Below are 72089 nucleotides of genomic sequence, written 5' to 3'. Positions count from 1 at the left end.
AAAAGAAAGTTCAAATGCAGATAGAATTCTACTTATCTATATAAATATAATAAAATTGGTCTCTAAAATAGGCTCACCAAAAAGTGACAAGTGGCATTCTATTACATTTTTTTCATTTGCCAATTTTACCCTTATTTTATTATTACTATTATGTAATAAGTGACTTTTTAGTTTCTTAATGTTTAACATTTTTGTTATTTTTATTATTTTAATAATTAATATATATTAAATAAAATTTATTAATATTAGTATTACTAATAATTAATATGTGACTTTCCAAGAGAATCAGTTTTTTATTCCTTGGCTCATAACGTTGAAGATTTTAGGCAATAGATTTTGATAGTATAACTGGGCAACCCAATATTAAGGAATTCAAGGGTGCTTATGAAGATAGTCAAAATCTGCATTTGATGGAGTTGTGGTGCTCTGGTGGGGAGCTCTTCGATCATATTAACCAAAGAGAGCAACTCAGAGCGTGAAGCGCAGACAATTATGAAGCAGATTGTGAATATGGTTTATGTATGTCATTTATGGGGTTACGCTTAGGGAATTGAAGCTTGAAAATGTCTAGCTTGTGAGTAAAACAGAGGATTCTCCACTAAAAGCCACTGATTTTGGACCCTCGGTCTTCATAGAACAAGGTTGGTTGTAAATGAGTTATTTCTTTCTATTTATGTTTGTTTTTTGAGCTTTTGTTTGCATGTAATTCTGCAACTTTTAGTAATCATAGTTTTGTTTATTTACAATGAAATGCCATCAAAATATATATGCATACGAATTGTAATTGCAAAAGAAAAATATCATTAATAATAATTAATTTTTAATATGTTAATAATAAATTAAATAAAATATATTAGTCTTTTTATTATCACTAACTAATGAGTGACCTTTTAGTTTTCTTATACTTAACATAAAAATTTAAATAAAATTAATATACATTTATATTTGTTAATTATAATTGTAAAAAAAGTAATAAATTTTTTTATTATTAATAATAATTCATATGTGTATATTAAATAAATTTCATTAATCTTATTTACACCACTAATTAATATGTGACCTTGTAGGAGGGAACATGAGGCAAAATATGATCCACTAGAATTATATAAAATGCACCAGGTAATGCCAAGGAAAGATAGTAGAGTCAATAGTTTCACTTAAGTACCACCTCCTTAGACAGCATTTTCTAGACATGCACTTCATACAATCCTAATAGAATCAAACCACTAGTAAGTACTGTCTTCCCATAATACTACCACGGTACTAAGGATTTATGCCACGAAGGCATAGATAAATAGGAGTCGCCACCCAGGTAAAAACCGGGACATATTCAGTGTTTCTTCCGAGGGTCATGGATGGCAACTTACTCCTTGCAAAGTTTCCACAACCGTCATTACCATAGCAATGTCAAGGTTCAGGATAGTGGGTATGTAAGGGGAAGGTGTTAGGCATCTCTTACGCCTAGTCTAACCTCGTTAATTCGAGTGCCAGTCCTCTACTAATATTTCTAGAAGTTTGTTTATTATTCATTTATTAAACTTTATCCTAAAAATGTAATTCTAATCCTACACACGTAAGTAATTCACAAAAGGGTTGTTGTTTATAAATAATTTTCATGCACAAGTAATTCCTATCTACGGGGTTGCTAATTATTTAAATGATATTTACCAGATGACTAAAATTAATTTATTATTGACAATTTAATTTACAAACAAATTCAATTTCAAATAACCCTAGATTTATATTTAACCTAATTAATTAATTTTTCACCAAGTTACCCTAAGGATAATTAAACTAAATTAATTATGTACATGTGTAATTTATTCTAATATCGCATAAGGCATAAATAATCACAACCTAATAAAAATTTCTAACATGCAAATTTATTTTGCAATTAGCAAGTATTAAATTAAATTTAGTTTACATGCTAAGGTTAGTTAAATTCACAAACAAGATTAATTTTAATTTACAAAGTATTTATTTAAATTAATTACATGTAAAAGTCAGTTAAATTAAAAATAAAGTTAATTTTAATTTACAAAATAAAAATTCTATTATTACTACAATTTCATGCAAATAGTTATTCTAGAAATTTAGGATTACTTACTTGTTAGTAATTGCAGTTGTCATTGGGGCAAGCTATCCTTAAAAAAGGGTCTTCTCTTCTAATATGGCAATGATATTCCTGGTGACTCTCGTTTAGCACCACATAAGCTCCACGCAAATGCCCTCTTTGGTACTTACCTTAGGGCTACTTTCCAATTTTTTTTGTAATAAAAAAATAAAGAAACTAAAGAAAATAAAAGAAATAAAGCAAATAAGAAAATATTAATAACAATTTACAATGGATTCTAACTCTAATCTCCTAAAGGTTAATATTCCTAATTAGTTACAATTATCTAATGGTCTAAGTCTTCTAACACGATCCAAATACTTCATAACACTTCTTGAATTAAAAGAACACAGAAAAATAGATCAAATATCAATTAAAACCCAAGAAAATACAAGAACATGCACAAATATACAATTTCCAAATTCTGGCAGATTGACGGTAGCAAGAAATTTGATTTTTTTTAAAATAGTTAGACATGCCTAAAAATCATAAAAAAATTACAGAAAACAGCCTACATATCATACAAGGTCATAAAATTTATACATCAAACAAAACCCTAGCTGAATGGTTTACATAAATCGTAACTTTTCTAAGTGATAGAATCGTACTACTTTTTTGTAAAATTCATAACTCATTAACCACAACAGATATGAAAGCTAAACCAATTGAAAAAGATTCATAAGATTCTGAAATTAATTTTAGACACTAGATTTACACAAAAATATTAAGAAACAAGAGAGATATGGGCTCTACAAATAGGGTATCCTGCAAATTGAATTTTACAGGAATCCTAATTTCAAATAGTCATAACTTACAAAATACAAATACTTTTTCAGTGATTCTTGAGCCTAAAATTAATAGAATTTCATGAAGAATAGGAATATAATTTTCCTAAAATTTTTACACATTCAAAAAATAACAAAAAATAATAAAAACATGAGAGACCAAAAACTGAATATGTAGATCCCCTCAAATTAAACATGATTACATAATCTATATGAACATACAAGATAAATTGAAAACAAAGAACATAAAATTAAAAAATTGCGTGGCATAGATCTTGAAGAAAATAATAAAAACTGATCTTCCAGAAATCTTGTATGAAAATCTTCTTGAAGAAAAAAAAAAAAAGGAAGAACTCAAAGAGTCTTGAATATCTCTAAATTTTCTATATCTCTAAAATATATCTAAATAGCTCTGAATTTTCTGTCCCTAGGGTGATAAAGTTTAGATAACTTAAACAACTATGATTGCAGAATTCGAATAAGACTGGGATATGGGTGAAGTGTTTCAACAAATAGGAAGACAGAAAAAAATGGAAGGCACCAATAGGGAGTGAGGAATAGGTATGGTAGGGTTTGGAGTACTGGTGTGATAATATTCAGATAACTTAAACAATTATGATTGAGCAATTTGGGTGAGACTGTAATTTGGGTGAGGTGTTCCAACCAATAGAAAGAGAGGGAAAGGGGTGACACAAATAGGAAGTGAGGAAGCGACTGAGGCCAAGGAGGAGAGAGATATTTTATTATTTTAATTTTCATAAAATAAATTAAATGGATCCCATTTAAAATTCCTAATTAGACTTTCTTAGACTTATGAAGCCCCAATTAAACTTAATTAGATCCATTTAAGAACTATCCATATTAAATTTAAATAAAACAAAATTTTATTTAAATTTAATTAAATTAATTTCCTCAAAAACTTTATTATTATTATTATTATTATTATTATTATTATTATTATTATTATTATTATTATTATTATTATTATTATTCAAGATCATGTTACGGAATTAATAATTCAACTCAATGCCTCCAATTACATCTTACAGTCAGATAATTTTTCATCATCGGATTTTCGACCTCCTCAATGCACGTACTTATCACAAAATAAGGGTATACAGACCTTTTAGTTTATTAATATTTAATATAAAAATTTGAATAAAATTAATATATATCTATATTTAATTTGAATAAAAGTCCTCTTCAGGTCTTTTACAAAACGGAAGAGAACAAAATAAACATTCTCTCAACCGATGCTAACAAAATCAGGGAATTCTACTTCAATCTTTAGTTAACAATTTTCATTTGTTCTTTAAACAAAAACAATACAATTTGTTTTTACAGCTCATTTCTACTTGTTTTAACTCAAATACAATTTGTTTCTGATAATTTTATTCAAGGATTTGATTTCATTAAAACATGTATTTCATTGTATTCCCGCAGGCAATTAAGTCTGGTAGTATATCAATTTTAATTTCAGATGGAAACAGATAGAAGCCGAGTACTATAATTGAATTGAAAAAAAAAAAGGGCCTTCAAGACAATCTTAGAATAACATAGCTTAGATTATAGCATTTTGAAGAAGAAAAAGCAGCAAGTATGTTTGGAGCTATGTGGTGTGTGTGTGTGTGTGTGTATCATTTATGCCCACAGATACATTTTTACAGTCTTTGAAGAAAGCAAGGCACATGATTTAGACCACACTGCTAAAAGAAGCAGGGCTAGGAGGAAAAGGTATTTCAATGGTACCTTCCAACATCAAAATCACCTTCCTCATTGAAGGACGAAGTGATGGCTCTTCTTGAATACACCACAGTCCAATGCAAACCATTCTTTGCAAGGCTTGTTCATCCACTTCTTCTGCCACTTCTTCTGCACTAAATAGCTTAAGCAGCTCATTGGCCTTAAAACAGCTGTAAACCCATTCTGCAAGAATAGCTTCATCATCTGGAACATCCATACTCACACTCCTCCTGCAACATATGATCTCCAAGAACATAATCCCAAAGCTGTAGACATCTGCTTTCACAGTAATGGGTTGGTTCTTATACCATTCTGGGGAAACATATCCCCTAGTTCCCCTGACCCCTGTAAGTGTCCTGCTTTGGTTTGGCATCAACAGCTTTGCCAACCCAAAGTCTGAAATTCTTGCACGCTGATGTTCGTCCATCAATATATTATTAGGATTTATGTCACAATGGATGATTTGGGTCTCACATTCCTCATGCAGATAATGGATGCCTCTAGCTATGTCTAAAGCAATTTGAACTCTTTCTTTCCAACTTGGCTTTGTTTCAGATTTGAAGAGAAAGTTCGCAAGTGATCCATTGCTCATGTACTCATAAACAAGAAGTATGTTGGATTTTTCATGGCAGTAACCAAGCAGGCGGACAAGATTTCTATGCTGAGTTCTACCTATTGACCTCATTTCATTCTGAAATTCCAACTCTCCTTCACTAGCCACTTTGTCCAGTCTTTTTACAGCAATGACCTTCCCATTCATCAAAGCTCCCTTGAAAACAGTCCCAAAAGCTCCCCTTCCCAACCTTTCATTGAAGCCATTGGTTGCCTTCTCAAGTTCTTCATAGGTAAATGATCTTAGATTGAAATCCTCAACAAATTCTCCATTTGCCTTGTTAGAGAGTACTTTGAATATAGAAACACGGTGTTTGAAAATAAGAGCAACAGAAATTGCTAGAATAATGAGCCCAAAAGTTGAACTTGTAGCACCAGCAACTAAAATACCAATTTGTAGCCCACTCTTGTTATTCTTAGGAATCATAATTGAGGAATCATTCGTGTTTGGCATCTCTCTTGGTCTTTCCTTGCCCCCCATTTCTCCATTGCTAATCTTGATAAGAGTTACCATTGTTTCACCATCGTTGTTCGTTCTCCCAAATCGCAATGGAAGCTTTTGTTTTTTGCACTCTTGGTTATCAAATAAGGCAGCTTCACAATTACAGTCTCTTAAACATTCATCTCTGCACTCAGTTTTGTTGCTAGATCGGACAACAGAATCTGAGTCAGATTCCCATGTGATACTTTCCAATTCCAGAATAGTATAATTAGTGCTCACACAATCATCTACACTGGATTTTCGCTTGCAGCCCAAATTCTCCTGACCAGGGTTAATGAAATCAAAACCAAGAGGACAAGTACATTTGGTGTTTTGGTCTAGAGGAATACAATATGAATTCAAGCCGCATAAGCCTTTGGGAAGGCACTTATTCTCACTATCTTGATATGCAACCAACCAAGTACCATTTTGATCCAAATTATATGAATATAATCGAAATAATCCATCTGCATCGATTGTTAAACGATAAATGGGATTACCAAACACAGTTTGCCCATCATTTAGAGTTCGTATATTAAAGCCTGTGGCATTTAACAGGTATAGCTTGCCATCAGTATCAAGATTCAGACTCACATTATCTCCAGCAGTATATGTAGCTGTATTCCAGTAAAGAGAATCGTCTCCTGCTGCATATTGCGTAGGATACATTGCCAGCTCTCCATCTCTTTGCATCTTGAGTCGAAATCTTCCAGTTGTATGATTTGTGTTGGAGATGCTAGACACCAGCTCTTCCCCTGCCAAAAGGCTTTGTCCCGGTAAAATGGTGTCTGTTGGAGCACGAAAAGTCTGTCATATAATCCTTGAATCTGAATCATAGAGTACAAAGTTACCAGAGTCGAGCATGGAGGCAGAGGAAGCAGGCTGAGACGTGTTTGCGAAAGGTATCTGCTGGCCATGTTCCCGCTGCAAAATAAGCCTGCCATCACTGCTCAAGATCAAGATCACATCCTTTGGCAATGGTGGGTCATCCCGGTTTGCTGTCCATGTGATAGTTTTCTGTTGACTTTTCGCAAACCAAATCCCAATTGCAAAACCTTCTCCATTTGGATAAAAACCAAAGGCAAAATGGCCAGAATGAGAGGGCCAATATGAGTTGTTAGTCGGAGTGAGAAAAGAACCTAGGCTAACATTGGAATTTATTTGTTGAGCTGTTGCAGTGCGGGAAAATATGGAACTTGGACTTGAAAGAAGAAGAAGAAGAAACAGGAACATTGCATCAATTTTTCAATGTTAAACTTGTTAGGACCCTTGACTCGTACTTCTAAAGGCACAGTTGATCCTTTTACTTCAATTCCTATATATGCAGAAGGAATCAAATAAAATATTAATGATTCACGTTCGCCATGCAAAATTCTAAGTCAACAAAGGCAAAATTCTATCTTTGAAAAACTAATTTGAACTTTGAGTAGTCTAACTTCAAGTAGAAAATAATTTGATAACATTCAAGTGTAAGTTTGTGCTTGTTGTTTTTCTTCTTGATAGATACAAATATGCTAAATGGCTTCACTAGTAAATGCCGTATTTTTCCAAATACAATATTTTTTGTCTATGTAATTGTGACAGCAATTGTTTTCTAAAGGATTGACAACATTTGTATAAGATTTACTTTGCAGTCAATTTGAATTATGAGGACATCATAATTGTCTTTGTTATTGTTGGGAGGTGGGAGAAGGGAGAAGGGAGAAGTCTCACATTATTAAAGAATGAAGCTTTTGCTTGCGCATTGCACAGGCATAATATTAATATATTATTTAATTTGAATGAAGATATGGCTATATATAGTGTTTTATATATTTATATTTAATTTTTTTTAAAATATTTAAAGGAAAAAGAATTGTGAAAATATAAAAGAAATAAAATATGAATAATAAAAATAAATTGAAAATGAATATAAAGAATAAGATTGCAATAGAATGGCTTACTGATATTTGTGTAAATTTTTTTTTTTTAATGTCTTAATTATTAAAATAGCCATCCATGAAAATTTTAAAGATTGAAATAAAATCGTTTTTGAATTTAAAAATATAATATAAAATTTTTAAAATTTTATACAGTAAAATAGTACAAGAACAAGAACAGAGACAAAAACACAGAGGCCTCCACATACCTTGTCATTTTAGCTTGAGCTTTGGTGAGTTTTCTCGAACTCCTTTTTCTATATAAGAGGAAGCATATAAATATAATTAAACAAACAAAATGAACTATTTGTCTGTTTGAGTTTCAGGTGGAAGGAACAAGAAGACAGAACACAGAACAGAAGAAGAAATGAAGCTGAGCAGTGGAAAGAAGAAGAGGAGGGTGATGAGAATAGAAAAAGGATTAGATTTGGAGAGAGATTTTAATTGGGAATGTGAAAATAATGTCTTCTGATTGGCGTGTAGAGACTGGAGTTGACTGTGGACGGACAGTCAAACCAGGCATTGGTGGGTTATTTTTTTATTTTTTATTTTTTAAAAACTATTATTTAATTTTTTATATTTTAAATAAATTAATTATTTAATATTTTATTTTAAAAAATATGCTATTTAATTTTCTATTTTAGACCCTATTCAAAGTTTTTTTTTGTTCAACTTAATTATTGTAATTGAAATGATATAATTTGCAATTTTAATAATGTAAATATTATCTCTCATTTTACTAACTTTTATTAACAAAAGTTGCTCTAAAATAATCGACAAGGAATTAAAAAATAAAAAATTTATACTTTTAAAAATAAATAAATTAAATAATTAATTTTATTAAAATATAAAAATTAAATTGTAACATCTGCACCCGGTTGAGAGTGATCTTCTGAGAGGACATGACTTATTGGCGAGGGAACAGAAATGAACCGAGTCCCACGTCGAAAAGAAAGGATAAAGTGAATAGCCATATAAGGTGATAAATTTTTAACTTGAATAACGTGCTTTTAGACATTAAAGAAAAGGTCGAAGGGACAAAGTCGTGAGATTCAGTTGATCAAAGCAGACGATACCATCTAAATCCAAGAGGGGCATTACATAATTAGTTTTTTTTTTTTTAGAGTTTTCTTTTTACACTAAATTATATATGATTACAAATGGAAAATAGGACACCAATCCCTTTCTTGTTTTTGCAAGGAAAGAGAAAAGCTCATATTCATTTTTTTTCCAACTAATGGGATTTTTTTTTTCCTAATTATATAGTAATATTAATTTCATAAATTTCATATTTGAAGCATGTAAAAAAATTTTGGAAAAAATAGAACTATTTATATCTTTAAATAAAATTTAATTTTTACAAATTATAATTTTAAAATTTGTGAATTTGTAATAAATTAATACATTTAAAAAGAATAATAGATTATCAAGATTTAAATGTTAAGATCATATGTGATTCTTCATTATTGAATTATTAATGAACTATTAGCCTGATAATTAGTATCAGCCATTTTTAAACTTAGGCTTCATTTATTTAAAAAATTTATTAAAAAGAAAGCTATTAGTAAAAGAAAAATAATATAAAAATAAGAGATAACGACTTCTCTCTTTAAAAATCAAAAGTTTTTTTTTTTTTTGAGTTTTACCCATTAAAATAATAATTAAATTATTAATATAATATTAAATATAAAGAATTTAATAACATAAAAAATTATAAATAAAAGGTTAAATAATGTAAATTCTGGAGAAATGAATTTATGCATATTCTTGGCGAAAAATTTAGAGTGAATTCATTTATAAATGTATTAATTCTTTAAAATCTATCTGATCTTTTGAAACTTTACATTAATTATAATTAAATATTATTATAATTTTATTAAGAAACGTATCTTTTTTCTAAATTTACAAATAATTGAGAATGGAAACAGTGAAATAATTAATGCTCCGTTTGTTTCGTTTTTTTATTTTGTTGCATTTAGGACACTCAATATAATAGATTAAAAAAATATTTTTTATATATAAAAAATTAAATTATTTTTTATTTTTTATTTTTAAAAGAGAAATTTATTTTTTAAATTGTAATAATTTTATTAAAATATAAAAATTGAGAAATTTTATGTTGTAAATTAAATTTATGTATTGTATTGTTAGATATTTTTAAATTTAGATACGATATTTATAATTTATTTTCAATTTATTTATTTTTATTTTTTAAAATTTTTTGTAGATTAAATTTTAATTTAATATACTATTAAATTAAATCAATTCAATTGATAAATTTATAAAGTGGTGAACAAATTTATTTAATGATTGATCCCTTTTTAAAATAAAGTAAAATAGAATATGGCATTATTTTTGTTTTTTTTTCATAATTTTAAGGTGTGAGGAGAAAAAAAAATTGAAAGAATGAGAAGAGAGAATAAAGGAAAATAATTTGAGTGATATTAACGTAAAAAATAGTAAAAGTTGTAAAATATTTTTTTTTATTGATTTAATTTGGATTGGGAGTTTAAATATAATTTTTAATATTTCATTTGTTTTGTTAAAAATATTTTTTTTTATTTTTTAGCGTTTAAGATATTTAAAAAAATAAATCAATAAAAATATTTTTAGGATCAAAAGAAAAAATAAGTCATTTAAATAAAAAAATTTCCGTTATTTGGTTGCACTATTAAACGAATGGTATAAATTTATATCATATACATATAAGTATTTTTATATTTTAATAAGATTATTAAAGTCTATAAAATGAAAAATGACTTCCACTTAGTTTTACCTTTGATCAGAAAAATATTTTTTGTTGACTCATTTTCCTGAATATCCTAAACGCTAAAAAATATGAATATAGAATATTATGTAGGAAAATATTTTTTATAAAACAAACGAAGTCTTAGATATAAAAATACTTATATATGCATGATATAAATATGTCCTATTAATTTAATATCACAATTACATAATAAAAAATATTTTTATAAAAAATACTTTCTTATAAAAAATTTTTATAAAAAATATTTTATGTATACAAGTTATTTTCTTTGAAACAAATAGAATCATATCATACTAATAATAAAAAAGAATGCCCATAAAATTATAGATGGTAACTCTTTTTCCAACAATTTTGTTTTTTTATTGCAGGGAATGATTTTTTTAATTTTTAATTTTATTATTAGAGATATTTTTGTGCTTTTTTTTAAGAGATTAAAAGAGTAGAGATTTAGACTTAATCCCTGTCAAATGAGTAATATATCTTTAGCTAACTTAATTCGAGATACCTTTGTGTTAATTCTTACTTATTAAATATTCTGAATGGGATATGAAAATTGAAGAATTTATGAAACATTAGCAGTACAAACGCAACATATTTAAGCATTCAGCATGCTTATGGTCATAGAATAGTTCAAAATTACATGCTTGTCTGTACTCTATATCACTAATATTTAAATTAAAATTTCCTCCTTTAAAATTTAAAAAAATAATAATAAATATTGAATTTGAGTTTATTTTTAACTATTAATAATAATACTCTCTTAGATTCAATTTTTATGATAAAATTCATTTGATTTATAGAATTCATTTACGAATAAATTTCTTTGTTTGATATATTTTGTATTAAATATGAAATTCATTTCAAATGAAATGAATTTTGTGTTTGGAATAAATAAAATAAAATAAAATGACATATAACAAGAAAATAATTTTGTTACTTGAAATATATATAATTTTAAGTTTTAAATTTAATTGTAAATTCTATCAATTTTGATGTAATTTGGTTTACTTATAATAAATTTTATGAAATTAATTAATAAGAATTCTAAATGAATTTTCATTTAAACTAAACACTAAAATTTTAGTTTTACAAATGAATTTCATAAAATTTTGTAGAATTCATTTATATCAAACACTACCTAAGATTTATCAATTTTATGATAAAATTATTAAGAACAGAAAACTTTATCTCCATTAATTACTATTCAATACATTAATGTGTAGAGTGTGTGTGAATTTGTATGATTCAATGTATAGATCATATTGCTCAAGTCAAAGAAGACTTTGAATGAATTTATATTTTCCAAATCATAGACTAGGACATGGAAGTGTCACCAAAGGCAAATTCTGAGAAATTTCATTTCCATGGAATTCAAATACTTGCTTTTTATTTTTATTTTTTTTAAGAAAACATTTACTTTTACTTGCTATTCTTCTTTTCAACAAAAGTTATGATATGATTGAATTCAAAATGGAGTAAAATATATGAAATTTCCTTCCATTCATATTAAGTCATGAACTTATTTTTTGGATTTCTTTCATGAACCGAAAGGTGATGATATAGCGACTGTCGATGAACGGCAGCAAGGTAGTTCTTTGGTCTCTCTGGAAAAACAAGGTAGGGGAGAAGATAATCAACCTAGTGCCAACAAAAAGTTCTGCACATCTGTCTCTTATTCTGAAATGGGGGAGGTAACCAGCCAGAAGTGGCCCCACCCAGATAAATGAAGATACTGAGTTGAAACTGTCAGGGTTTAGGGAACCCCCTGACATTCCACCATTTAAATGGGATATGTATTGCCAATTCCCCAGATGTGGTCTTTCTAATGGAAACCAAAAATAATTCCTATTTTGTGAAGAAATAGCTTAGAAGATGTAGTTTTTTTGATTTTACAATTGTCGACCCTAGAGGTTTATCGGGGGGTATCTGTGTTGCTTGGAAGATTGCTGTGACTTAACTGTCATTCATAGGGAAGATTTTTTTCTTCCATGTTTGTATTGAAAACTTCTATTAATGCTAATTGGGATGTTATCTTTGTTTATGCAAACTCTATTGATGAAGTTAGACTTGAGCAGTTTCAATTCCTAGCATCGTATAAAGCAAACTTGAATGATAACGTTATCATGGTTGGGGATTTCAATTCTCTCCTAAGCCCAAATAAGAAACAAGAGGGCAATGGTTGTAGCAGATCTAAAATTCAACCTTTTCATTAATTGGTTAATGAGTTACGGTTGCTTGATTTGGGTTTCAAAAGTCCCCACATGACATGGTCTAACAGGAGGGGGGGGATGACACCACATCAAGGAGAGGTTGGACGGATGTATGGCATCATCTCAATGGATTTTTCCTTTTTTAGATGCCATTGTTTTCCATATGGAAGATTTAGGTTCTGATCCATCCTTATCAAGTTAAGGCCCTCTTTTAAAAGAGCTAAAAAGCACTTCTGTTTTGAGGTGATGTGGACAAATAATGAGGAAGTGGGAAATGTTACTTGGTCAATATGGGATAGAGATGTTTCAGGACATAAATTATACAGAGTTTCCTCCAAGCTTAAAGAATGTTGGCATGGCCTACTTAACTGGAGCCAGAATAATAGTTTGAATTCGAGGGTCAAGATCATGCAACTCAAGGATCAGCTTCAACAAATCAAAAGTAGATCCTCCTTCTGGGATGGTGAGGCAATTCGCAGATTAGAAGGAGAGTTAACAACTAAATATAACACAAAAGAAAAGTTCTGGCAGCAAAAAGCTAGGCAAGAGGGGTTAAGAGTGGGTGACAAATATACAACATTTTTCCATGCCAAAGTTCTTCAACGCCATAGAAGGAATCACGTAATGGGTATCAAGGACAACCATGGCACATGGAAATATGCTCTGCCATAAATTAAAGAGGTAGTCTTAAACTATTTCTCTCTGATTTATACTTCTAAAAATCCCACCAACTTCTAGTAGATAACAGAAGGCATAGTTTCGAGGGTTACCCATGACATGAACACCCAACTCATGAGGCCAGTCACTAAAGATGAGATAAGGCATGCTACTTTCTCCATCCTCACGAACAAGGCTCCTGGCAAAGATGGGCTAACAGGTATGTTTTTTCAAAAATGTTGGGTGATTGTAAGCAATGAGGTGTGTAGTGCAGTGCTTGAATTCTTTGAAATCGTAGAATGCTTAGAGGTATAAATCATACTCTTGTCACCCTTCTTCCGAAGGTTAAGAATGTTCAATCCATGAAAGATTTGAGACCTATAGGGTCAAGTACTGTTTTCTACAAAATCATTTCCAAAATCCTCACCCATAGGCTCCAACCCTTTATGTCTGCTATAATCAGACAAGAATAGAGTGCTTTCACAAAGGGCAGACTCATTTCAGATAATATACTGTTATGTCACGAAATCTTGCACAATCTAGGAAAGAGAACAAAAGGGAAGAATTTTGGCATGGCTCTTAAATTGGATGTAAGCAAAGCGTATGATTGCATGGAATGGACATATCTTCGGCATATGCTAACAACCCTTGGTTTTCACCCAATATGGATAAATTGGATTATGGAATGTGTAACTACTGCCTCATACTCCTTCCAAATTAATGGGCATAAAGTTGAATACTTGCAGCCTAACAGGGGTCTCAGACAGGGAGACCCTTTATCCCCTTATTTGTTTATGCTCTATGTGTAGGGCTTATCACACCGATTAAGGAATTCTCATATGAGTGGCATCACCATATCCAGAAGAGGACTAGCAATTTCTCATTTGTTATTTGCTGATGACTCCATCATTTTCTTTAAGGCCTTGATTGAAGATGCAAAGATGATTAAGCGAATTCTCTAAGAATACGCAAAAGCGAGTGGTCAAATGATTAATCTAGCAAAATCCTCCCTATTTTTTAGTAGGAATATGACATGGTTAATTCACTTGGGCATCTCTTCAATTCTTCACATTACTAATATGGAGGGTCAGGACAAGTTTCTAGGCTTGCCAACTATCTTTCTGAGATCTAGTAAACTTGGATTTGCTCAAATTAGAGACCGCATTCAAAATAAATTAGCAAGATGAAAGAAAATTTTTTTATTATAGGGAGGCAAGGAAATCCTTCTTAAAGCAGTCATAACTATTGTTCCTATTCATGCCATATCGTGTTTTAAGTTACCAGTCTCCTTGTGCAAAGAACTTAATAGTATGATGGCCAACTTTTGGTGGACGCAGAAAGAGAATGAGGACAAATTGCATTGGATAGCTTGGAACAAAATGTGTGATCATAAAATGGAAGGGGGACTAGGTTTTAGAGATTTAGAGGCCTTAAATATGGCTTTTCTAGCAAAACAAGGTCGGCGCATCTTATCCAACCCAACTTCTCTACTATTTCAGGTTCTAAAAGGAAAATACTTCCCACACTCCTCTTTTATGGATGCAAATCAAGGTTATTGGCCTTCTTAGGGGTGGCGCAGTATTCTTTGGGGAAGGCAGGTTCTCAAAGCAGGGTTGAGACGTCATATCAGTGATGGAAGGCCAGTTCTTTGTAAACATGAGAAGTGGATTCCACATTCCTTCCCCTAGTCTCCGAAGATTAAAACAAATCACATGGAAGACATTGTGTGGGTTTCTTAACTCTACCATTAGAATGGGTGTGAATGGGACATCCAGAAGTTGCAGGAGAATTTCTTAGATGAAGAAGTTAGAAATATCTTTGTAATACCCTCACCCGTCTACAGTGTAGTTGAGCAAGGTGTGCTACATTCGATGCCGGAGAACCCTATCCTGTCTTGTCATATACAATACTAATTTAATGTCTATTTAATTATATTATCTTACGTGTAGAATTTTTTTTTTATCACATCTTATTTTCATGGAGACTCAGACAGAGTCTCTTTTATTTTATTCAGTGCATGGCGAGTTCCAGTGTTACCTGTTAAAAACATTTTATATCTATTTTATATTCTCATACATCATCTCGTTGCTCATATCAATTTCCATGCATTATATCATATCATAGCTCACATAAAATTTCAAGAAAATAAATTTGATTTCATTTATATAAACTTCATACATTCATATAAAATTTGTATACAATAATTTATAATTTATTTACATTTATAAAATAATGTACATAGTTTACTTACATACAATAACCAAAATGCAAAAATCTAAATATACATGAGCCCTACCAAAACGGACTACTGAGGTGACACTGATACTATAGCAAATCTGTTCAAGATTCTAGCTAGAGTCTACTATTGCTGCTGTGACTGCTAGTGGTAGTCCCCTGTACCTACGCGAGTAAATAATCCATCACGCTAAGCATTTCTGCTTAGTGGTGCAATAATTGAAATAAAAATAACTATTAATTGAAATAATTATTCCATATAAAATTTACTAAATTTTTGAATTAATTACATATTTATGAAAATAATTTATCGGGATCTTTTTATTTATATATTACATATTCAATCTTATTATACCCATATTAGTACTTTCTTCATGTATTTATTTAAACTTAAAGTGTATTACATATATATATGCCCAAGTAATCTATGACAGACTATAAAGACTGGATACACGGGAGTATACTAGTTAAACATCCGTATGTCTAACATGTATGCATCTGTCATGTCAGGCATAGGGGCAGCAGGCATAAAGCCAGAAATAAGATAAGGCACAATGGCTAATGGGCAGGTATAAAGCCAGTAAAACAACTATCTTAGATATATATTGTCTATCAATGATTATTCCTGTGGGCAGTACTGCAATCTGTAGTCTCTAATTGGTATACCAATCGATCTATACTATATAAATAAGTCTAGGTTTATTTTGGACAAATTAATGTTATTAAGTATTTATAGTTTCATATTATGTGCTAGTTGTATTTAATAACATTTTCATGTTACTTATTATGGGAACATAAGTCCCACATGTATATTCATGTCACTTTTATGTTTAACAATTCATTTTGATTAACTCCATATCATAGAACAAGTCATTTTATGAACCTTTCTCAAGATTCAGATTTGATGTCTTAAGTTCACCTAACAAATTGGTTAAGGTGTGGCCACTTTTTTGCCACACTCCCCTCATGGAAGTTGTTCCCTTATGTCTTATCTTTGTTTTCCTTTTTGATTCATGTCATTTGACGTTTTAGAACTCAAGTTATGGTCAAATAACCATAACCAGTTTATGGTCTCTTCCTGGGTCTAGATTTAGGCAGATTCTGGAGTAAATCTTTGTCTAATTAATTGGACATGTTACAACCACTTTTAAGCCTAATATTCTTCATAGAAATTGTTACCCTATGTCTTATGATTACTCAAAATTTTTAATTACAATTTTTTAGGTCTTGTAGAATTAATTATAGCAAATTAACTGGCCTGGACTCAGGTACCCTATATCTACAGGATTTTAGGTTCAGGTCAGTGGCTTTGACTCCCATTTTAGGGTTCTTACACTCAAATTTTGAGAAAAGTTTCTAAATCAAAGTTGAAGCCCTATGTTTCTAGAACAGTTTGGCTCATCCCATTTGGGATTTCCTAGTGGGAGATATGCTATAAACACTATTCTGGGATCAAGTAGTGTTTTAGTTAAATTCCAGGTTTTGATGTGCTGAATTTTTCTAGCAATTTGGCCTAGCTCCCTTGGGTTTTGGGTTCTTGTCAAAACATCAATATTGTAGATCTATGTCTTATAGAAATTTTACCACTAATTTCATTACATTTGGATTTTTTTAGACTAAGTTATGGCCTTTTTACCAAAACTGGTCGGGTAAGCCTATGTCCAGTAATTTCTGGACAATATGATTCTGAACAGTTTTGTGTCCCAAATTGGGCCAGCAATTTGGTTTGCTTAGAGTCATTTCTGGGCTCTGTGTTCTTCATGAAAGTTGTAGTCCTATGTCTAAGCGTTCCAATGGTATAAACATTAAGGTCATTTGAACCTGCCTAGAAGGAGTTATGGCCAAATGAATGTGTACTGTTCATTTGGTCATTTTTCTAGGTTCATTGTATGGTTAGCCAGATTGGAACAGTAATTTGGTCAAGTTTTAGACAGAATTTGAGCATGGTTTCTTCATGAAAAATAGAGTGTTTTGAGTTGGGTTTCATCTTCAATTGGCCTCATACTAATTGGGGCCACACAATTTCAGTTATATCTCAAAAACCAAACTAGACTCATTGAGTCCCACAAACTGCACAAGAGAGCACTCCCAATTTTTAATTTCCTCCAACTCGCGAACTACACATGGCATTCATGGCACTTCTATAAGCAACAATTCATCTCAATTAGGTCAAATTCCAGCCATAGCATAAAAGTACCAAAGTTAGGTCAAAACCCTAACTCAAAGTTTCAATCTCAAGCATAACACTTACAAATCAATATCTAACTCTACTCTACTTGTTAATCAACACCAACAATCACAATTATGTTCATGATTTCATCAAAACCCTAGGTTTCTCAAGGCTGCCAAAAATTAAGTGTTTCATATATTCCAAATTTTCTTTTGATTTCATGCAATTTCAACTTAATTAAGCATGCTTATCATACTTAGAAATGAAAAAGAGTATAATTAGTGCACTAACCTTGCTTGTGTCGAATTCCAAGCTCTCAAAACTTCAAATTTTCTACTTCTTTTTGCTACTAGCAAACTCTCCAAGGTGTGGGAATAAATTTTAATGAAGATGGTTTAGGGTTTTATGGGAAGAAAATGGAGAAAATCAAGCTTAGAAGTTTGAAATCAATAGTGGAAAAGAGGCTTAAGTGGTTCGGCCAACTCAAAATGGAAGAGGAAGATGATGGTTTTGATGATAAGAAGGGATTAAATAACTTTGTCTTATTATTTATGTAGGTGTTTCAATTTAATTGGTTTTAAATTTTAGTGATGTCATAATTAATATTTGTATTTTTAATTCTTTCTTTTCCCTTTTTTTTTTCCCATTTTCCATTACACAAGTTCATGTTTTAATTCATCTTAATTATTTTATTCTCTCTCATTTTGATTAGCATTTAGGTCAAAATTTAACTCTGGGGTTGAAATGACCAAAATACCCTTCATTAGGCTCATCGGGTTATTTTTTGTCTGTACCGATTAACTAATTTTTTCTAAATTTTCTTTAACATTTTTAATATAATTTAATCTTCATAAATCCTCTAATTTAGTCTCGAAAATTATTTCCTAGGGTTCCTCGCGAGTCTGAGGTCAGCAACTGTCTTCACAGTTACTTTCTAGTACGGTCACCCATTGCCGTGATCTGGCTCGTTTAACCGAGTTGTACTTCGTTTCTTTTACTTTTCTTTAATTTTACTTAGTCTTTATTCAATCAATTTATATTTCCTCACTCTAGTTTGAGTGTAGTTCCAGATATCCTAGTTGTCCGAGTAGACGTTAGTCATCAGAACAGTAGAATGCATAGACTACCTAAAGTGAGGGCGTTACAATCTTAGCAATCCCGGTTCCTATAACTAAAAGAGAAGATTGAATTGTATGGAACTTTACTAGAACTGGCGAATATGTTGTTAAATCCAGATATCAAACGACCAAGAAATTATTGAGATGTCATGCTACGCATGTTAGTACTATCCCTACTTTATCATCCCTAAATGGAATTAACAGTTTATGGAGAAAGATCTAGAAATTAAAACTCTCTCCTAAATTGTCCATTTTTTCTCTGAAATTGCTGAAAGAAAGACTCCCAGTCAAGGCTCTACTCAATAGCAAATTGCCCTATTTGCTCAAGGAGTGTGATGTATATGGCCAAACAGAATTAATCCACCATTTGTTTTTAGACTGCCCAAGAGTTGTGGATATTTGGTGGAATTCTTCTTTCCAGTTGAGGTCTACCAGGTTACAAGGCAGCTCAATGATGGATATCTGGATTGAGATTTCGGGGCATCTCTAAAAACAATCCCATAGTGACGAGCTTGTCTCTCTACTAGTGTTCTTATTTGTGGCAAATATGGAAAAGCGAAAATCGAATAGTGTTTGATCAAGTGTATACCTTATCTAATGAAATCATTGTAGCAGCTATTCAGCACCATGAGCTCTATGTATTAGCATAGGTAGGTGTTGCTAACTCTCCTTAACATCCTATGGTTCTCAACAATGTCTATCGTCCTCCACCAATAAGATCCTTCAAAGTCAATTTTGACGTGATTATTGACAAATTTCAAAATGAAGGAGCAGTAGCAGCTATTGCAAGGGACCACACAGGCCAGCCTTATGGATGGTCATGTAGAAAATTCTCAGCTATCTCAGATCCTATAATCCTTGAGAGTTTTGCTTGTCAAGAAGCTATCTGGTTAGCCAAGAGCAATGGTTTCCCGAAGGTCATTTTGAGAAGGGGACAACCAGGCAATCATACAAGCTTTGCAAGGAGAACCTTCTACCACCTGTATCCAAGGAATCATTCAAGACATCTTTGCTAGCACATATTGTTTTGATCACATTTCCTTTTCATTTGTCAGAAGATGTGGCAATAAAGCTGCCCATAATTTGGCAAGCAAAGCTCTAAGGGACGTTTCTTTCTCTGTAATCCCTTACAGCAAGTGGAATTTGTAATTTCTTCAATGCCCTCTTAAGGCCTGAATGCATTCTTATCTTTGCCAAAAAAAAAAAAGGAATTTAAAAAAAAAATTACTGACACTTTATGGATAAATATTACACGCAATCACTAAATTTTATAAATATTTTTATAAAAATTATTAAATTAATTTTTTTTTCATAAAACTTACTAAACTTTAATTTGATTTTATGAAAGTCATTATAATCGAAGTTTCCAAATTAACTTGTTGACCATTTAATTATTTTATAGATAAAATTACCTTATCTTATTAATTCTTTAAAAAAAAAAAGAAAATAAGACTCATAAAATGCATCCAATTATACCTTCGTCGTCAAACCCCTTCTATTTTTTTATTTTTTCTCTACCAATAACCACAAATTGGGTAATTTTATGTGTAAAATAGTTAACGATTCAACAAATTAAGCTAAAATTTTTTTCTCATATTACAATAACTTTTGTGAATCAAATTGAAATTCAATGAGTTTTATGGAAAAAAAATAAAATTCAGTAATTTTTATAAAAATACTTATAAAGTTGAGTGATTGTGTGTAATAATTACTCATACTTTATAGAGATTATTTTTGAGAAAAAAAAAAGACAAATTAAGCCTATATATTTTCAATCGATAATCAAATAAATCTAAAATTAAATTTTAGGCAAATAAGCATATGCAATTTTCAATCAAGGCCAAATAAGTCATCATATAATAAAATATTTTTTAATAATAGAATATTATTTTTCTTAATTTTAAATATTATAAATTTATTTATTATTTTGAATTAAAATAAAAAATAATGAATAAAAATTATTTAATATTAAAATTATTATTTTTACTATTTTATTATTAAAAATAATATTTTTTATTAGAAAAATAATTTTTTATTATTTGAGGACTTATTTAACATTAATTAGAAAGTATAAGATTTATTTAACAAAAAGTTTTATTTTAAATTTATTTGACTCTCAATTGAAAATATAAAAACTTATTTGATGAATACTCAACAGATCAAATACAAAAATACTACGGTAGTATTTAATATAAATGAATTAGACAAAATTTTGTAGGATTCATTTATAAATATAAGATTTTAGTGTTTGGTTTAAATAAAATTTTATTTGGAATTCTTAATAATCAATTCCATGAAATTTATTATAACTAAACTAAATTCCATCAATATTGATAGAATTTGCAAATGAATTCCAAACTTAAAATCATATATTTCAAGTGATAAAATTATTCTCTTATTATATATTATTTTGTTTTATTTTATTTATTCCAAACACAAAATTTATTTTATTTGAAATAAATTTCATATTTAATATAAAATATACCAAATAAAGAAATTCATTCATAAATGAATTATATCACGAAATACATTTACTATCACAACTCGATTCAACGAGCTGGACCGGCACTAGGATCTGGATCGGCATAAAGTCCTCGATGCCCGTAATAAGCCTTATTATTCCTAAATCTATGATCAGGGCCAAAAACTGAGGCCCATCTTATAAATAAAATAAAATAAAATATTACATTTTTATTCGGGTTAACCCAACCCGATAACTATAAAAAACTAAAGTTAGGGGAGCCTAGCTCAACCCTGATATCACCATTTGCATACATTTTAAATATCATAAAAATTTTACATTTATTAAAATAACGAAACTTAAATTTTTATTACTACTGCTAACACATGCGGAGTTCTAAATTACAATTTTGAAAAATAATAATACAAATAAATAACTGATAATAAACTTGCAAGGAAAAAAACAGGTTATTATGAAAAAGAACTCCTCCTGTAGCCTAGAAAAATAGAGTGAACAGGAGTGAGCGTTTGACTCAAAGTAAGATATTGATTTTAAGTATAATTTCTAAAAATATCTAACACTAATGCATCCCTAAAGATGAAATGCAACACAGATCATCATATTCAGCCAAATTCAAATAACACTCATACAAAGAATAATTTAGAGCACTCACACACCCATATATCACATCAGATATATATACATATGGGAGCTAATCTCCTATACAGCTCTCTTAATCCAATGCTTACCAGCGAGATTAACTTTAGCGGGACTTTTGCTTAATAATCTAAATGCAAAGGTCAGCGAGATTAACTCAAAGCCGTACTCACCTCGACTTTAACAAAAAGGACAGGGCCTCAAGCGAGACTAGCTCAAGCTGATTTACCCGTCCAACCCATATCCATTACACCACGCCACACACACGCTGACACACACACACAACTCCAAATTACCCTAAGGTGACACCCACAATAATTTCATCAATTTAAAATGCAACACAAAGTGTTCCTAATATTTATCTACATACATATATTTACATGTGATGCATGAGCATGCCTTGAATATATAATAATATTGAAATTATAAATAAAATCAATATCTACTCACAGATTAGTTGACTAGACTGCAGTTGGTCCAGCTGAAAGGAGAAGACGGCCGACAACGACTACCTAAACATACATACTGACCTTTATCAAAAGACTGACAAAATTAAATAATTGATTTAAACCATAAAATCAAAATAATTCCTAAGATTTTATCGAAATTTCGATAGAGTTTTTCCTATACCTAGGTCCTATCTAACCTGCAGAGTAATTCAAATAACACAACTAAATCACACATCTCATCTTTATATCTTATCGACATCACACAGCCCCTCCTGGGCCATCCAAACTAGGCAAATCTCATAGAATCAAAAGATTCAGTTATAGCCCATAAAACTAGCATTCTGCAAATATCATCCAAACTAGCTCTAAAAATTTTAAAATTTTACCCCGTAGTCCTTAACAAAGTTATAAGACTATTGCAAAAAGAATTAGAATTTTCTAATCATTCATGAATATTTTATAAATTTTTTTTGTAAACTCAATACTAAGTAATTAAGAAAACTTAGGGTTCGGGTTTATTTATGTCAATTTCGATGCTTGGAATGCATTTGGGGCATCTGAAAACATTAGGATTGACTATAATATTCTGGGATGGGCCGCCAAGTAGTCGGATCTGCCCGAAAATGTTGTCTCGGGCGTCATTGAGCTATCATCAATCTGATTACACCTAAATTAAGCTCGAAAATTATTAATAATTATCATAAAATTATTTTTAATTTTTGAAAATTGAAAAAGTTCAAAAATCTCGCGAAGCAATTTTGAACCGTCCGATGATAGCCTCTTTTAAATAGTGTCCGATCGGAGTGGGTCTAGTCCCATCTCAAAGATTTCGTTGCCCTGAGTCTAATGGTGGTCTCGGATCATCGATCCAACGGTCGGATTGTCCTAGATCTAACTGAAAAGCTCGAAAAATCCAAAAATTTTCTCCTCCATATCTCACTCATCCAAGCACCAAATGCTGCAAAATTGGTATCAAAAGAAAGTTCTCGGAATAAGCTTTCCAACACCAACTGAATCGCCTTGATCAGACGTCAGATGAAGCCGAAATTGTGCCTGAAATTTGGGCCACCTGCGCGTGCCCTTTAAGAGGAAATTCCTCCATTTGAGCTGCTATCGACGTTGCTCCGGCCAGTAGACTGGTTGCCGGCGTTGCTCCGGCCAGCAGACCGGTTGTCGGTGTTTCCTAGGGTGGGAACTCCTCACCTGCAGTGGTGGTGGGAAGTTGTTAGAAAAAATGGTGGGGAGGAAAGCAAATGGGTGGGGAGAGGAGAGAGAATGATGGGGGGGTGGGGAAGGTTTTTTTTATTGCTCCTGCTGTTTATTTTTTTTATTAATTGCTAGGAATGAATCTAGACATACATATTGTCTAGATTCATTTCTGGGAAAAATTTCAAACAAGTCCTTGATTTTTTATATATTTTCAAAAAAATCCCAAAATAATATATATGAAAAATTAAACCATAAAGAAAATAATAATAATAATAATAACATGTTTAAATAAATTCTTGGAAATGTTTATAATTAAATCCATGGCATAAATTTAAATTTCTAAATAATAGTAATTTTATTAAAATAACATCCAATTGAAATATCTAATTCAAAATAATATTTTGAATTTAAGAAAATAGAATTTAAGAAAAAATCGGGTTGTTACATTCTTTCTCCCTTAAAAAAAATTCATCCTCGAATTTTAAATAATAAGCGCTAAGGAAAAGAAGGTGGTTATTCGTTGCTTTTCTGACTTTGTTGTAGTGTCCTAGTTAACATCATCATTCTGTAGCGGAACTTTTACCTCTAACTATTCATTGCCCATTTTTCCAATATCTCAAGTACTCACTGTACCTCCACCGTGCTTCGCTTGATATCTCATAACTTTAATTAACTTTGGTGCTTACCCCTCTTCCATTGCACCCCAACATGTCTCTTAGTGACTTCAGTCCTCATTCATTTATTTCAATAACCTCTGCTCCCTAAAGATATGACTTATGTTTTTTATCCTGTGGAATCCTATGAGATGCTTTCCTGTAGCACCTATCATAGGCATCTCGTTCGAAATCTTTTCTTGTCCTATAACCTTAGTGGTTAACACCTATGCATCTTCTCACTCCTATGATACTTCAAATTTCTAATCTTCTTTATGTTATTATTAAGGTCCTTAGACCAACTCTTGTCCATCTTAGGTAACTAGTCATGTAGAGCTCCATCTAAGTGTTGAACATTCATATTTTATCTATTAATACTAGAAAGGGGACTGGGTCTCTTCTTTGACCTGACAAAAGTCTATGTATTCTCAAGCCACCCAGTCAATACAACTTAATCATATCCTACTCCTTTTTTTGAAAAGAGAGTTCCTTGACTTCTGCTTGAAACTTCTTACTATCTGATGTTCTTCCTGACACATTAGTACTTAAATCGAGGCTCCGTTATTCCTTTAACCTACCATTTAATCATAACTTGTTTTAAATATTCCTTAGTGTGTCCCTAGCATACTTATTCCTTCTTATTCTTATCATCATAACCATCCCTACCAAGCTTTTCTCCTATCTTTTGGATTTTATCCACTTCTGTTTTCCTGTTTCTGCTATTACTGATATCTTTCCAACCTATTGTACTTATTTTTTAACCTTTGTCTTGTCTCACCCTTATACCTTTTCCTTCAAGGACGTTCATCCCATCATCAACTTTAACCTTTTTTTTTTTATTTCTTAGTTCTATCTTGATTATTAGTTCCATTACTTTTGAAATTCTAACCTTACGATTGGCTCCTACCAGCACATCCTTCACATTATGTAACACTTGTAATTGACCCTAGAAAATTCTTTTTGTGTCTACTTTTCCAATTTAATCATCAGAACATTATCATTTCCTACTACCCTTTGTAGGAAATTGCTCATCATGGTTAGATAAGAGCCCTTAAAACTATAAGTTTCACCTGAACTAACCTAGCTGTGGGAAATGTGTGCTATGCCATAATTTAAGACAAGATACTTCATGTGTTCATTCTCCTTAATATAACCACATATACTGTCCATAACTCTCTAAACTTCAGCCTCAAATTTACCCATCAGTAATAATTTCATCCATTGAAACTCATCCCTAAATAGTATTTCCTCTAGCTTATAGTTCAGAAGGGTTGCAAGCCCTGGTAACTAACTCGATCTAGTTCATGTCACTGCTTTGATCATCCTTTCATACTTAACATTAGGTACACACTTAACATTATTTTCTTTTAAGGAGAATGTGTACGGACTGGTGCCTACCAAATTCTTAAATACCGGGTCACCTCAACATAATTTTATTTGCTTATTTAGTCTTCTTCTTAAAATTTCATCATCTCTTTTTATAAGATATTAGCCGCAGCCATCCTTCTCTCTTTCTTGAAAGCATAAGATCATACCCTACATTATAACTGACTGCAACAGGGGTGCTGCATCTTGCTGACACACAAAGGATATAATATTCTTACTAAACTTTAGGCAAAACGTCTCTTGTAATGCCAAAACTGTCCAAGACCCCATATCAAAGACCAACTGATCCCACTAAGTAGGTGTCATCATTACATTGTGACTATACTAAAAACCTCTAGTTTCGTGCCACTTATCTTATAACTCTGCGCTTAAGTTAAGATAACTAAGTCACTGACTCTAGTTATCACCTAACTGCGACCTTGATATTCTATCTTAAGGGTCTTAAACTGCTAATTAGGAGTGTAACACTCTCACCATCAGTAGAATATGTTCTACTGTTCTGACGACTGATGTCTATTCGGACAAGTCAGGATGTCTGGAACTACACTTCGGTGATAGTAAACAGACATAAAATGATGAAATAAACAATAAGAAAATACAAGAAAAATTAAGTAAAAATGAAAGAAAGAAAGTGAAACTAGATTAAATGAGCCAGTACCGTAGTGATAGGTAACCGCATCGGGAAGTTACGGCAAGGACCATTGACTAGCCCTAGACTGCGGGGAACCCTAGGAAATATTTTTGGGACCTAATTAAAGGTCTACTGAGGTATAATTAACATTAAAAATGTCAAAAAAAAATAATGAATTAGTACAAAGAAAAACAAAAAATCAAGAAACTAACAAAAATCGGTGTTACCAAAAAATTTGAAATGCAACCCGAAGAGGGGTATTTTGGTCAATTGATACCTAGAGTTGACTTTTGACCTAAATGTCCATAAAAAATAAGTGGTATTAAAATTTAAAAATGTCATGAAAATAAGAAGTTTTATACATAATGTAATTAAAAGAAATTATGGGGACATAATTAAAATAACTAAAAGTTTAATTATACTAATATTAACCTAAAGTGAGTGGCATATATTATATTCATAAACCTTAATTAGTGGAGCATTATGGACATATAAAAGCACTAAGTGGATATATTTTATGAGGAAAATAATTCATTTTCTTCAATTCCACTTCCATGGCCGAATATGGGTCTCCATTTTTCCTCCATGAGAATTCATCATGCAAGCTTTAATCCTCCCCCATTTTCAACTTAAAACTCAAGGTTCCCTTCATCAAACTTTTTCTCCACACCATGGGAAAGCTTTAGGCAGCAAGAAAAAGAAGAAATTACAAGGTTTAGCAAGCTCCAAACAAAAGGTTAGTGCTAGTTTTTCCTTCCTCATTTAATTAAACTTTGTATTAATCTTGAGATGAGTTGAATGGTTAAGAAAAATTGAGGAAATGATTGAGTATTGGTGAATTTTAGTTTTGGCAGCCATGAAAATGCATGGTTAGTGACTTATTCTTATATATATTTGATGGGAATTAAGGTTGATTAGGGTAATTTTTTGTACTGGTAAGTCAATTTGGTGAGTATGTAATGATTGGGTATTTAATTTAGGGTTTGAACAACTTTTGCAGACCTAAGAGAAAGTGATAATTTCTGACAGCTTTGATGGGTTTAGTAGATGGTTAATCACATGAATTTCATTAATGAATTATGATATTGATGAATGGTGAAAGCATAATACATGTTGCTAATTGAGATTACATGTATTGATTAGTAGTTTTTATGTCTATATTATTGACTTTGACTATTTAATTTAGGATTGTGTATTGAATATTGTGGACTAGTGTAAACTGTTGGAAAATTGACAAATTTAAGATGTGATGAATGATATAGAAGTGCCATCAATGTTGAATTATAGTTTTGGGAGAAGGAGGACTGACAATTGGAAGTGTACATTCTTGTGCAGGTTGTGTTTTGTTAAAAATAGTAGATAAATTGAGCCATAAATAAAAATGTATGACCCCAATTGGTATGAGACTAATTGGCGGTAAAATTAGACTTGTAATGGACCAATTTTCATGTAGAAGTTGTGCCAAAATTCTGCCTAGAAAGGGACCTAAAAAGTGACCAAATCCGGATTGCTATTAGTGAACCCAGAATTTTTGATCATATGAACAGTAGTCAATCAAATGACCATAACTCACTGTAGACAGGTCCAAATGACCTGAAATTTATACTGATGGAAAGCTTAGACATAGGGCTACAACTTCAGTGAAGATCACAGAACTCAGAAATGCTATTTACTAAGTCAAATTGCTTGTACAAGTTGAGGTATCAAAACTGTCTAGAACCATTACAACCCAGAATTTGACCATATGAATAGTAGTCACTCATTTAACCATAACTCACTCAAAACAGGTCCAAATGATCTAAAATTTATATCAATGGAAAGATTAGACATAGATCTATAACTCTTATGAAGACACCAAAGTCCAGAAATAACCAGAACTAAGTCAAATTGCTTGCCCAAGTTAGAATACTAAATCTACCAGAATTGAATTTGACCTAAAATGAACTAAAGTTGCGTTAAAAATGCAATCTATCCAGCTTTAGTAAATTGACCATATCTTGGTCTATACAACTCAGAATGACATGAAATCAACGGCAAAAATTCAATAAGACATAGACCTATAAATTTGCTTCTTTGACTAGAATCTAAAAATCAAGAAAAAAATGACATTTAGCTAGATCAATCTAGCATACCAAAACTGAAAAATTGACAATATTATATAATAAAGCCTAGAAATGAAATTGGGAACATATGCCAACATGTGAGGAATGAAAAATGAAATATATTAGTGACATTAAACCAATTCACCTAGTGTGTATAAAAAGTCAACATTTATAATTGACTAGTGATGTGAATAGTAATAGAATGACATGATAAAACATCTGAATATGTGCATAGGACATTAGTCCTCATCCTCAAAGAGAGGAAATTTGTTTTGAGTACAATAGTACTTTTGAACATTTGATATGATACAATGACATAGTGAATGTATAAGGAATGCAATAATTATGCAATTGTGACTTAGAAATCTATGTTCCCACTAGGAACAGAATCAAGTGTGACAACCTGTAATTGAAACTTATAATTAAATAATGACACTGTAATACCTATTAATGTTTAATTGTACTTATGTGCCCATGTATTGCCTAGACACGTGTGTTAGATTGGATAGGTTGGCATGCCAATATGGTAATTTTTGTGCAGTACTGCGTAGCGCTTTATGCGTGAGGCTTTATGCCTATATTTCATGCTTTATGCGTAGGGCTTTATGCTTGTATTACTGAGGCTTGTATGCCGATTATCTGATTATCTGTCTGATGGCTTTTTAGCCGTATTGTTTGTATCTATTATTATGGCTTTAGCCAGACTGTCATAGGTTACTTGGGCAGTGTAATTGATTGAAATAAATTTAAGAATATTAGCAATTAAAAACATTAAAAAGAATTGAATGTAATGAGAAAAAGGATTAGCAATAGAAACACAATTGAATATTATTACTGTAAAGTTGTAAACTAGACATTTCCAAAGGGGTAAAAATTAGCATATAAGATGGTTAATACTAGAAACATTCCAGTAAATCAAATTGATTATTGAATATTTAAATTATGCTATATCCTTTCCTTATTTGTATATAGTATTTCTTGTTATACTATTGCACCACTAAGCAAAAATGCTTAGCGCGATGGAATTGTTTCCTCGCACAAGTACTTCTACTAAGATTTTTGGAGTCCAGATCTGCAGAAGTGTCAGAAGAGTACAAGGTTGTTACCTCCTCAGCAATGCATGTAGATAGGGCTCACATTAAGCATACTATGTATTTTGTATATTTTAATTATTTCTTATGTTGTAATTTAAATTAAGAAATTGTACTGAATACGTATATGATGTAATCAATTTGCATAATATGTAGACTGTGAATTTATGCAGTTAGTTTCAAATTATGTACATTAATGAGATTGAGCATTTTGATATATGAACTGAGTTTGAATATGAAATAATTTGAGATTGAGAATCCTAAGAATACATGATATTGAGTTGAGATTATATTGAGAAAAGTTGAATTGTAAAAATATATTAGAATTATTCTTTTACAGGCTAGAAAACTATTCTGTGAATTTTTAATAAACACTCTACCAAATTTTTAGAAAATAAAATGTTTGGAATACCACATTAGTTAGACTTTAATAAACAACGTTAGTGCCTAAACAATACCTAGAAATTTTTAAATAAATACATTAAGAACTGAAGTGAAATAAGATAAGATCAGGTGCTCCAACACTCCGTGTGACAGGCCTTACTCGGCTACACTGTAGACGGGTGAGGGGTGTTACAAGGAGTCTCAAACTCTTTTACAGAAATAAAACTCTGTTCTGGCATAACTATACCAAAACAAAGGCTGTTTGCAACCACCCTCATCATGGCGCACCATGGGAAAGTACGCAGCTCTATACAATAATTCTATGTTGGTACTATAATCTATAACTTATAGCACAAACATAAAAAATATTGTATAGTTATTACGATACATCCCAATAGACTAGTTTCCCAACCTCTTATCTCTCTTTATCCTATTGATACTACAACTTACTCTAATTGGGCTATCCATTGTCGATTGCCAGTAGTGATACCCTCACCCTTATCTAGGGCAACTATACTACCAAAACTCACCTTTATGTACTTGTACCTTATACCAGATAGGCATACCCCTTAAACCCATACTGACAGAAACATAATATTTCTTGGAGCACGTATCCTCATGGAAGACCTCAACATGCCTACTAACTCTATTTTGCATCTTTATGTACTTCACGAAAACCCAGACACTAATTAATGCACTCTTATATTACTTGAGAAATAACGTAGAATCTAGAAACAAGGAATTACAGAAAAAGATGAAACAGGATCCTATACTCAGCATGTAACCTTCTAAAAAGACTCTTCTTAAAATCCAATATGCACACTTCCCCATGAATCTGGAGCCTAAGCTCTGATACCAACTTTGTCACGACTCGATTTCATGAGCCGAACTGGCATTACGACATGGGCCAACATAAAACCCTTAAGGCCCGTAGTAAGCCTTATTATTTCCAAATCCATGACCAAGGCCAGAAACTAAGACCCATCTTGTAAATAAAATAAAATAAAATAAAATATCATAATTTTATTTGGGTCAACCCAACCTGATAACCATAAAAAACTAAAGTTAGGGGAGCCCAGCTCAACCCTGATACCACAAATTGTAAACATTTTAAATATCATAAAAATTTTGCATTTATGACAATACCAAAACTTAAATTTACATAGTACCTGATAAGATTATTATTACTGCTAACACATACGGAGTTCTATATTATAATTTTGAAAAATAATAATACAAGTATATAACTGCTAATAAATCCGCGAGAAAGGAAGCAGATTATTCTGAAAAAGAACTCCTTCTTTAGCCTAGAAAAATAAGGTGAACAAGAGTAAGCGTTTGACTCATAGAGTAAGATATTAATGCAATATAGATCATCATATTCAGCCAAATTCAAACAACACCCACACAAAGAATAATTTGGAGCACTCACACACTCATATATCACATCAGATATATAGACGTATGGGAGCTGATCCCCTATACGGCTCTTTTAATCCAATGCCTGCCAGCAAAATCAACTCGAGTAGAACTTTCGCTTAATAATCTAAATGCAGCAATCAGTAAGATCAACTCAAAGCCATACTCACCCTGACTTTCACAAAAAGGACAGGGCCCCAAGCGATACTAGCTTAAGCCGATTTGTCCGTCCTACACATATCCATTACACTACAGCACATGCATGCTGACACATGCACACAACTCCAAATTACCCTAAGGTGACACCTACAACAATTTCACCAATTTAAAATACAACACAAGGGGTGCCTAATATTTACCTAATTATATATATATTTATATGTAATGCATGAGCATGCCTTGAATATATAATAATATTGAAATTATAAATAAAATCAATATCTAATCACAAATTGGTCAACTGAATTGCAGCTGGTCTGACTGAAAGGAGAAGGCGGCCGATACCGACCACCTAAACATACACACTGACCTCTATCAAATGACTGATAAAATTAAATAATTTATTTAAACCATAAAATCAAAATAATTCTTAAGATCTTGCTGAAATTTCGGTAGAGTTTTTCCTATAATCAATACCTACCTAACCTGCAAAGTAGTTTAAATAACACTACTAAATCACATATCCCATCTCTATATCTCATCAACATCACACGACCCTTCCTGGGCTCTCCAAACTAGGCAAATATCATAGAATCAAAAGATTCAATTATAGCCCTTAAAACTAGCATTCTGCAAATATCATTTAAACTAGCTCTAAAAATTCTAAAATTTTGTGCTATGGTCCTTAACAAGATTATAAGACTATTGCAAAAAGAATTATAATTTTTTAATCATCTATGGATATTTTATAAATTTTTATTCTAAACTCGATACTAGGTAATTAATGAAACTTAGGGTATGAGTTTACCTGTGCTGATTCTTGGAATGCATTTGAGGCATTTGAAAATGTTAGAATCAACTATAATATTGGCCACATTCTGGGACGGATTGGCGGGCAGCCGCATCTAGCTGAAAATGCTGTTTCAGGCGCCAGTGAGCTATCATCGATCCAATTACACCTAAATTAAGCCCAAAAATTATTAATAATTATTATAAAATTATTTTAATTTTTAGAAATTGAAAAAGTTAGAAAATCTCACCAAGTGATCTGAACCATCCATTAATCGCCTTTTTCAAATAATGTCCAATCGGAGGAGGATTAGTCCCATCTGGAAGATTTCGTTGCCCTGAGTCCAACGGTTAGATCGTTTTAGATCTAATCAGAAACCTCAAAAAATCTGAAACTTCTCTCCTCCATATCATACTCATCCAACCACCAAATGCTATAAAAATTGGTGTCAAAAGAAAACTCTCGGAATAAGCTTTTCAACGCCACCTGAATTGCCTTGATCGGACGTCGGATGAAGCCAAAATTGCGCCTAAAATTTGGGCCACTTGCGTGCACATTTTAGGAGGAAATTCCTCCATTTGCGCCATTACTAGTGCTACTCCGAACAGCAGACTGGTCGTCGGCATTGTCCAGGATGGGGGGAACTCCCTACCAACAGTAGTGGTGGGTGGTTGCTGAAAAAAATGATGGGGAGGAAAGAAAATGGGTGGGGAGAGGAGAGAGAACGATGGAGGGGGAGGTTTTTTTTACTGCTGCTGCTTTTTTTTAATTGCTGAAAATGAATCTGGACATATATATTGTCTAGATTCATTTCTAGGAAAAATTTCAAATAAGTCCTTGATCTTTTATATTTTTTTCAAGTAAGTCCCAAAACACTGTATATGAAAAATTAAACTATAAAGAAAATATCAATGAATAATAATAATAATAATAATAATAATAATAATAATAATAATAATAATAATAATAATAATAACAATAACATGTTTAAATAAATTTTTGGAAATGTTTATAATTAAATCCATGACATAAATTTAAATTTCTAAATAATAGTAATTTTATTAAAATAACATCCAATTGAAATATCTAATTCAAAATAATATTTAGAATTTAAGAAAATAGAATTTAAAAAAAAATCAGGTTGTTATATTTACAAATCAAATAAATTTTATCATAAAATTAAACCAAACAGATTCTACTAGTTTTTCCAAAACTTTAATTCTCACAAAATATTGTGCAATTTAATCACTAGCACTGTAGAAATGATATTGGGATAAATTTTAACAACTTCCCCTGAACTTATCTAGTTGTAACATTACAGTTTCTCAATTTAAAAATGTAACATAAAATCTTATCAACTTTCAAATTTTGCATAGTAAAATTTCTCTAACTACAAATTACTGATTTTTCAGGTAAACGCTGACCTGAACAATTTCAGTATAAAGCTTAGTCAATATTTCTCTTTTCTCTCTCAAGCCATGTGTAAATTGAATTCTTTTTCTCTCTGTAGATAGAATAATTTTTTACATGTAGAGAGAATAATTTTACACTTTACATAAGAGATGAGAGAAAAATATTAACTAAGTGTCATGCGGGAACTGTTCACATCAGTTTCTAACTGAAAAATTAATAATTAAAAGTCAGAGAGATTTTACCGTGTAAAATTTAAAAGTTTAGAGAGTTTTATATTACATTTAAAAGCTGAAAAATTATAGTGTTACAATCATATAAATTCAAGAATAATTATTAAAATTTATCTAATGATCTAGTTTGGAGTCTGGACATAGCTCGCACTGACTTCTATTATTATTATTATTATTATTATTATTATTATTATTATTATTTCCTCCAAACCAAACCACCACCATGCATGATCACTCTCTCTGAGCTACTCAACAATACTGCTTATTCCTTGGATGCTGCCCCACAGCCAAACCCATGTGATATGTTTATATATGGAATGGTGTTGCAAGCAACTCTGACAACACATTCGCCAATTTTTATATATGTTTAATTTCTAAAGTTTATATATAGAAAAGAAGTTCAAGAAAGCCTCCCAAGCTCAAGCTAATTAAAATAATAAGCTCAAAAAGCTAATAAATTATGACTAGTGTTATTAAATCCGCTCTAAAAATTTATTCAATAAAGAGATTTGAATGAATGAGTTTTAATGTTGTTAGTTGAAGCACTGACTTATTCATCTATTCCTTTTGTTGGATTAAGTTTTGAATGACATTATATTGATAATGTAATATAATATAATTATTATTTTATTTTTATATTTAATTAAAAATAAAAATAAAAATAATATAATAATAATTTTTATTTTAATATTTATTTTATCTATGATTCGATGATGTTAGTAGCATCATAGACTGATCATGGTCACCTGTCTAATATTTTATTGAAGATTTTATAAAATTAAAAATAAATAAATTTGAATTATAAAACTGTATTTAAAGTAAAATTTGTTTGAAAAAATATTTAATATAAATTTTGATTCATTTAGTTTTTTAATTTCCTTTTCATCGAATTAACTAGTTCAGTTTCCGTCTCTCGTCTCCTTGCCATGGAAATCTAAATACCTTGATCGACCGCCATATCTTCCCAAATCCCAATTTCCCCTTTCTCTGCTAGATCTCTCGCTGGCTCTGTTTGTGACTCTGTACATGCACATTGGAGTGGGATAATCGCATGCTCACATAGCTTTTTATGCGCGCCATATAATGCTTATAAGAATTCAGTAGGGAGGGAGAATTCAATTATGGAATGGAAACGGTGGCAGTGGTACCTTTTGACGTGAAATATTATTGGCGGTCTCTGGATGTTGAGGAGTTAGAGCTATGGTGGACTCAGACAAGGGAATGTCTTCTGATAACATAAAGGGGCTGGTGTTAGCTTTGTCTTCCAGCTTCTTTATTGGAGCAAGCTTTATTGTAAAGAAAAAGGGTTTGAAAAAAGCTGCTGCTTCTGGTCTCAGGGCAGGTAAAAAGTTTTTTTTTTTTTTTTTAGATATTTGGATTTGTTTTTGAAATGAATTGCATTTTAATGGGTCTTTTTTGTTTTGTTTCAATTGTGAATTTCGTTGATACCAATGTCGATTTTCTGATGGTTTAGGGTTGTTATTTTGTTACCATTAGGGCAGTTAAAGAGTATCTTAATTGGTTTTTCCCCCTTTTAGTATTTGGTAATTATATTGGTTTTGGCTGTGAAAAATGAATTGTACTTGGTGGTTTATTAAGAATTTTTGGGGTTTATGTTGATGCGTTTTTGCTCAATTGCAAGTTTCTGTTTTGTGGTGGAAAGAATTTTGTGGTGTTTTATTGAAGCATATGAGCATAAGGATACGAATTGGTGCTCTTTGAAATTAGCCGAGCGAGGATTTCGCTGGAACTAGGTGAAATTTGGTATATCAGCTTTGGGGTTTTTGTATGCCTTGCTTGTATAACTATAATGAAATACTTCCAATATCCCATATAACATATTCTAAATATCCCATTTCATTCATAATCTTTTCCTTCTTGATTGAATTGATTGAAAGGAATTCCTATGGCTCCAATAAACTAAGTAAATAGTACTGTATTCTCAGTTTGCCTTATGCTGTGTGGCATTTGGAATGCAATAGTGGTGAACTTTTTTGGCTGTGTGCTTGATTCTTAAATCAAATTTCTTTTGTACTTTCCTTGCGCAATTTCATTTATTACCTATGAGTACTCCTGTGGTGACATGTCATCTTGTGGTATTGCATAATTTTCTGTTTACTGTGGTTATACTGTATCTGAATTTATTGATTTTGTTGCAGGTGCTGGAGGTTATTCTTACCTGTATGAGCCACTTTGGTGGATTGGCATGATTACAAGTAAGTTTGTATATTTTTCTTATCCCTTCAATGGAGAATATGAAACAGAAATTAAGAGAAATTGATGGTGTAATATCATGAAGCCTTTATGTGTTTGATGATTACTTATGATCTGGGAATTGAAAGTTATTCTTGCTGCTGAGACAAAGCTATAGATTCTGCCTTTTCATTGAAAATATACTCTCTCATAATGAGTTTTGTTTACATGTTATTTTATTAAGTTAATTTCTTAGTTTAGATTGCAAATTTGGAAATGTAAAGGACCACTTGAAATGAAATTATTTTCTAATTATCACCTTGTAAGGTTTTATTCATATGATTGAATGCGGTCTTACTCCATTTTCCATGGAAAGCTTATGAAAACACTAATTTTTTATTTGATATGTGAAGGACGTCCTCATGTAATTGTTGTAATGACCCAAGTTCTTTATATTGGTCGAACTAGCTGAAAGCTGTGCATGATACTTTTGTATGACTGCACTTCCCTTTATTAAGGATCTTTAATCTGTTCGTATATTTTGTTCTGCTACATTTCTGATTACCCTTTATTTTTCATCTTTCACTATTCTTTTGTGTTTTCCCTTTTACCATTTTTTTTTTTAATGCTGTGAAGCTTATTCAAAGTCTGAGTGCATCCTAACACTGATATTGTCATTATGGCAGTGGTTGTTGGGGAAATTGCTAACTTTGCAGCTTATGCATTTGCTCCAGCTATTCTGGTCACTCCTCTTGGTGCCCTTAGCATTATTATCAGGCAAGAGCAGATTTACAGTTGTCTATAATATTTCAGTTATCTGATTGTAATGCTATCTTCGATGTTGTCTTACAGTGCTGCCCTAGCACATGTTATTTTACGGGAGAAATTGCATATTTTTGGGATTCTTGGTTGTGCTTTATGCGTTGTGGGTTCAACAACAATTGTGTTGCATGCTCCTCAAGAGCGAGAGATTGAGTCTGTCAAGGAAGTGTGGGAACTTGCAACAGAGCCAGGTATATATTCCTATGCAAGAAAAAAAAAAAAAAGCAAAAGGAATTATTATCGGTTCTACCCATGATAGATCAATGATTTTATCATGTCTTTTTAGAAAATTGAAATTCTAAATATTTGGACATCTGCAGCCTTTCTTTTCTATGCTACTTTTGTCATTGGAGCAGTTTTCATCATCATTGTTCGTGTTATACCCCAATATGGGCAGACTCATGTTATGGTCTATATAGCAGTTTGTTCACTTGTGGGTTCACTATCGGTATGTGTCAGTTTTTACTCTTTCTTGAATCTGATATCTATTATATTGTTGTTAAATACAGTCTCAAGCATACATAGTCATCATTGTTAAAGTTATCTTCCCTTCACACTGACAGGTCATGGGTGTCAAAGCTATTGGAATTGCTCTGAAGCTAACTTTCTCAGGGATGAATCAGTTAGTATACCCCCAAACGTGGGCCTTTACCTTGGTTGTGGTTACCTGTGTGATCACTCAGATGAACTATTTAAACAAGGTACTGCTTTTCTTAGTAGTTTTTCCCCCCACTCCCTTGTGGTTTTGAAGGATGAAACCTCTTGCATTGACCATATGATCATTCATTTCAGAGAAAGCTTAATCGTTTACCAACTAGGATAATTTTAAATGTACCTAATTATTTCATAATTTACTAGAAAAACCTTAACTATTTAGAACTTCAGCTCTCTAGTATGATAATGACTTGAACTTCCTGATGACATGACTTTGCTGGATTTCAGTTATTTTAGACTTTGATTGCGTTCCGTATATCCTTCATATTTGCTACATCATGAAGCAGCAACAAAGTGCTAGTGCAAATTGAGAATATAAGCTACACTTTTTCTTTTTTTCATTTTAGTGTATTTAATAAATTTGGATAACCACCTCATAAAGAGTCAAAGGGAAAAATAGCACAAAAAATGAGATGGTGTTCTGTAAATCTTAAAACTAAGTGCTGCAAGTTTAAAAGCTGAAATGTAATTGAATTAGTAAGTGTTGAGGTTAAAACTGAAGAATCTGCTTTAAATTTAATTATGTTGTTTTATTTATTAAATGAAAGATGAAATAGCATTATGAATTGGCAAGGATTAAATAGTTGTGATGATATTATTGTGTTGATGGCATCGATAGCAACAGTGATAATGATGGTTGTGGTAGTAGTTGTTACTGATGATTGTTAGGGTGATATTCGTGGTATTAGTGGCAGCAGTATATGGTTACAATGGTGGAAGTCTCCTGCTTGCAACCACGGTGCTGTTAATTTTGATACTGAGGGCAGTTAGGATAAATAGATATTATCAAATGCAAAAATTTCCAAAGGATAGGATTGTCTCTAAATTCTCTCCACAGACCCCAATGGATTATGGTTTTTGCAGTAAACTCATCATATTCTCTTAATTGCAGGCTCTTGATACGTTCAACACAGCTGTTGTATCGCCTATATACTATGTGATGTTTACATCCTTGACCATTTTGGCCAGTGTAATCATGTTTAAGGTAATTTTTTTTACCAATTATATTTTTTCCCCACTCTCCTCTCCTCCCCACTTTTTAACTTGATTCAATTTAAGTTTCACGTGGTGGCAGTTAATCCTTACATTTACTGTGTTTAGGGTGAAGTAGAATAACAGAGGAAGGAAAGAAAATATTGTAGGAACACTTCCCCCCTGCTTGGACATGGGGAGGAAATATCAAAAGGAAAGAAAATAAACCTTATATTCTTTCCAAACCAATCTCTCCTAATTGGAGAGAAAATAGGGAGAGTGTGGAAGGAAAATTTGCTGTGCATAATAAATTACAAATATGCCCTTCTCGTTTGAGTTTTATTTTTTATTTTTTTGAAATATGTGGGATAAAATTGTAAATTCATCAGAACTTTCTTTCCTCTTTTTATTTATTTACTTTTTTCACTTCCCAAACACAGGTATATGAATTTATTTTTCATTCTTTCCATTTCTATTTTCCTGCCATCCAAAAAAAAAAGCTAGGAAAATAATAAAGAGATTATTCATTTTCTTTCCTCCCTCACAAATGCAAAGCATTAATGTTATCTTAACCAAGTGCTTGACAAATGGCCTTAGAACTATGTTAAGCTTTAATTCTATGTATCTGTGATTGGATAGCAACAGCAAACTTAAATTATACAAATACCTTTTTTTACAAAGCACCCCGCTTCCTGCTGCAGGTTAAAAAAAAATAGACACTTTTAAGTTCGTGGGGCAAGCCTGTTAAACATGCATGAGTGAGGCAGTCAGAGGGGTGTTGTTGACTGCGTCTGTCAGTCGTGACTTTTGTTCAGACTTCAGGTTTTCGGGGGCATATTACAAATGGAGAGAATGACTAAATTATTATTATAGTTGTGTGACAATTCTGATGCAAAACTAGAAAGAGGGATCCCTTAATTTATCTTGTGAGAAGAATGATGGCTATATGAAATCAGTTGTCTGTATATTGATATTTGTCAGTAAAATGAAAATGAAACATGGTGTTAGGATTGAAACCCTAACAGAGAAGAATTAGAAGAATTTAGGAAGGAGGAAGAAGGAGTAGGGAGAGAGAAATAGAATCAGAAGAGAGAGAGAATTATTATTTCTTGAGAAAGCATTAGAATGTCCTTACAATGAACTACAATAGAGTTTATAACTACTTGACACCTATTTGACAACCATTCTCCCGCCAATTACAACTTATACAACTAGCTACTTGACAGCTACCCTCCCTCCACTTACAACTCATACGACTAACCCTTATTCTGCCTCAGTCTTCTTCTCTGATATGTAGCAATACCTCCCCCACTAGGACTTTCTTGTCCCCAAGAAAGTTTAGCTTCTGGAAACTGGTTCACAATAAAAGAATAGTCTTCCCAAGTTGCATCTTCTATAGGAAGGTTCAACCACTTGATTAACCCCTGAAAAACATGGTGTTGATCTCTAGTAATGGTTCTAGTTTGAAGAACCTTTTCTGGAGCTACTATCACAGCATCTTCATGCACTGTAGGTAACTCAGAAAGGGGAACAATATTGCTGCCCAACTTTTTCTTTAACATAGACACATGAAATATATGATGGATGAAGAAGTAGGAGGTAGCTGAAGCTTGTAGGCCACAGTCCCAATCTTAGCTAGGATTTGGAAAGGCCCATAACACTTAGGAGAAAGCTTCAAATTGTATCTTAATGCCACAGAAGTTTGCCTATAAGGCTGTAACTTCAAATAAACCCAATCTCCCACCATAAATTCCCTTTTAGACCTATGCTTGTTAGCTTGCTGTACCATTCTATTCTGAGCCATCTGCAAATTCTCCTTAAGCAATTGATCTAGTTGTTGCCTCTATTGTAAAAAGTCTACCACTGCTCCCACAGAGGGCAAGTTAGTAGGAATGATTGGAAGGAAGGATGGTTTATAGCCATATAAAGCCTCAAAAGGTGACATCTTAATGGCACTATGGGAGGATGAATTATACCACCACTCTGCAAGTGAAAATCATTTGCACCAAGTTGATGGTTTAAGATGAATCATGCATAGCAGATAAGCTTCTAGACACTGGTTAAGTCTCTTGGTTTGCCCATCTGATTGAGGATGATAGGCAGAGCTATAAGACAAAGTAGTGCCCATGCATTTGAGCAACTCCTTCCAAAATATGCTTGTAAAAACTTTGTCCCTATCACTGACAATAGTAAGTGTTGCTCCATGAAGTTTAAATACATTATCCAAGAATAATTTAGCTACTGCAGCAGTAGTATATGGATGAGCCAAAGGTATGAAGTGACCATACTTTCTGAATCTACACACTACCACCAGTATAGTGTCTTTCCCTTTCGACTTTGGTAAGTGGTCAGTGAAGTCCATTGTAATGTGTTGCCATGCTCGAGTAGGAATAGGCAATGGCTGCAATAGTCCTGGTGTAGCACAATGTTCACTTTTGCACCTTGCACATGTGTCACATTGTTGAATCCATACCATGATATCCCTTAACATCCTAGGCTAGAAAAATTACTCTTTGAGCCTCAAATAGGTCACATTTACTCCTGAGTGTCCCCCCAAAGCACTATTATGGTATAATTTAATCAACTGCTTCCTCAAAGTTGTAGTACAACCCACATACAACCTATCCTGGAAATAAAGAACACCATTCCTCAATTTAAGCCCTGGATGAGCATTACTATCTAAAGATAGCTGCTGCACTAATTGAGTTGCTTTGCAATCTTTATCATAACTATGAATGAGATTATCCATCCATGTAGGGGTAATAGAAGAGTGTATAGCACCACAAAATGACTCCTGCCTTATTGGTCTCCTAGATAGGGCATCGGCTGCCTTATTTTCAACCCCTCTTCTATATAAAATTTTATAATCAAGGCCCAATAACTTAGAAATCCCCCTCTGCTGTAGATTAGTATGTAACCTCTGCTCCAGCAAGTATTGATGCTTTCATGGTCAGTTTTAATAAAGAACTGACCTTGCTCAAGATAATGTCTCCACTTAGAAATGGCAAAAGTAATTGCCAATAATTCCTTTTCATACACAGATAGGGACTGATTTCTAGGACCAAAAGCTTTGGAAATATAAGCTAGTGGATGGCCATTTTGTTGGAAAACAGCCCCTATACCCCAATTACTTGCATCAGTTTCAACAATGAAAGGAAGATTAAAATCTGGCAATGCAAGTACTGGTGCTTCTGTCATGGCTCTTCTAAGAGTATCAAATGCCTCTTGAGCTTTCTCAGACCAATGAAACGAGCCTTTATTGATAAGATTAGTAAGAGGTTTGCTAATTATGCAATAGTTTTTCACAAACTTCCTGTAGTACCCTGTTAATCCCAAAAAACTCCTCAATTCTTTAACAAAAATTGGAATTGGCCATTGCAGCATAGCCTGAATTTTTTTAGGATCAGTAGTGACACCCTCTGCAGTTATAATGTGCCCCAAATACTCTACTTCTATTTGCCCAAAGGAACACTTGGATTGTTTAGCATAAAGCTGCTGCTCTTTTAAGATCTTAAAAACCTCATCCAAATGTTGCAAATGAGATTTCCAATCCTTGCTGAAAATGAGAATGTCTTCAAAAAACACCAACACAAATTTCCTTAAATGAGGTTGGAAGATCTGGTTCATTAAGGCTTGGAATGTGGCTAGTGCAATTGTCAACCCAAATGGCATGACATTGAATTTAAAATGACCATGGTGAGTTCTAAATGCTGTCTTGGGTACATCTTGAGGCTCCATTCTAATCTGATGATAACTAGCCCTCAAATCAATCTTTGAAAAATACTTAGCTCCATTTAATTCGTCCAACAAGTCATCTATAATGGGGATAGGAAATTTGTCCTTAACAGTCTTCTCATTCAACCTTCTGTAGTCTATACAAAACTTCCATGTGCCATCTTTTTTTTTAACTAAGAGTATTGGCGATGAAAAAGGGCTTGTACTTGGTTGGATTATTGAGAAAGCTAACATCTCTGAAACCAGCTTATCAATTTCAGCCTTTTGATAATAGGGATACCTATATGGCCTAATATTAATTGGTTGTGTATTAGGTTGCAAAGGGATAGCATGGTTGTGACTTCTGAATGGTGGCAGCTACTGAGGTTCTTTAAAAACCTCCTGATATTTCTTTAACATAGACTGCAGTCCCAAATCTGCTACTGCAGCTTCACCAAATGCCCCCTTTTGAGGTGCTGAAGATGATCCAACTTGAGACTCTACTATACACAGTAAGGGAGATTGAAAATCCACTCCATTTCTTCCAAATAAGTCATTAGAATGACATAACACAGCAGCCTTCCCTTCCCCCCTTTGCAATTTTAGTCCTTGTAAAATCACTTTCTTTCCTTCTTTCGTAAAGGAAATCCTATAGGCTCTAAAAGCAAAAAGCACTGGATCAAAGCTCCTAAGCCAATCCACTCTCAAAATCATATCAAAACTCCCCAATGCTAATATTCTAAAGTCAAATTGAAACTTATAGGACTGAATTTTTCACATAAACTGCTGACAATGATGACTGCACTTCAATTTTCTCCCATCAGCTACTGCTATTGTTGTAGCAGGTATGTCCACCAACTCTAACTTAAGTTCCTCAGCCACGTTCTTGTCAATAAAACTACTATTGTTGCCACTATCAATTAAAATCACCATTTCTCTATTTTTATGGATCCCCAAAATTGTAATAGTTTCTGCCCCTTCACTCCCTTCTACTGCATGGACAGAAAGCATAGGCTCTCCTTGATCACCCACATCTTCCATTTCCTCTGCCACCTCGTGCCAAACCTCCTCTCCATTCCCATTTTCCTACTCTCCAACTTGCAAAGCTGCTAATGTCTTAGTTTTATATTGATGGCCGGGAAAGTATTTGTCTCCACATTTATAACAGGGTTTGGATTGGAATCTGGAATTTGAGTTGTTCTGAACAATAGATTTGGTAAGATTAGTATTGGAATTTTGGTTAACAAAAGAAGTACTTCCAATAGATGTTGGTTTACTGGTAGTAGTAGCAGAATTTAGGGCTTTACTGGTCAAATCTGGATTTGGTGGTTTAGGGGGGTAAGGAAACAATTGAGTAGATTTAGAGTAGGAATTATATGGAGTGAAATTGGAAGTTACAGGTCTAGGGTTGGAATTGAAGGTTTTGTTGAAGGTTCTATTCTTTTTTGTATCCCATAACTGTTCTTGCAGCCTAGCAATCTCTATTGCATCAGCTAAAGTAGTTGGCTTCATCATTCTCACAATTAATCTAATTTCATCCTTAAGCCCTCCAATAAAGGCAGAAAGAAAATAAGCCTCTCCTAAATCTGGCATAACCCTTTCCATCCTTATCCTTAAATCCTCAAAGATATCTTGATATTCTTCTGAGGAATTTTCTTGCCTAAGCTTCATAAATTCTTCCACAATATCTTCCAGCCCTTGTTCCCCAAATCTACGACAAATTCCCTTCTCAAACTCCTCCCAAGAATGGTTTTCTCCTCTATTCCAGTTTTGAAACCAAGCATCTGCCCTATCGACCAAAAACAAACTAGCAATTCCAATTCTCTGATCCATAGATACTTTGTAAACCTCGAAATATTTTACACATTTCCGTAGCTAAACCCTAGGTTCCTTTCCCCCAAAAGTAACCAATTCAATTTTAGGCAAGAAAGGATTCATACCTTCATTGTTATAGCTATTTCCATAACTTCTTCGATCCTTCAACTGCTGATTAACAGAAGGCGTGGGTAACAGTCTCCTGTTCTCGGCTTCTCTAATACCAGATCCAACACCAACTTCCCCAATAACATCTCCTATTCCATTATCCTTGCTCAATTTGCTCATAAAGGCTCTCATATCCCCTCGTAATGCATTATTATCCCTAGCTGACTGATTAATTTGCTCCTGCATTTTTTCCATCTGATCTAAGAAACTTCTCATCTTCTCCTCCAATTCTACCAACTTAACCATCTCAGGACCCACTACAACAGATCTATTCATTGTTGCGATCTACGACAGTGAATTACCCACTCGATTTCCCCTTGGCAAAGCTCTGATACCAAATGTTAGGATTGAAACCCTAACAAAGAAGAATTAGAAGAATTTAGGAAGGAGGAAGAAGGAGTAGGGAGAGAGAAATAGAATCAGAAGAGAGAGGGAATTGTTATTTCTTAAGAAAGCATTAGAATGCCCTTACAATGTACTACAATAGAAAGCATTAGAATGCCCTTACAATGTACTACAATAGAGTTTATAACTACTTGACAGCTATTGGACAACCATTCTCCCGCCAATTACAACTCATACTTGACAGCTACTTGACAACTATTCTCCCTCCACTTACAACTCATACAACTAACCGTTATTCTGCCTCATTCTTCTTCTCTGATATGTAACACATGGCTATAAATAGCTTGCTTGGATTTGTTAAAAATACGAATAGACATGAAATAAATAATTCTTTCTTGTGTGGGTGTGCGTGTGCATGTGCATGTGCATGTGCGTGTTTTTAATTGATCTGCTGATGTACTATCTACACTATAGATAAAGGAATTGCAATTGACCATGCACCTCACATTTTTCTGGCAATTTGCGTGGTATCATCAAATCTTACAAGTCTAAAATACAAGCCACTAGAATGCGTTTGATGGCTTACCCCAACAGCATCTAGGATTCTCCTGTCTATTGTTTCAATCAATGGATGTCATTGAGAAATAGGAATTTGTGTCATAAAAAAGTTTCCTCTGAAAATGTCCTCACATTGCGTCCTCCAGATTGGTGGCTTTAATCTGTTATTCTTTAGAAGGCTAATAGTTTTTCAGCATCATTTGTTTTAACCAGGATTTGTTTCCACTAGACAGATAAATGTGGTTTGCCTCTGTTTGTCTGAGTCTAGGTTGAGTGGGTTGACATTCTGGCACTTCTTCTTTGGTCGTCCTATTTCTTATCTCAAATCTGAATCCTTTTAAGTAATTTTTAGGAAGCTTCTTGTTTCAAAAAGTCCAACATTCTAAAAATCTTCAAGAACAGGAGCAGTGGTTACCGTCAATCTTTGAGTTTGGCCTGTTGGGTTGCAAATGGACTCAATAACATGTTCACTACTTTAGCAGCTGTAGAAACTAGAAAGGATGAAGAAACTTAAGCAGCCCTAAAGAAAATTCGAGTCTTATTTCCTTTAGACTTGGATATGCCCATGGGCTTTGCCTCAGGACACAAGGTGAACAAAAGAGTTTTAATGGCATGAAGGTAACAAAAAAATTAGAAGGGACGTAGGGTTGATTGCTTTTTGAAAGGCAACTCAACCCATCAATTGATGGACATTAGTGAGTTATAGGCTCCTAATTGACTGATGGATGACATCACCGATGATGTGATGCAATTAGCATCAAATTAAGATGAAAGTTGAATTAAGTTACTTTTATGCTCCATCTCATTATAAAATATTCAGATATATATCGTAAATAAATAAATGTATTATTTGATCATTTTATATATGCACATAAAGGTGCATTTATTTATTTTTTTCTTAGAAATCTTAACTCCTAGGCTTATGGGTGATTCTAAAGTTGACTGTTGACTCATTTTTTTGCTTGAAATTTACCTATTCTTATTTCTAGTTTCTGTTAATTAAGAGTTACTGTTTGGAACATGCATCAGTATGAATTTTCTCTCCTTCACACACAATGCACAAGAAATAGGTTACTCGTGCAGAAAAGTGAATATAAAGGAAGGAAATTTAGATGGTTATTTGTGGAAGATCTAAGTCTTATATTTGAGTGCCAAATTTTCACTCTGTCGATCCTCATTAATATTTCCTTAAATTTAAGGACTAATTTTTAATTGCTTTTATACATTTGTGTACCCAAAATTCATGATTTTAATCAATTATGTGCTTTTTCTGATTCAGGATTGGGATCGACAGAATCCAACTCAAATTGTTACTGAAATGTGTGGATTTGTGACTATCCTTTCTGGAACTTTTCTTCTTCATAAAACAAAGGACATGGTTGAGGGTGAGCAATAAGGGCGTGTTCTGGATTGTTTGATAATTTTCTTATGGTTTCTTAGAGATTATTGATGTAAAAAAAAAAGAGCTTTGTTCACAGGTTTATCACCATCTCAATCATTGCGTCTTCCCAAGCACACAGAAGATGATGTGTTTGAAACTGAAGGGATGCCTCTTCGACGTCTAGAATCCCTGCGACAGGCATAGCTGTATCCAGTGATTCATCGGTATACTTTCATTCAAGATCTTGCATGTATTTTGGGGGATTGCGGGACTCACACCATTGGCCTGTATATTACCAACACGTTTAACTGGTCCTTGCTTTGTTTGAGAGGATAATGAGCAAAGTCGGCTGGAATTCTTCTCAGATAGAAAATGAAATGAGCATTTTCAGCTGCTTCCTTGTATACAGGTTTAACTCCGCTAAGGACCCCACCCTGGGGAATTGTAATTTGGAGCACATGGTTTTAACATGGTATATCTTAGTTTCATATTAACAAAGAAATGCAGATATTTTCCCCCTGGATACCAAGGCATTGTAGAAGAGAGGGGTTGTGTGTTATAATGCTTTTCAGGTAAAACTAAGATCTGTTGCCTTCAATTTAGTTCCAAAGCACCGGTGTCACTGTCCACATTTGGAATTCTTCTCTTCAGAAAAATTTTTAAACGCTTTTGGATGGGTTTCTTGCATGATCTTGTCACTTAATGAAAATTCTTGTGCCATGTTGATTTGATAATGCTTCTATGACAAGAATGGTTGCAATAGAAATTTTTCAAATGTATGTATATAGTTGAAAGTATAACGGGCTATGTTTTTTACCAATAAAAGAGCACCGTGATTGATCTAGGATGGGATAGTATTGATAATAATTTAGTATGTGGTATAATTGGCTATGATTGAGACTCGAATTCAAGATCTCATAGTTTTGTAGACAACTTCAGTATCATTGAGTTGAAGTTGATCGGTTGTTTTGGATAAATTTGAATTGAAGTTGCGTGAGATTAACTCGAAATCCAGAATTACAACCAAAATTAAGGTAAAGATTTCCCCGTATTAGTGCATGGGAAGTCACTTCACGCCAACAACTACATTGATATATTCATACAAAACTCCAAAGCATGCTTCTATTTGTATACAAGCAAAGGACAAATGGGCGAGCAAATCTGAAGTGTAAACTTACAATTTACCGAACAAATTAACAAAAGAAATTGCAATCCCTATCAAAGCTTATATAGATGGGTCAACATCCACAACGTGGCAAAGAAAATTAAGCAAATGGAGGCAATTCCTCCTTACAATCCGGCGGTAGATGAGAAGTCCCTAACTCCTTCAAGCTACTTGCTATGGCTGCTTCTATGTTTGTTTTTTCTTTTGGAAATCCAAAGCATTCAAGCACCCAATAATATTTTAATTTTTTTAGAATATTATCTTATATTATAAACAAAATGATTTCAGTAAAATCTAACTTCATCCAGTAATTAAACGCACGTTATTTATTTTCTCTATTAATTCCCAATGTACAATTTTTTATAAATATAGATAGAAAAGGGTTATTCTCATTCTATAATATAATATTTTTTTTATTGTACTCTAAATTGAACTTAAAATTTTATAATTTTAAATTTAATTTTAATATTATTAAATTTAAATTTATTAGTAAGATGAGAATATTGAAGTAAAAGAGAAAATAGAGAAGAAAAAATTTTTCTGTAGTATTTTTAAAATATTAAAAATAATTTTTATATTTAAATTATAATAAATGAGATTAGAATTCTTAATTTTAATATTGTAATTTGTGGCAATTGATCATATCAACATTTTACTATAACTAGTTGATTACACTTAATAATTATTAAACTTCCCAATATTATTTTAAAGAAAGGATGGGCCCACATGATGAGCCAAATCTACCTATCGGGACCATGTAATGAGTGGGACCCAACTTAGATTCTTCATCATCAAAATAAAATAAATAAAAATAAAGAGAGATGTTAACTTGCTTCAACAGTTGAACTAAATATGTCCAAAAACCACCAACACCCACCCTCTTAATACCCATCTTAATTTTACCCACCACAAACCATGGCCACAGAAGACTTTAGCTTCCCTACCTTCACCGACACCACCTCCTCCGCCATCGACTCTCCGCCTTTATGGAGGTTGTCTCCGGCAACTTCTCCTGATTCTTGCCATAGAGCCACAAAAACTAAAGAAGAAGAAGAAGAAGAAGAAGAAGAAGAAGAAGAAGAAGACAGTGACAAAGAAGAAGACTACCAAGATTGTTTTCCAACTCACGAACCCACCCAAAGATGGAGTTTTTCATGGGTAGAGCGAGTAGGTAGGGGTGCAAAGTTGAAAGACGAAGAAGATGGAGAGGAAAAGATGGACATGTTATGGGAAGATTTCAATGAAGAATTGTCGATGAAAAGAAGCAGGAGTTTATCAAGAATTGACGATTCTGATCGTCATCATATGGTTAACATGGGATGTGTTCATCAGTTTAAATCTTTGAGATCGTCGAAAAAAACTAGTAGTAATGCCATGGTTTCACCTAGGAAGCCTCCTGCAACATCAACTGCAGGTTTTGTTGTGTTCATGAAAGTTTTGAAGAAGCTTTTCTTGCTTCATAATTCTCATCAGCCCCATGTTTCTGTTCATCAAAACCACCGCTCTCGCATCAGGAGAGTTGAAAATGGATCATGGTGATCATGGTTTTTTATTCTTTATTTCTCTGTTCTATGTATTCTTGGCCATATTGCTCCATTACAGTTACGGAGCCAAAAGATGAAGATGAAAAATAAAGAAGAAGTTTCAATAGCTCCAATAATCAGCACTGGCAATAGCAGCCTGCATTGTCTAGCTCAATAGAGAATTATCAAGATTTAAACTCTTAGCTTTCATGCATTCGTCTAGATCATATGCAATTAGTATGAATATATAATAACTACGGCAAAACATTATTGAAGCTATCTACATTTTAAATTGATTTTTTTTTATAATATAATTCCTGATTTGCAACAATTAATAATATTAATAAATTGGAAAAAAATGTATGCTTCCCTATCCCGTTTGTGTGTGTGTATATATATATATATATATATATATATATATATATATATATATATATATATATATATATATATGTTCTTAATCAATTGAACCAAGTTTTGAATATTTATCAATTGTGTTGTATTCTTTATTGTAAATTCTTAATGTTTTATATGAATTATTTTTTCTAAATAGGACTCAGCCTATTATTGTAGGATAAAATTCTTTTAAAAAAATGTATATTGTAGTTGAAATTAAAATTAATTATTTTTTTACAACTTTAAATATTAACATAGACAAGAATTTATATAATCAATTCAACTATACAAATCTATTAAAATCTTATAATAAATAAATTTTAGCCGCTTTCTTTCCCAAGAATTAGAATACTATCTGTTATATCTACAATAATTTTATTATAATTATTGCTTATTGTTAATTTTATATAAATTTCAACATAATTAATAATGAAAGTTTATCTATTGTATAAATAATAGTTATAAAGAATAATTTATATTTTTTTAATTTTTTATTAAAATTTTTCGAGATTGTTGCCGTTCATTCTCATTACTGGTAAGCTCCATTCTTTTTTTTTTTTTAAATTAAGTAAAATATTTTATCCGATTTCTACCCTCCATTTTTGAGCTAAATTGCAGTTATTAGTGGTATAGAAATATAATTTTATTTTGATATTTTAGATCTAAAAGATGAATTTTATTGTCGTATAAATATTTATAAATGAAAATTATTTCTTTAATTTTTTAAAAATAATTCCATTGCTCTAAAAAAAATATAAGCATGAGTTTGATATTACTATTAGAGCTACTGTAGACAAAAACACATTTTTAAATATATTAGTCAGAGGGCATTAAAAAATAATTTAAAATTAAATTTCATAAATTTTGATCAGAATAATATTAAAATAATAAAATAATTTTTTATAAACTACTTATTTCAATATTATCTAAAATATATATTTCTTTTTTTTCCCCTAAAAAACAGTTTGAACTTTTCAACCTCAAACACCAAACAAGTACTAAGTCTATGACAATTCATGAGATGTTATATTTGGTAAAGATGGACTTTATTTCTTGACTTCCTCGTCAACAATGGCTACATTAAAGGCAAAAGCTGCGAAAGAAGAATGAGATAGAAGAACAAAAAATTACAACATAATTTACTTCAAAACAAAGTATCTTCTTACCCCTTTTTGTTTCTTTCCTAATTAATTAGGTTGTTCTTTCCATTAATTTGCCAACTTCTTGTTTCTATAAAGTCATCTTACCAAATTAATAACTATATATCTTGTCGAGAGTTCAATTATTAGCATTCTCCTTTTTTTTAATTAATAAAAAATATAAAAAATTTGAATTTAAGAAACCCTCTCTCTCTTTATATTTCTCATCATTTCTCCTCTCTTATATATATATATATATATATTTTTTTTTTCCTTTGATTTCCTTTTTGAGTTATTATTGGTGAGTATTTTCATAGGAGACTGTTTGCCTTTCTTTTTCTGCCTTTTATTTTGTGATTATGGAAAATTATATTTTAGATATACACATTTTAATTATTTTGTTTTAGGATATTTATTGGGTAATCTTCACATGTTAGGGTTTTTTATAGTGTTCTTTATATTCCTTATCTAAATATTGCTTTTGTTTGTTAGTTATGTAAATAATATTTGTCTTAATTTATAAATGGATCAAATTAACTTATAAGTTTTTTTAAAAAAAAATTATCCATTTGGTTATAATTTTTTTCTTACTTATAAGTTAAATTTATAAGAAAAAAAAAATAAACTGAGGGGATAGCTTTTCGTTTTTGTGCTTTATAAGCCCCTTATTTATAAGCTAATTTAACCAAATATTTTATTATATTATCTTTATTTAATTTTTAAAATTTTACCATATATCTTATTTAATATCTTTTTAGTCATTTTAATAAAAAAAATATACTTATAAGATATTTTTTATCAAACACATTAAGTATTTATTGATCACTTATGAGTACTTTAATCAATACATAATTGCTTCAAATTTTAAATTCTTATAAGCTAAAATTAATTGCTTATAAGCTTATTTTCATAAGCTAAGTTAAACACCTGAATAGTTGAAGCATTTTCTTGAGGCTATCAATTAAGGATGATTTTTTTTAATTAGGCTTTGATTGGAATTCAATCTCTAATTAATCCAACTTATATCTCTAAACGAAGTTTAATGCTATTAAATTAAAATTTATTGATTTAACTCAAAACCATTATAAATTAATTTACAAAAGTGTATTATCTAACTGTAGAAAACAGAGAATTTAGAAAATTTTCTTTTATATTTCTTCATACAAAAATAATTTACAAGCATTCTAATTTATATACAAAGGTTAGGACTGACTAGGAAATTAATAATAGCCAATACATACAATAATTCATAATTATATTCTAATTTACAGCTAATTTATACTGATTAAGGGATTTACATCAATTGAGGGATTCTAACACTCCCCCTCATGTTGGTTCATGTATGTTACACATGCCCAACTTGCAAACTAGGGTATGAAAACTCTTACAACTTAATCCCTTAGTGAACATATCAGCTAACTAGTCTTTCGACCCTACATAAGAGATACTTAAGTAGCCATTGACAACTTTTTCTTTTATGAAGTGTCTGTCAATCTTTATATGCTTGATCCGATTATGTTGAACTGGATTTTGAACTATATAGATGGCAGCTTTGTTATCATAGAACAGGGACAAACCATTAGTTTTCAGCAATTTTAATTCCTCCATCAACTTTCGTAACCATAATAGTTTACAAATACCTTAAGCCATTGCTCTAAACTCAGTCTCTGCACTGGATCTAGCTGTCACATTTTGCTTCTTGCTTCTCCAAGTGACTAGATTACCACCAATAAAAGTACAGTAACCAAATGTCAATCTCCTATCATTAAGAGATCCACCCTAATCTCCATCTATAAAGGCCTTAATCTGAAGATGGCCATGCTTTGAGAAAAGAGATTCTTTCCCAGGTGCAGATTTTAAGTATCGCAAGATACGAAAAATAGCCTCCAAATGAGATTCACGAGGATCATGCATATACTGACTCACTAGACCCACTGCATATGCTATATCTGGTTTGATATGTGAAAGGTAAATCAGTCTGCCAATTAACCTTTGATATCTCCCAATATCCACGGATTCCCTAACTCCAGCTTGCAATTTGTGATTTGTCTCAATGGGAGACTCTGCTGGTTTACAACCTAGCATTCATGTTTCCTCTAACAGATCTAGTATGTACTTTCTTTGAGAAATAAATATTCGTTTATCTGATACAGCAACCTCTATTCCAAGAAAGTACTTTAGCCTTCCCAAATCTTTGATTTCAAACTCCTATGCTAGTTGTTCCTTTAGATGAATTATTTCTTCCCTATCATTACTAGTTACCACAATATCATCCACATAGACAATAAGCAGAGTGATCTTACCCCTATAGTGTTTTATAAACAAGGTGTGATCAGCATTGCTTTGGCAGTATCCAAAAGAAACCATAGCCTTACTAAACCTGTCAAACCATGCCCTAGGTGATTGTTTTAAACTATATAGTGCTTTCTTCAATTTGTAAACTTTTCCATTGGTCTTCTCATTCTCAAACCCTAGAGGAATTTCCATATATACTTCTTCTTCCAAATCACCATGTAGAAAGGTATTTTTTTACATCAAACTGCTGCAAATCCCACTCAAGATTTACTACACATGATAGTAAAATTCTGATGGTATTCATTTTAGCAACAAGAGCAAACGTTTCCTGGTAATCTACCCCATACGTCTGTGTGAAACCTTTTGCTACCAGTCTAGCCTTATACCTTTCAATTGAACCATCTACTCTATGTTTCACAGTGAACACCCACTTGCATCGAACTAGTTTTTTCCCCATTGGAAAGTAACAAGTTCCCATGTCTCATTTTTTTGTTAGAGCTTTCATCTCCTCCACCATGGCTGCTTTCCATTTTGGATCAAGACATACTTTCTTCCAATCTTGTGGGATAGAAACAGAGGAAATAAACAACAGAAAGGCTCTATAGGATGGAGACAAAGAATCATAGGAAATGAAGTTAGAGATGGGATGTTTAGTACAGGTTCTAACACCTTTTCTGAGAGCAATAAAAATATCAAGATCATTATTAGAAGAAGAAAGAGTAGACTGAGAATTAAAATTAGGCTCTTCAATAACCAAAGGAGACTCATCACATACCTCAGGTTATTCAGGAATTGAATATAAAGATTCTGATTAATCAGCAGTCTCCTACTCGATGGCTATATCTGTCTTGTTCTGCTAAGTATAGATTCTCAAATCTGGTCCATTCAGTCTCCCTCGAGATTTAGGTGACTTCCCCTGAGTATCATTATTAGGTATAAGCTTTAGACCCAGATTTTTCCTTTGAAGTTAAAAGTTGGGAGAGCACAAAGAGAAAGGGAAAGACACCTCTTCTTCCTTCCTATGCTCCCCCTGAAGAGGTGGATGGAAATAAAATTCAGATTCTCTAAAGGTAACATCTATGCTCATGAAATATTTCCGTGTAGGAGGGTGGTAACACCTATACTCCTTCTGAGTACTGGAATAACTAACAAAGACACACTTGAGGGCTCGAGGTTCTAACTTCCCCTTATTAGGCTAATAAACAAAGCAAACACAACCAAAAACCTTTGGAGGAACAATATATGAATTTTTACCTTGCAAAACCTCTAAATGACTCTTAAACTCTAAAGTTCGGAGTGGCATCCTGTTAATAAGATATGCAGCAGAAATAATTGCATCCTCCCAGTAAGGTTTGGGAATATTCATTATAAACATAAGAGACCTAACAACCTCTAATAAATGTCTATTTTTTCTCTCAGACACTCCATTTTGAGCACTAGTGTTAACACAACTAGTCTGATGCAAAATTCCTTGTGACTTCAAATATTCTTGAAAAACTCCATTCATATACTTTGTGCCATTATCAGTTCTCAGTATTTAACATGAGCATCAAACTGTGTGCTAATCATTTTGTGAAACTGTTGAAAATGTGAAAATACGTAATTTTTCCCTTTCATTAGATATATCCAAGTTAACCTACTACAACAATCAATAAAGGTCGCAAACCATCTACAACCTGATAAAGACACAGTTTGGGTAGGTCCTCACATGTTAGAATGGATAGTCATAAAAGAAACTGAAGCCTTATTATTTATTGCAGTATAAGATTATTTAGTATGTTTGGCAAACTCACAACATCACATACTAACAATTCAGTTTTGCATTGCTTAAACAAAAAAGGATAAAGTTTCTCTAAAATAATAAATGAAGGATTTCTAAGTCTCCTATGCCACTGAATAATTTCTTCCTCAACACCCATAGACTGTCCTAACATGGCCTGATCAACACAATCATTCAATAGATATAGCCCATCTTACAGTCTACCATTGCCAATCGTTCTCCCTGTTATCAACTCCTGAAACACACAGTGAGTGAAAAAAAAATTCATTTTTGCAATTGAGAGCTTTTATGATAGAACTGATAGACAAAAGGTTAATAGGAAAACTAGGCACATGTAAGAAAAAACTAAGAATTATAGTAGGAGTGCATTTAATAGAACCTATTCCAAAAACATTAGATAAGGATCCATCCGCAATGTGGACTTTTTATTTGCCTAAACATGGAGAATAGGCTATAAATTTATTCGAAGAGCTTGTCATATATTTGTTTGCTCTAGAATCTATAACCCAAAATGAATTATTATGATTGACAAGAAAAGCATTACCTGAGTTGACGAAGTTAGAAAAGGCAACTGTAGTGGATTGTGATTCAAACTGTGATAGGAATCGTCTCAGAGTCTGTAACTCTTCATTGAAAAACATCCCAATGATAGCAGTATCTTCAAAAACACTCACTGCCTCAGATACATTTGCTTGTGATCTAGCAGAGCCCATCCTGTTTCCTTCATGCCCTTTTGTTGGGCAGTCGTGCAGCTTCCAACATTGTTCTTTAGCGTGCCGAGATTTCCCACAGTAGTCACAATGCAAGTGATCCATATCTGATAGACCATATGGCTGTTCTCGTAAGGAGTTAGCAGCCAACCCAGCCTTATCAACAGCTGCAAAATTGATCATGACACTCCTTTTGCACTTCTCCTGCTAAACATAAGAGTATGTTTGCCTTAAGGTGGGCAGAGGATCCTTACCAAGCACTTGGACCCGAATCTGATCATACTCCACATCTAGCTCAGCAAGAAAATCATATATGTGCTCCTTCTCAATCAATTTCTGGAACTTAACTGCATTAGCCGGACATGAAGCCTGAAAGTCCTAATAGAAACCTAACTTTTTCCATAGACCACTCAGTTCCATATAATACTGAGCAACAGTCAACTCACATTGTTTCATTCTATGAACCTTATTCCTAAGCTCATAAACTTGTGCATCATTCCCAACTTGAGAGTAAGTATGAGAAATAGCACTCCAAATGGTAGCGGCACTGTCCAACTGTAACACCCCTAATTGCATAGCCTGGTATATTTCACTGTTTCGGTGACCAGTGTCGGTCCGGACAATTAAGGGGATTAGAACCACACTTAAGTCAATTAGAGAAGCCATAAACACAAATAATTAGTAATGTTCAATTAGTTAAGTATAAATAAGAAAAACAGAACATAAGAGGTTAAATAAGCCGAGAGTCACAGCGATGGGTGACCTTCTCGGGAATGACTGCGAAGTCATTTTAAACTCAAATTTTGAACCGTAAAAAGTGACGCTGCGGTCCTTAGGACCCTTATGAACACAGTGGAAAAGAGAAAATCACGAAAAAGAACTGTTAAGCCAGTCAAATAATTAGGTCAGAGAGCCGGAAGAAACATGGAATTAATTACAAACCGGGATGAACCGGCGAGGGGCAATTTGGTCAATGGACCCCGAGAGCTGACTCCTGACCTAACTGTCAAATAAAATCGGAAAAAAAAAAATTTCGGGATCAAGAATTAAATTAAAGAACTATTGAAGAATTAAAGAAAAAGAAAAAGAATAAAAATGATACTTATTACATCATGATGATGACATCATATAAGATGTCAAAATTAATTTTAATTTTCCAACCTTTTTTGACCAAGTCAATTATGGGCATAAAAACAAAAATTTAAAAAGATTTTTTTTTCACTTCTTCTTTTGCTTAGTCCCGTAGCTCTCTCCTCTCCCTCTCTTCTTATTTTGTTCCACCATTTTTAAGCAAGAAAAGCTTGGAATTCTTTGGTTCCTTTCCATAAATCCTCTAAATCCCAACATTAAATCTTATCCCTAGACCTAGATAAACACTTTGGGAGCAAGAAGGAAAAGAAAACTTGGAGAAGTGAAGAATTAGGAAATCTACACATTGAGGTAAGTGCAATTTTAAGTTTGGATTCTTATGGAATTCATGAATTTGAGTTTATGTGTGATGAAATTGCATTTGAAATAAAGGAAATCATGCTTAAATAAGGGAAGAAAGAATGTGGCAGCCATAGAACCCTAAGGTTTTAATGGTATTTAGTTAGGTTAAACATGAAATATTGGTAAATAGATGTTATATATGTGATTGTATAATTAGATTACATGAATTGTGAAGATTGGACAAAGTTAGGGTTTTGGGACTTAGGGTTTATGAACCAAAATGTAAGAAATGAGTAAATGGTGTCTTGGACCTATTGTGAATTGAAAAATGGTCATTTATGACCAAATGAGTTGTGTTGGAGTGATTGGAATTAAAGTTAAATTCGGAGGGAGTGTGGTCATGTTGCTGGCAGCATGACCAAGTCAGCTTTGAAGGACCAAAAATGAAATTTTACAAGCCCAATTGATATGGGACAAATTTGGGATGAAAATAGACATAAAATGACACAATTTTCATTTAGGAAGCCTGCCCAAAAAGTGACTAAAACCTAGTGAACAAAGTGGCCGAAGTCGGAAAGTCGCAGGCTGCCTCTGCACAAACTGACTAAATGAACAGTATTTGTTCATTTAGTCATAACTCGAGCTAGGCAGGTCAAAATGATCTGAAATTTTACCAGGGGTTAGATGAGATATAGATCTAAAATTTTCATGAAGAACACCAACCCAAATTATGCCATTAACCTAATCAAATTACTGAGCAAAGTTGAGTTACTGAACCTGCAAAACTGCAGAATTGCCATTTGAACAGTAAAGTTTCAATGGCTATAACTCTCTCTAGAAAACTCCGATTTAGGTGAATCTTGAACCGATGGAAACCTAAGACATAGTAGAACATTTCGTATGAAGGAAATTAGACCAAATTATGGACTTAACTTGATCAAATTATTGAACGAAGTTGGATCAAAAATCTGCCAGAACCAAAAATTGCAGCATGAACAGTGTATGTGAACAGTAACTGTATTTTGGCTATAACTTGAGCTACAAAACTCCAATTGGGGTGATTCAAAAAGGAGAATAAACTTAAGACAATAAGGAACATTTTCTATGAAGAAAGTTTTGCCAAATTCCAACAATAAAGTGACTAATGGAACAGTGCAACTTAGGACTCCAAAACTGAAATTTACCAAATTTGCCTAAAAGACTTAGGATTTGAGTAAACAACCAAAACCAACAAGTTTGGTGACCAAAATGTGGTATGTGGGTAAAGTTGGAATTCCCATACCTATTAAGCCTTAGAAAGTCAATAATTTGACTTGAATAGTGCAGTGAATAGTAACCCGAAACACAAAATTTCAAGAACGTCGAATTTAGCACGTTAGAGCTAGGTAAAAGTGAAGTTAAATTTATTTTTGGATTTATGTTAAATTATAATACTGAAATACTGTAAAATTGTGTGTTTCAGTTGAAAGGAATACCGAGAAAGAACCTGAGGAACCGAGTCAAGGTCAAAAGGCGACTCGTTTGAGGTTTGTGCACAACGTATACTTTTTGTAATCATCTTTTGCATACTGTTTTGAATAATGTGAAATATTGGATTATGGCATTCTTATGATGTTTTAATTTAAATTGTTGAAAGTTATTATGTATATTGAAATGACAATGTTTAGCAAATTGTTAAGATAAATTTTGAAACCACAGTGTCATGACCATATATTTGAACACCTCACTAGCACGACTAGTGGGGGTAATTAGTTTCGAATTTTGATTCCTTCTCTGGAGAAGTGTTGAGGTGTGCCAGTAGAAGAGGATGTGAATGGATATCCATATATTTGAGCTAGCTAGCCTTGTGATGTGATTTCTCTTTAGCCTCTGGCTATTGAGATTCTATTTGTTTCGAATGGCATGATCTAACTGTGGGTTTTATAAAATGTGTTTTGATACTTTGAAATGAACTTGGTTTGCATTTAAAATCTCACAATGCATGATTTGTACTTAATTCTCATGTTCAGCCAAATTTTTGAATAAATGTGATTTAAGTTTTGCATAAAGATTATTTTAGTATGTTGTGCACCACTGAGTCCTAGTACTCAGCGAAGGCTTCTATTGCTGTCGCAGATACAGAGACTAGAAGAGCAGCAGACTGAGCTGCTAAGGTGTGAGGAGCTATCAGCTTAAAGTCTTCGGGTATAATTTATACCCTAATTGTAAATATTTCTTTTCATGTATGTATTGCATATAAATGTATAGACATGCAAATGGGTCTTGAGCAACTTGTACAAAAATTTGTATGAAGTTTGTAATAAAGTTTAGTTTGTATTTCTTTTGATGTAAATTTTGTAAGAATGTACATAAATTGTATTGTCTCTAATGAAAAATGAGTACAACTATTTTATTTAATTTAAATGAAATGTATTGCTAGTATGCTGAGGATTATTGAATTTTGAACTTGAGAAATTTATTGAAATGATTGTGAAATTGATTGAGTTTGATTGTGAAATCGAAGTAGTGGTTGAGAAAAACTTTTAGAAGTGCTTTTTACAGGTATTTGAAGAACTGGTTTCTCAAAATACAAATAGAACTCTGTCAAAATTTTTATAAAATTTGCGGAAAACTAAAATGGACCAAAAATATTAATTAGATTTACTTTTAATCATATGTTTTAAATACCTATTAGAAAATGCTCACCACTTGTCAAAAGTAAGAAAATTGTTTAAAATCCCTTGTGGGGTACTTAATGAGTTATCGGTAGGTGAAATTCGGTAGTTCATTAGGTATTCTACGGGATCATGTTATGCCTTACAGAGGGGTAAGGTGTGACATGTTTTAGTGGTATCAGAGCAAATTTTTGAAGTATGTTTTAACTTGTGAATTTGTGTTTTTCTTTGTTAAGTACAACAACTTAATGTCCATAATTGTTACATACAGTGCATTACATCATGAATATGAACTAACGAAGGGAAATCTCCATGTGTTACTTGTTCAGGAGATACCCTAACTTCAGACTGAAATGGAAGAAGGGGATCGCTCAGTTGAGCAGTCTATTGAAGCTGAGGCACAAGAGGAAGCCCCAGCTTTCGAATGTCGATGGGTCAAGAGCACCACTTCGCAAATGCCGCAGTTTCCTGCACAGTTTGTACAGCAGATGGCGGCAATGTTTCAGCAAATGGCTGGGGGTATGCCTGTTCAAACTCCACCACAACCACCTGTGGCACAACCATTGCCTTCAGCCAGACAGTATGACAAGTTATTGAAGTATGGGGCTGCAGAATTCAAGGGTACAGTGGACCCTTTAGAGGCAAAGCAATGGCTTGAAAGAATGGACAGAGTGTTTAAAAAGCGCACCGCCGGATGAGCTGAAGTTTGAATATTACGTGTCGCCATCGCAAGGATGCGTATGATTGGTGGAAGACCATCCCCCACAGCTTGGCTGAACCACCAGTGCTGACCTGGGATGACTTCATCAGAGAATTCAGACAGAAATACATCCCAGATGCATATGTTGATCAGAAACTACAAGAATTTTTGAGTCTGAAACAAGGGAACCGATCGGTGGCAGAGTATGAGAGGGAGTTCTCCCGCTTAAGTCATTATGCTGGGAGTCTCCTTACTACCAGCAAGGCAAGATGCAAGAGATTTGAGACGGGTTTGAAGCCCAGCATAAGGATGCAAGTTGTGGGATTTCGACACAGCAACTTCTCAGAGCTTATGTCTCAAGCACTTGAACTAGAGAGAATTGAATCAAAAGCAACCCCAATGAAAGAAAAATCAGAAAAAGCTGAGAAATCAGAAAAAGACAAGGGGGAAAAATCAGTTGAACAGAGTTCTAGTGCTACCTCTGGAAAGAGAAAGAAGTTTAGTGGACCCAGCAGGGGTCGAGGTGGAAGATTTGGTAGAGGCCGATTCTCCGGACAGAGACCCCCTAGGTCTGGTCAGCAGTCGAGCAGGGGTTCACATTCTGCCCGCCCCTGTGAGACTTGTGGCAAGATTCATGGGGGGAGTGTTATTGGGCTACTGGAGCCTGCTTTAACTACGGAGGCAAGGGTCATTTAGCAAGAGACTGCACTAGTGCTCCATCTTCAAGATATGGTCCAGCTCCTATTACTGCCGAAGGATCTATTCAGAGTCCCACTCCCAGAGATTCATAGTCATTTGGCAGAGAAAGAGGCAGAGATAGAGGCACTGCTTCAGGCAGTCAGGGCACAGTTGGTCAGTTGGGACAAGGAAGTGCTTCAACCAGAATCTACACAATGATACAGCGAGAAGAGGCTGAGACTTCTGATGTGGTAGCTGGTACATTCTCTATCTCTGATCAAGAAGTATTTGTATTGTTTGATCCGGGTTCAACCCATTCATATGTTAGTGCTAGCATAGTCAGTTCACTTGTTGTTCCATGTGTGCAAATGGGTTTTGAAGTGCTAGTAACTAGTCCGTTAGGACAAGAGGTCCGGGTCAACAAAATCTATAGAGACTGTCCTTTGGTGATCCAAGGACATGTTTTTCTGTCAGATTTGATTGAAATGCCCTTTAGAGAGCATGATATTATCTTGGGCATGGATTGGTTAGCCAGGCATCACGCCATGATTGACTGTAGACTAAAGACAGTCACTTTTGGTCTCCCTCTGTACGGTGATATGGTAATACACGGGGAGAGGCATTTACTGCCATCAAACATCATTTCTGCTGCACTGGCTAGAAGAATGATCAGAAAGGGGTGTGAAGCATACTTGGCACATGTGATAGACACCCAAGTGGGGAGTCCAGCACTAAGGGACATCCCTACTGTATGTGATTTTCCGGATGTATTTCCTGATGAATTACTAGGATTACCTCCAGAAAGAAAGGTGCAGTTTGAGATTAATGTTATGCCTGGTGTGGACCCAATCTCTATAACGCCATATAGAATGGCACCTGCAGAATTGAAAGAGTTGAAAGTGCAGTTGCAAGAATTGCTTGACAAGGGCTTTATCCGCCCTAGTGTGTCACCTTGGGGAGCGCCAGTATTGTTTGTTAAGAAGAAGGATGGCACTCTCCGGTTATGCATTGACTATCGGCAGTTGAATAAGGTGACAATAAAGAACAGATATCCATTGCCCCGTATTGATGACTTGTTTGATCAGTTGAGGGGTGCAGCTGTGTTCTCCAAAATTGACCTGAGATCAGGTTATTATCAGCTGAAAGTACAAGAGCAAAGTATTCCTAAAACTGCCTTCAGAACCCGCTATGGCCATTATGAATTCCTAGTCATGCCATTCGGGTTAACTAATGCTCCGGCTGCTTTTATGGATCTGATGAACACTATCTTCAGACCATACCTCAACTAGTTTGTTGTGGTATTCATAGATGATATATTGGTCTATTCGAGGAATGCAGAAGAGCATGATAGACATCTGCGGATTGTACTGCAGACTTTGAGAGAGAAACAGCTATATACCAAATTATCAAAGTGTGAATTTTGGCTGAGAGAAATATCTTTCTTGGGGCATGTAGTATCAGAAGAGGGCATTAAGGTAGATCCAAGTAAGATTGAAGCTGTCCTTAATTGGAGGCCACCCAGAAATGTCACAGAGATTCGTAGTTTTCTGGGTTTAGCTGGATACTACCGTAGATTTGTGAAGGGATTCTCCATGTTGGCATCTCCATTGACCAAGCTGCTTAGAAAAGATGTAAAATTTCAGTGGACGGATAAATGCCAACAGAGTTTTGATGAATTGAAGAAATGTTTGACTGAAGCTCCAGTCCTGACTTTACCTACTCCGGGTAAAGAATACACAGTATATAGTGATGCTTCTCACAATGGGTTAGGCTGTGTATTGATGCAAGATCGAAATGTCATTGCTTATGCATCACGCCAGCTGAAACCGCATGAGAGGAACTATCCAACACATGATTTGGAGCTTGCAGCTATTGTGTTTGCTCTTAAGATCTGGAGACACTATTTGTATGGGGAAAAGTGTTACATCTATACAGATCATAAGAGTTTGAAGTATTTGGGCACCCAGAAAGAGTTGAATTTGAGACAGAGGAGATGGTTAGAGTTGATAAAAGACTATGATTGTCTGATAGACTATCAGCCAGGGAAAGCTAATGTTGTGGCTGACGCCTTAAGTCGCAAGACTATGGCAAGTCTACAGGTTACTCTTTTGTCTTTGGTACATGAGTTAAGATCATTGCATGCCAGCTTAGAGATTAATGATGATGGGCAGACAGCAGTTGCATGGCATGTACAGCTAGTGTTGATTGATCAGATTAGAATGGCTGCTCAGAATGATCAGAAGTATCAGAAGTTGATGGAAGAAGTCCGACAGGGCAAGAAACCAGAATTCTCAATCAGAGATGATGGTCTATTGCTACACCAGGGCAGAATGTGTGTTCCTAATGATGTTGATTTGAGGCAGATCATTTTGAAGGAAGCACATGAGTCTCCTTTTGCCATGCACCCTAGTGGCACAAAAATGTATAGAGGGCTAAAGGAGCATTACTGGTGGATGGGTATGAAAAGAAATGTGGCAGAGTTTGTTTCTAAATGCCTAACTTGTCAGCAAGTAAAGGCAGAGCATCAAGTACCCGCTGGGTTGTTACATCCACTACCAGTACCAGAATGGAAATGGGAGAGAATAACGATGGATTTTGTGATAGGACTTCCGATGACACAGAAGAGTCATGATGTGGTTTGGGTCATTGTTGACAGACTGACCAAGTCTGCTCATTTTCTGCCAGTTCGGATGGACTACAGCTTAAAGTCTTCGGGTATAATTTATACCCTAATTGTAAATATTTCTTTTCATGTATGTATTGCATATAAATGTATAGACGTGCAAATGGGTCTTGAGCAGCCTGTAAAAAAATTTGTATGAAGTTTGTAATAAAGTTTAGTTTGTATTTCTTTTGATGTAAATTTTGTAAGAATGTACATAAATTGTGTTGTCTCTAATGAAATATGATTACAACTATTTTATTTAATTTAAATGAAATGTATTGCTAGTATGCTGAGGATTATTGAATTTTGAACTTGAGAAATTTATTGAAATGATTGTGAAATTGATTGAGTTTGATTGTGAAATCGAAGTAGTGGTTGAGAAAAACTTTTAGAAGTGCTTTTTACAAGTATTTGAAGAACTGGTTTCTCAAAATATAGACAGAACTCTGTCGAAATTTTTATAAAATTTGCAGAAAACTAAAATGGACCAAAAATATTAATTAGATTTACTTTTAATCATATGTTTTAAATACCTATTAGAAAATGCTCACCACTTGTCAAAAGTAAGAAAATTGTTTAAAATCCCTTATGGGGTACTTAATGAGTTATCGATAGGTGAAGTTCGGTAGTTCATTAGGTATTCTACGGGATCATGTTATGCCTTACAAAGGGGTAAGGTGTGACACCAACAGTAAATACCCACGAGCTATATGAGTCTGCATAAAATTGATGAGCCATGACATAATAAGAGAGTTCTCTGACTCCCACTGGCTGTAAGTTAAACTAGTACTTTCTGGCTTTTTTCTATCTCCAATGATGTACCCCTGCAGTCCTCTAACCTGAATGAACAGTAGAAAAGATCTAGACCATGCCAAATAATTAGTTCCATCCCACTTTATAGGACTAATTTATAAAGAGGGATTATCACCAACAAATCCAGCCTTTGTTTTAGAGACTTTTTTCTTTTTATCAGTCAATTAAAAAAATAGGTACTAAGACAGAAAGCAAGAAACTGGGGAACCTAAGGTACCTAAAAAAAAAAAATGTGTAAACCAAGTGTGGAAACACGTTGGTCAGAGACGCGCCGGACAGGGAAGGTCGTCGGCAAGAGGCGTGGTCGGAGAAATCACCAAAAAAAGGGTGCATGCGCCTGTGAGTGAAGAATGATGCGAGACTTCTGGAGGCACGTGAGCTCACGCTCTTCACCGGACAGTAGTAGGACTCCGGGCGTAAGCCGATCGGCTGATGTCCTTCCTCCTCAAGTGGGTGGTGATAGTCACCTCCCTTCCTAGAACGACGTAGAAGCTTGACCAAAAAAAAAATTACCCAGAACTACACTGTTCACACCAATAAATATTGGCACTGCTCTGATACCGTGTAAAAAACAGAGAATTTGAAAATTTTTCTTTTATATTTCTTCATATAAAAATGATTTACAAGCATTCTAATTTATATGCAAAGGCTAGGACTAACTAGGAAACTATTAATAGCCAATAAATACAATAATTTCTAATTATATTTTAACTCACAGCCAATTTACAATGATTAAGGGATTTACACAAATTGAGGGACTCTAACACTAACTTAATAAGAGTATTTAAAAATTTGTCATATGCATAACCATTTTTTTTACCTTTATTTTTACATTTTTATATGAAAAAATATAGATCAAAGCTGAGCTTTAAAAATGACTTTACAAGAATGTGTCACTTATCTTAATAAGAGTGCTTAAAAAATTTTCATGTGATATATATATATATATATATATATAATATTATATTAAATATCAAATCTTTATTTAAAATTTTCAAATTTCAAATACAAAAATTTTATCTAATACAAAAAAATAATTATCCAAATTTCTTTTTTCCTGCATCTTTTAAAAATTTTAAAATTCCTAAGTTTACAATTTCAGACATTATAAAACTTTACTTATCACATTATATATCTCTATAATCAATATTTTTCAATTAAATTTTTTTGTTAGAGTATAAATAGGGTAAATTATTATTATTATTATTATTATTATTATTATTATTATTAGTATACATAAAATTTTAAAACTATTTAAAAATTTTTGCTTATATTTAAAGCCTAATATTTTTAATAATAATACTTTAAAAATTTTCATTTTTTTATCTTGTTTATATTTTATTGGTATATATTAACTAATTTAAAAATAAAAAATAATTAATTAATTAATTTATGTATTAATAATTGGAATAAATTGTAATTAATTAAAAAATGTATCGTAAATAAATTTATAATATGATTATAAAATATATAATATATATTAAATTATATTATTAAAAAAAAATCTGCATAGTATGCAGGCAAAATTAGTTAAATGATTAATTGCAGGTAAACAATGATAATTATCAAAACATGTCGGCCCACCACTGGTTTGATTTAGGTTCAAATTGCTAAAAATTTAGGTGAATCAGAATTGGAACAGTAAATCTCTCAAGATTCTACTGTCACAAAGGTTTTTGCGGTTGCCTGGACGAATACTCACCGAAGTGGGAAAAGTGAGGAGTCACCACTTTAATTTTGAGGGAAATTAAAGAAAACTATTTGTAATAACTGAAAAAAAAACACTTCAAAAATAAAGATTCTAGGTTCGGGGTCCGTATACGGATGGGGAAGGTGTTAGGCACTCCACCTCGTCCCTCAACGAGAGTAAACAGATTTAATGTTATGCTCTTTATAAATTAAAACTGATAATTAGGGGGGTGAAATGATGATGTCAATCCTTTGTTCAAATAAAAGGAATATTTAATATTTCACCATTTAGGGTTGCCCAAGAACACGAGTACATGAGACGGCCCTTCAGTGAATAGTTGTTACGTAATGGATTTTGTTGGGGATTAATTTGAATTTTGAAGTTATGGTATTTTAGTTAGGATTTAAGTTAAGAGTATTCAGGTAAGAAGTCTCTCCCGATCTCTTGATGTATTTTGTTGGGGATTTTAAGTAGGAGATTTCGGATAAGAACTCTCCTCCGATCTCCACATATTTTATTAAGATTTTGACTGAGCATCGGATAAGAACTCTCTCCCGATCTCTTAAAGTATTCTGTTTAAAGTTTAACTGAAGGATCTCGGATAAGAACTCTTGTCGCAAGGTGTTTTGCGGTCACCTGAACGAACCCTCACTGAAGTGGGAAAGAGTGAGGAGTCGCCACTTTAATTTTGAGGGAAATTAAAGAAAACCGTTTTTGAAGATAAATTGAAATGAAACCACTTCAAGGCAGAGATTCTAGGTTCGGGGTCCGTAAACGGGTGGGGAAGGTGTTAGGCACCCCACCTCGTCCCTTAATAAGGGTAAGTAGATTTAACTTTGCATTAGTTAGGAGGGCTTGAATGGAAATGTTAATCCTTTTGACCAAAGGAATATTTGATTTTTCACTAAATTTGGATTACCAGATACATAAGTAAATGAGACAACCTCAGTGAATTGACGCCGCATATCATTTTTGGTTTTGGGATTATTTTGCGTACAGGTTAAAATTTGGTGTGAGAATCGGATAAGAACTCTCCTCCGATCTCTTTTAAATATTTATTAAAATTCTGAGTGGAGATCGGATAAGAACCCTCCTCCGATCTCTTTTGAAGTATTTAAAATTTAGGATTGAGAATCGGATAAGAACTCTCCTCCGATCTCTTTTAAGTATTTATTAAAATTTTAGCTCGAAGATCGGATAAGAACTCTCCTCCGATCTCCTTTTAAATGTTTATGGAAATTTTAGATCGAGAAACGGATAAGAACTCTCCTCCGATCTCTTTTAAGTACTTATTAAAATTTTGAGCTGAGAATCGGATAAGAACTCTCCTCCGATCTCTTTTAAATATCTATTGGAATTTTAAATTGAGAATCGGATAAGAACTCTCCTCCGATCTCTTTTAAATATCTATTGGAATTTTAAGTTGAGAATCGGATAAGAACTCTCCTCCGATCTCTTTTAAATTAACAGGAGCCTGAAAGGGACTTTTCCGATCTCCCGAATTTTAATTTCAGCTACATGTCATAAGAGCCTAAAGCTAAGGATTCTGGCATTCAAAGGTGCTGGGGATAAGGCTTCTTTTAACTAATTGATACCTTGTGACTAGACGGGGGATACTAGACTGAATTTACCGACCTCCCATGTGGTCACCTTACCAATACCTATTAATGCCCGATCTATTCTATTTAGTTATCCAAGGTTTGGTTTCATTTTGTCTTATGACGTCTTGCCTAATGACCTATTGAATTTTCCTAGTGATTCGGCTTCACCATTTCCCTGTCTTATTATTTAGACCTTTTATCATTATAAAAGGACTTTTAAGTTGCCGTTACCTACATTTTGTTTAGTTACTTCTACGCTATTCGGGACCAGAACTCCTGTGCTAAGAAGTAATGAAGATTAATCAAAGAATAGACTGATTAACAAAGAAGTAAACTCGAGAATGATCGTCTCCGTGTTTAAAATATAGTATAAACTTGGTGAAATTACAAACAGAAAAAGAATAAATGAAATACGTGAATAAAGAAGAACATTTGATAAAATAACGATATAGCACTCACCTGCAGGGAGTCGAATCTACTAAACTAACTATGGAATCACAGAATGTAACAGATTTGCAGTGGATAGCCGAGGACTAAGGTTCACTCGAAATGAAGGATTCTTTGTTAAAATGTAAACAGGTCAAAATAACCAAGCTTGAATGGAGTTGAGCTTGGACAATATGAATGGAAATAGAAGATAACAAAGACAGAAAGTGAGAGTGTCACAGGATAATGAACGGACTGAAAATGAAGAATTTCAGTATTCAAGAATCCCTTTGCAAGAAAACACTTCAGAAAACTGGTTTCCAAAGTTTTTCTTATGAAAGCTAAAATAGCAGAGTAACGAACTGAATTAAGTTTCAGAGTTCTTCCACTATGGTCACTGCCTTTTTTTCTATTTTTTTCGTCCTCCTCGAACAGTTTTCATGCAGGTATTTATAGGAACCGGGTGGTTCCCCTGAAGGGTCAGGATCTATCTTGGGGGAGATGGAGGGTCAGGATTTCAAAGGACATGATCGGATGCTTGAGAATTAAAGCGAATCAAAATGAACGGCCGAGATCATCCTCAGGATACCTGTCTTTTTCTTCTTCTGATCTGACGGTCCAAAACTTTGTTGACCTGGGCGATCCGAGGGCTGGGAATAAAAGGCGCCGGTCTTGTCGTCTTCCTCTTTGATCCAAAGGCTCCGGACTCGTCCTTGCAAGTGAGACCAACGGTGGAGATTGGGATGTACAGGACTGTCATGACATACTCTGGCACCTGTCAGCATTGTGGGCGATTCTCAGGCGTGCGGTGGAGATTTCGTCTGCGATGCTTTAACTACCTTGGCTCTGATTCTGACGACGGTTATTGGGATTTGTCTTATTCTCTTTGCCTTCCGATCTTCCCTCTTTCTGATCTCCTTTACACACTCCTTTTCCGATCTCTCATGCTGGTCTCCCATCTTCCGATCTCTATTATTCCGATCCTTTCCTTACTCAGGCCCGGTCCGGTCAAAGCATTAATTTCCCCTCGATTCCCGAAGCGTCCGCTTCGTTTTCTGCTTAGCAATAAATGCCTGGTTTCTCCCTATATATACCCCTGACAGAAGAAAACTTCCCTCATTCGATTTTCCTCTCTTCCTTCTTACTTTCCAATTCTAGCTGCTCCGGCAGAAGTTCCAGCCATGATTGTGGCTGTTGATCCCTTTTCGATGGACTTCTTTGTTCCTCGAATGAAAATTTACGATCCCGGTGATCGGATAATAGCGATAAACTTATCTGATGATGGTGAGAGAACTAAATCAATTAACCGATCTGGATTGCGGACCTCGATCGTGCCGATCTCGAGTCGTTCAACTGGCATAATCGGCAAACCGATTTTGGCCGAGCAAATTGCTGATGTTCCGCCGACCCTTGACGGTTGCTCTTCCAAGTTTATTTGGCTTCTCACCACATTGGGTATTCCGACAGCGGCTTTCCTCCACATTGGGTGTTCCGACAGCGCCTCGATTCTGGTCGGTGACACCCCTTTGGATCAATCACAATGTGACATTCCGGTCCCTAGAGATTGCCCAAATGATGTATTTTGTTTTCAATGTAATCCGATCTCTAGAGATCACAGAAATGATGTAATCCAATTTTAGTGTAATCCGATCCCTAGAGATCGCCCAAATGATGTAATCCGATCTTTTGAAAATAAAGACTTTATTTTGTCGATTATCATCTTATTATTATTGCATTGATTATTTTCAGATCTCTAATGTGATTATCCGATCTGGTTCTTTACCTGAATGACACTTATCCGATCCGTAATTCGAAACACCTGGATCTGCCGCTCTATAATTAACCGATCTTGGGAATATGCGTGAGACGTGTCAGAACAGCTGGCGAGTCCCGCTAACCGATGCAGTGCCTGGAACATCGTGAGCATTAAATGCTCGGACGAGTATAAATATGTGCTGTGTTATGCAGTTGCTCTCTTATTCCATTTTCAGTCTCTCGCGAACAACCCCAAAATCCTCTCGTTTTCTCAAGTTCTTCCGACGCCGATCAGATTCCGGTAAGGGCTTTGATCTTTCTTTTAGTTTAAATTCTTTATTTCCTTTGAAAATGAGCGGCGCCGAGGGTCAGAGAGCGACAAGCCCTCCTTCCATTTAGTTCTCGTGGTCGTCTGATGAAGTAGAGGTGGTCGGGCCAAGCGCACGACCAGAACCTCCTAGGGTCTCCGTTCCAGCTCGAGGGCAGACCGCACCATCGAGGCTTGTACCTTCTTCAGGGAGGGAGAATCTTCCTATGGACGAGCTGCCATCAATCTTGCAAGAAACCGATCTGCAATCGTTCAGTCAGGAGTACAATATTCGTCCTGATTCGTACGAACTTATTCGGTGTCACGGCGATCACCGAGCCGATCACTTCTTTGAAGAGAATGACATGGTTATGGTATACAAGGAACAGTTAAAGGCCGGTATTCGGTTCTCTCTGGACGACTTCTTCAAAGAGGTCCTAAAATATCACCGAGTGTGCATTGCTCAAGTTCACCATAACTCATGGCGGATCTTAGTAGCCTTCCGAGGCCTGTGCCGAGCTAAGGGAATCAGTCCTACGGCTAAGGTGTTCGCGAATCGCATGGCTAATCGCCGAAAGGACGACGAGCACTGGTTCTTTCAGGCGAAGCCTCATTGTGGGCTCTTTACCGATCTGCCCTCCTCCCTTAAGAATTGGAAAAACCGCTTCTTCATTCTGAGGAGCAAAAATCCGAACTGCTTTGAGGGCTTCCCCCGTAGCTGGTGGCACCAGGGGCCCTTGATTCCGAAGCGTATTACCCTGAACAAGGAGGAAGGCCTAATAGTGATGGAATCAAGAATCGGGCCACTCAAAAGTTCTCCTGTTTAGATGCGGTGACTGCCGAGCTGCATCATTGGACTATACAGCTGATCACCGGCCAAGATCGCGAGCTTCCGCTCTCTGACCTCGGCATCGGTACTTTCTACATCTCAGGTCTCAGGACCTTTGCGATCTCATTGACCTCTTCTTTGTGCAGGTATGGTGGGTGGTGAGGGTTCCAAGAAGCGGAAGAAAGAAAGAGAGATTTCCCGAAGGTAAAAGAGATGAAGCGTTCGGAACTGCTTCAAACACCCGGCCATGAACCTGGGGAGATACAAAGAGGCCTGCCTCGACCTTCGGGACCGCCGATCGCAGAAGCTGTCCGATCTCCTCCTTGGCGAGAAGAGCCACCTCCACTTCCTCCAGTTGCTCCAAGCACAGAAGGGGGTCCTTCTCAACCTTCTGCGAGGCCCCCTCCTCGTGGCGCTCAAGTGTTGATCGCTTCCCTGGAGAAGAACCGAACTGTTCGGGAGAACCCAGGTTTTGCCAAAGTCTTGGGGTCTTCCATCTGCCTTCGGGAGGATCGGGACCGACTGTCTCCGGACAATCTTGACGACATCCTGACCCGATCCATGAGTCTGAATGTAGAGTGCCTGGTGAACCAGCACATAGTCCGGGAAAAGGCTCACCGCCTGGGTAAGGAGGTCGAGAAGAAGAGTCAAGAAGTGGCATCCCTCCGATCCCAACTCTCATCCTCTCAGGATTACATATCTCAAATTGAGGGGCATATGAAGTACTATGAGGATAAGCTGGCCGAACAGGCTCATGTTCTGGCTGAAAGGGATCATGCTCTTGGAGAAGTCCAGGCGCTCCGGGCCAATGAAGCTGCTCAGGTCGCTCACCTTACTGAGGAGCTTAAGGCAAAAGATGAAGAGATGGTGACAAGAATGGCCGGTGCTTATGTGAATGCTCACAAGGATCTCTTGGCCGAGCTCCAGAAGCGTTACCCAGAGGAGGACTTCTCTTGGATGGCCGACCTGGCTCCCGGAGGCGAGGGTGAGGATAGTGAGGAGG

The 72089-nt window shown here is 33.8% G+C and overlaps 4 protein-coding genes across 5 annotated transcripts; 2 read left to right on the top strand and 2 right to left on the bottom strand.

The window, feature by feature from the left end:
• Positions 1-4012: 4012 nt before the first annotated feature.
• On the bottom strand, positions 4013-8085 carry LOC110636956 (G-type lectin S-receptor-like serine/threonine-protein kinase LECRK3). 2 transcript variants are annotated; one of them, XM_058138672.1, is made up of 3 exons: positions 7863-8085; positions 6586-7049; positions 4013-6489 (listed from the first exon to the last, which is right to left on the bottom strand). In XM_058138672.1, exons 2-3 carry the CDS (start codon positions 6965-6967, stop codon positions 4592-4594), a joined length of 2280 nt encoding a protein of 759 aa, XP_057994655.1. In that variant the 5' UTR covers positions 6968-7049; positions 7863-8085; the 3' UTR covers positions 4013-4591. The 2 variants fall into 2 exon arrangements, with proteins under 2 accessions (XP_057994655.1, XP_057994656.1); XM_058138673.1 differs by having other exon boundaries at positions 6586-6789.
• A 26619-nt stretch (positions 8086-34704) lies between these two features.
• LOC110636939 (probable magnesium transporter NIPA4) lies at positions 34705-47203 on the top strand. Its single transcript, XM_058137884.1, has 9 exons — positions 34705-35189; positions 36007-36063; positions 36727-36817; positions 36893-37053; positions 37183-37310; positions 37426-37563; positions 38469-38561; positions 46428-46533; positions 46627-47203. Exons 1-9 carry the CDS (start codon positions 35048-35050, stop codon positions 46731-46733), a joined length of 1023 nt encoding a protein of 340 aa, XP_057993867.1. The 5' UTR covers positions 34705-35047; the 3' UTR covers positions 46734-47203.
• Positions 47204-48530: 1327 nt separating this feature from the next.
• Positions 48531-49427, top strand: LOC110636976 (uncharacterized). Its single transcript, XM_021786885.2, has one exon. It carries the CDS (start codon positions 48610-48612, stop codon positions 49231-49233), a length of 624 nt encoding a protein of 207 aa, XP_021642577.2. The 5' UTR covers positions 48531-48609; the 3' UTR covers positions 49234-49427.
• A 3104-nt stretch (positions 49428-52531) lies between these two features.
• Positions 52532-52837, bottom strand: LOC110636957 (uncharacterized mitochondrial protein AtMg00810-like). The gene has a single exon (XM_021786862.1). It carries the CDS (start codon positions 52835-52837, stop codon positions 52532-52534), a length of 306 nt encoding a protein of 101 aa, XP_021642554.1.
• Positions 52838-72089: the final 19252 nt, after the last annotated feature.

Source organism: Hevea brasiliensis, chromosome 16 (genome assembly GCF_030052815.1).
Source record: "Hevea brasiliensis isolate MT/VB/25A 57/8 chromosome 16, ASM3005281v1, whole genome shotgun sequence".
In the NCBI taxonomy this organism is placed as follows: domain Eukaryota; kingdom Viridiplantae; phylum Streptophyta; class Magnoliopsida; order Malpighiales; family Euphorbiaceae; genus Hevea; species Hevea brasiliensis.
The sequence above is the reverse complement of the archived record's forward strand: the minus strand, read 5'-3'. Positions and strand labels throughout refer to the sequence as shown.

Bases quoted from the DNA above. Each gene is read 5' to 3' on its own strand.
- LOC110636976 (XM_021786885.2), top strand. From the start codon at position 48,610: ATGGCCACAGAAGACTTTAGCTTCCCTACCTTCACCGACACCACCTCC.
- LOC110636939 (XM_058137884.1), top strand. From the start codon at position 35,048: ATGGTGGACTCAGACAAGGGAATGTCTTCTGATAACATAAAGGGGCTG. The intron at 36,064-36,726 runs GTAAGTTTGTAT...TCATTATGGCAG, and splicing joins GTGGATTGGCATGATTACAA to TGGTTGTTGGGGAAATTGCT. The intron at 37,054-37,182 runs GTATATATTCCT...GGACATCTGCAG, and splicing joins GGAACTTGCAACAGAGCCAG to CCTTTCTTTTCTATGCTACT.
- LOC110636956 (XM_058138672.1), bottom strand. From the start codon at position 6,967: ATGTTCCTGTTTCTTCTTCTTCTTCTTTCAAGTCCAAGTTCCATATTT. The intron at 6,490-6,585 runs GTAACTTTGTAC...GCCTTTTGGCAG, and splicing joins TGCCTCCATGCTCGACTCTG to GGGAAGAGCTGGTGTCTAGC.
- LOC110636957 (XM_021786862.1), bottom strand. From the start codon at position 52,837: ATGCTAGGTTGTAAACCAGCAGAGTCTCCCATTGAGACAAATCACAAA.